The 72,089-nt window shown below is 42.0% G+C and overlaps 1 protein-coding gene and 1 pseudogene across 1 annotated transcript; one reads left to right on the top strand and one right to left on the bottom strand.

The window, feature by feature from the left end:
* Positions 1-12,779: 12,779 nt before the first annotated feature.
* On the top strand, positions 12,780-23,718 carry LOC149288547 (von Willebrand factor C domain-containing protein 2-like pseudogene; annotated as a pseudogene).
* A 7,874-nt stretch (positions 23,719-31,592) lies between these two features.
* On the bottom strand, positions 31,593-54,363 carry LOC149288546 (beta-1,4-galactosyltransferase 2-like). Its single transcript, XM_089491720.1, has 6 exons — positions 54,042-54,363; positions 47,558-47,793; positions 38,755-38,942; positions 36,893-37,015; positions 35,324-35,428; positions 31,593-31,743 (listed from the first exon to the last, which is right to left on the bottom strand). Exons 1-6 carry the CDS (start codon positions 54,361-54,363, stop codon positions 31,593-31,595), a joined length of 1,125 nt encoding a protein of 374 aa, XP_089347846.1.
* Between the last annotated feature and the right edge of the window lie 17,726 nt (positions 54,364-72,089).

Below are 72,089 nucleotides of genomic sequence, written 5' to 3'. Positions count from 1 at the left end.
ACAAGTCAAGGGGAGAACCGAGTGGAAAAAGAGACAGAGGAGGGACTTCACAGGAGACCTCATCATAAGAAGCTGGGAGGACTTTCCTTCCGGACTCTCCACTACGCAAACAGAAGCAACAGCCGGCCAAACGGTGGGATTGCATGGACGAGGACCTCCTTAGTCTAGCCCTATTGCTTCTTTTGTTTTAAGAAAAGAAAATAAGAAATGATGTGATTTTTTTTAAGTCCATTATTTAGATGTTGGAGGTTTCTTGTGCAAGGAAACCATGTATACTGCGTAGCGTATGAGATTCCTCACTGATTTCGTTGTGCATTATGCAGGGCAAGCTTAGCCAGTATGAGAAGTTCACTGGGGTTGACCATGTATAACGCATAACCAACTTACAGTTCGGTAATTACGGTTCTTCACAGCAGGAAAAACCAGCCGGGCCATCAAATGATATATTCCCATGTGAGTATGCTAGTGTTAAATGCCCTTTTAGACCACGGTGTATACATATCCACGTGGCATGAAGTGTTTCTCCGTATGTACGGCAATCAATACCTGTTGGCTACACTGAAACAGAACAGCATGTGCAAATTACCGAACTAGCAGCTCAGTAACGGCACACAACATTGTGTTATTGTGTCTTTCAATCAAGATGCCTTTGCTTTTCATAGCAGGAACGGCAGCCAGCGATGGATTAATCCATCTGAATGCAGGCTTGGCAGAACCTTTCAGATTGTGTCTGCCCATTCAGTCCGGTAGATAATCAAAGCGCAGAACCAAGCAGAAAGTGATCTACAAAATGCTTGAAACACATATCAAAAACATTAACAATACTGTTATCTTTCATTTAAATAAATCAAGAAACTCCGGTGTCGTCAAAAGCATTGATAATTATACAGGACTTAAAAAAAAGCTATCCAAGAAATTAGACAAAGACCCGTCTCAAATAAAACTTTAGATCTAACGAAGCACAGAAAAAAATGGGCAAACCAGATGGTGTCAAATGGATGGTCCTCATCTGGTGCTGGATTCACGAAAAGTGAATCTGGTGCAAAGTAGTCATTTCACCATAGCAACCCAAAGAATAAATCAATTAGCAGCATTCTGCTGGTTGCTATGGTGACAAGACCACTTTTAAAACTTTGCACCAAAATCACTCTTTATACGTATCTTTAATGGGTTTTTTTCACAATTGTCTCCTGATGTTCAAATATTTTACCTCCTGCAGCCACCCGGCCAGCACATTGGCATCTGGATCTGAGATTTAAGATTTAACCAGTAATTAAACCGATCCAAGCCCCGCTTGCCATTTTGTATCCATGCCACTTTAAATTACTGGATTTAGTGTATAATGATAGCCAAAAGCTGATCGGGGCTGTAACTTCAGTGGAGCGAGAGGGGCAGCTCTTCATCCATGTGGTGGCAACGCCACCATACTCTAACGGGACCCCTAACCGCGCCGCAGGTGGCGAGAGCCCTGGTTACGGCTCTGTAGCTGATACTTTAAAGAATGCGTGAAGCATACTTCATTAAGTACAAAACCCAACAGATGCTAATGATTAAATAGCAAGTCAGAGACAAAAAGAGACGTAGGATGGGGTGGCAAATAAAATGGGATAGGTAAAACCCAGAGAGTAAAGAAGGTGTCAGTAATGAGCACGGCGGCATAACTCATAAAATGCATCGGTATCTGTGCTTTCAGGCCTCGCTTCACTGGGGTCAATGACGTTGACTCATTAAAGAAGCCATATTGTTCTTTGCCAGAAGATATAAATGATGACAGTGAGAGGGGTCATGTGTATTGTTCGGTGGCCAAGCTCTCCTGCATGCTTCCCGGCACAGCAGAGTTGCTATGACCAAACCAATTAATCCCCTATTGTATTGGAAATGCCGGACTACGTGAACAGGATTACACAGAAAGGACGGGGAGACGCGTCGGGAAGGAAGCTGTCTGAATAGAAAAGAACTTGGTGCGTCGTTTGGGTGTCGTGAACAACCTACGAAAATTCACAGCTCGGGACAAAAACCATTAAAGAAAAGCATCTGCCATCAAAAGACTAAATAATGATAAGTTTGTCTACAAAGCTGGAAGTCTAGCACAGCCCAATAATGACCACAAGGGTCATGCAAACGATCTCTCCATGACGTGTGAATGATTGTTGGTGCTGTGGTGTGACACATAACGGTACTGAAATGTATGAGTATTTTGATGTCTAAGGTGTTTTATATGTTTTGTTTATGATATGTATGTTCTGAATAAACTCAACCATCAAATTCAGATGTATGTCTCAGCCTCTCCTGGGCCTAATCAGTGAGGTGCGGCTGGTCTTCTTCTAGACACCATGAGCAAGGAGGTCCACATCTGGACTCACCTTTTACTTTAAAGGAGTGCAAGACTAACTCAGTTGAGAACACACCCCTCCTAAATACCTTGCCCTACAGTGGCATCACATGCGCCATTATAGAAAGACCATCTTCTAAGGCTTTTAGATTAATATGCAATGCTGATGTACGGTTTGATGTCAATACAAATATTTTATGTTTGTTGACCACACAGAACTTACAGTCCATCACGTCGAGCCTTTTGTCGCACGCTCAGCAGAAGCATCCGTATCTCCTGAGTCACCATGCCTTTAATCACTGGAGGATCGGCCAAGAGTGAACTGAGGCTGTGGGGAGAACTTTGTCTTGGACACCAGGAAGTAGACTTTAGGTCTCTCCATATGTCCAGGAGGACCTCAACCTATGGAAATATAAAGGATGGTTTCAGGGGAGATTGGCATTCTGTGAAAGGCAAGTTAGAGAATGAATGAATGAATTTGAGCCTCTGTAAAGCTTCTATTCTGTACGTTGCCCAAAGTTCTGCTGAGCTACCAGGTCTCTGTCAGCTTCGCACTACCTGGTAAGAATTTGGCAGCTGGATGCTAAATGCCGCATCAGAGAAAAAACATGTTTAAATCTGTCACTGAAAACGCTTTCTCGTTGTGTTATTATTAGCTTTATGTACTGTATGTTTTCAGAAGTTATTCTGTTTATTTTCCAGATACTTTTAACGCGTAAGGAGTGGGCATCGGCAAAGAAACTTCCTAGAGAAAGGCAAAACTGCCCCAGGGAAGAAGTGCTTCACTCAGACCCAGGGCCCTGTTAATCTTATCTTTTGGACAGAATTGAAAGTCAAAGCTAATTAAGGAGAATAGTATTAATCAAAGCAAAGAAAATCTAAAGGTCGTATGGGAAACATAGAAATGGCCAATTTCTTTCTAGCAAACACTTTAATAGCAGAAGTCAGGTGTTAGTTTCCAAATCACAGGCTTTCACACTCCACAAAGCATGGAGACTACTGTAACTTTCAAAATTATACAATATTATTATATATATATTATATATACCGTATTTGCTCGATTATAAGACGACCCTGATTATAAGACGACCCCCCAAATCTTAATATTAATTTAGGAAAAAAAGAAAAAGCCTGAATATAAGACGACCCTATAGGAAAAAAGTTTTACCAGTAAATTTTAATTCATTTAAACACTTTTTTTAATAAAAGCTATGCTTGAGAAAAATATTTTGGTTTTATTTCCTTCTATTTTCCAACCTGCCTCCTAGTTATGCACATCTGCCCCAGAAGTGCCTTATACCCCCTATATGCCACTGTGCCCCATGATATGCCTTTTAACCCTCTAAATGCCACAGTGCCCCATAATATGCCTTTTAACCCTATATGCCACTGTGCCCCATGATATGCCTTTTAACCCTATATGCCACTCTGGCACTTAGAGGATTAAAAGGCATATTATGGCATATAGGGAGGTTTAAGGCATTTCAGGAGGCAGAGTGGCATTAAAGGGGTTAAAAAGCATTTCACAGAGCACTCTGCCTCCAGAAATGCCTTACACCCCCCATTTAACACTCCCCCTCCCTCCTCCAAACTTACCGGTGCTTCTGAGTTGGGGGGGCGCATAACACAGGAGGGTCCAGGTCCCCTGCATCTGAGCCCCAGGTGCTTAGTCCGGGCAGCATGTAGAGCTCCACGCGATATAATCGCGTAGAGCTCTACACGATACAATCGCGTAGAGCTCTACACGCTGCCCGGACTAAGCACCGGGGACTCAGAAGCACCGGTAAGTTGGAGGGGGCATAACACAGGAGGATGCAGGTCCTCTGCATCGCTGCGGGGGATCTGGATCTTAGTCTCATAATCAGACCTATTTGAGGTCTGATTATAAGACGACCCTGATTATAAGACGAGGGGTATTTTTCAGAGCATTTGCTCTGGAAAAAACCTCGTCTTATAATCGAGCAAATACGGTATATATATTATCTGGATACAGTGGCAGATAAGGGGCATCCTACATACAGTGCAAGAAACGTAAAAACATTATTACAATGTAACACGTAACTTCTTATGTTTCATGAAATCAGGTTTTTTGTACATAAGCAAGAATCCTAGACCATAAATTGTGGGTTTACCAAAGGAATCACTTTTTTACAAAATCTATTTATTGCCCAATGTAAGGAGCCTTTATTTTGTTTTATGCCCAAACACGATGGTTCTTAACATATCTTCAAATAACCAGATTTATTCTTCAGCTAAAGGTTATCAGCATATCTACCAAGCATCCCTGTTGAGAAGAGATATTCTGTCTTTCGGGACCGAAACCCCTTTTTTCCACCCCTGAGCCTCAGAATGTGTGTTAGGCATGGGTGCATCACAGTGCCCCATAGTCATAAAAGTCACAATAATGTGTCTAGAAGCAGCAGAAATGGTAAAAAATATGCATTTTTCTTTAGTCAGCTTGCCATGTAACCCTACTAAGCCAAAGTGTCCCTCTGAGACATTGAGAGGTACACATCAAATAAAAAACACATTTCAATTTGAGAGTTCAACTATAATTGAATGATTCAATTTTTTTGGAGAAACAGCAAATATAATATATTAAAAAAAAATATATATATATATATATATATATATATTACTAGTGTATTCTAAATAAATATTTAATTAAAAATAAAATATAACAGGTCCCTTCTGATCACCATTTCACTTTAGGATTTCTCTGAGGTTCCACCACTTCGGAGATTAGACCACCAGCGGTTGGGTTTCTAGCAGCCGGGATTCGGACAGGGCGCACATTTATAAATATCACGCACTTGGATTTGCTTACTGTGTCTGTCTGTGTGCAGACAGGGATGGGGGAGACAAATTATTTAAATTCATCCCGCTAGTGATACTATTTCAGTTTAAATAAACCCACTTAATACCGCTTCGTACATAGATTTTAGATCAGCTATGGACTATAACTCTTATATCTCTCAGCCAGGCAGAGATCCTAGAAGAATATTGTTTCTGTGAACCCGACTGTTTGCACCGACGCACCAAGTGGCAATAACAAGCAATCCAGTACATGTGAATACAGAGGGCAGCTCTATCTCTGCCCTTCCACATATAGACGGGGCTGGGAGGTATCAGATTTCCCGCAGCCAGTTCTAGGAACCATTTCTAATTCTGTTCTCTGAAACTGAATTTCGTTACTCGGAAGACTACCCCATCATGCCTCCTACGAAGCTCCAAACATGTGAAGCTAGTAAACTCTTTCACGGCCAGCCGAGATTGCATCAGATGGAAAGATACCGTCCAAGAAGCCAAAGCGTGTAAGATATGAGCAAATGTTCGGAGGAAATACTGAGTTTGCAGCAAGTTGCCCAACATTCATGTATCTTCTAGAGAAGGTGCGCTAGATGCCTACACCTATTCAGCTGAGATGCTGCAGCTTTTTGCTTTATCATTCTGCGCATGCGCAGTCATAACTGTTATCAGCTATGGTCCCTGGTGTACCAGAAGAGCAGGTCTTGGATCCCATATCCACACCGTCTTATCCAAGGACACTTAGGAAGCGCTCTTTGAAGAAACACAACTTCAGCACCAACATGAATGTTGTGTTCTCCATGTCTGCCACCAATGGCACAGAGAGAGAGAGGAAGCCCAGCTTCTTTACCGGTACGGAACCTAATTAATTCATTAACGTACTCTTAATTAAATGAGACTTTGTGTGAGTTAGTCCATAAATTCTAAAGTATAGTATAGACTGGAGCTGGGGGTAATTTTCTCACTCCAGTGAAATCTCTCGATATTTTTGTTTCCAGCTGCATTTTACACGTAAAACTCTCCCGAGTCCCGAGACCAGATCTGGAAACGTTTCTCACGCGCACAGCAGCAGATTTTCTTAGAAAGTCAAGGTATTATTTCACAATATATTAGCTGATGAATAACAGATGCAGTACGTGGTCTAAATCTAATCCCTAAATACTTTGTTAGAGAAATTCAGGATTGGAGGAAAAAATCTTTTAGATGGATGAGTTAGTGAAAAGGGTCAGGGATCAACCGAATGAGGAGGAAAAAAACAAAATATATTTATAAAAGAGAAGACATCTAGGGGGTTATGTATTTTTGGGGGTCTGATGGTTCTAGACTGCTATTCCCAGTCTACAACACCTAGAATGTCAAAGCTTGTCCATAAGAAAAACATGGCGTAAGGCAGAAGGAGAAAAAGAAGACAGAGAGGAGGAAAAAAAGAGTGAATGAGAACAACACCAGTGAAAAAAAAAAATGAAATATAAATGTTTGGGTAAAACAGACAGATGTATATAGACCTAAAGGGGGGGGGGGGTCATATAGAGTAATCAAAGTCCACATACTGCTAAAAAAATCGGTGTGCGCCGTCCAAGCCAATAACACATAAAGGTATAGAAATAATGCATAGCAGCTGATGCAAACAGTATACATGGCGCTGACCTCTCCGTGAAGCTCTAAACTGAGGTCAACAGCTGCATCTCCCAGGATCCTCTTGATCTCAGCCCTCTCGGTTACCGGCACCTGCTCCTCCACAAGTCTCCAAAGTGACGGAGGCGGCTCGACGAGTTCTCCATAACCGCTGTCCTGGTCGCTGACGGGCTGCAGCATCGCCATACAGTCTTTGCATCTGTTCGAGGAGCCTGTGATTAGAAACACGGTATCAGTGGTATAGATATGGGGATGTAGACCCTACGGCGGCGCCCAGAGAATCATAAAGAGGATGGAACATCATATATCCCACATATATCCCAGAGCATATCTCCCATCATTAAAACGTAAGCAATTCATTTAATGAAAGAGCAGGAAAAAGGCAGATTACATCTCAGGCCCCTTATGTATTGTACTGAATCTTAGATTTAAACCGCTGAAGACACTGCGAAGTAACATTTACTATGGAATGTAGAACGCTCCTTCCTGTAGGACATTATATATATTTTATATATACGCTATATATATATATATATATATAGGGGTAGTTTCCACCACCTTTTACCCACCATAATTTATGTATATGTATATATATATATATATATATATATATATGTATATATTATAAAAATGTATTGTTTTGTCTCTTCTAGGTCTGGTGGTAACTAATGTCTGCTTAATGTCTCGACGAAAATACAGTATTGTGTAGGCAACTAAATCACAATTTTCACAAAATTGTTAAAAACTACTAAATATATTAGCCTGCAGGATGCATGTTTAATCCCTCTCATTTATAGTGAAGTTGTGTTTAGGTCAACATTTAACTAATCCATACCGAGGAATATTTGTGTCATGAACATCGCTCTGAAATTAAAACCCCCTATAGCAGGGGTTATTAACGTTTTCATGATTACAGACTGCCCCAGTGGATTGCCCAATATATCCCCAAACACCCCCCCAATCCCATTTTGATAACAGTGATAGTTAATAATCTAACCTTTTTTAAATTATTCAGAGATCCATGCCCCCCAAGGGGTAGGTGAGGAACCCTTTGCCCTATAAAATCCGTTCATGTGTCTTCATATGTTTTATTTTGCCCCTGTATATGTAGGTAAGAAGAGACCTTCAACCTTGTGTTCCCTGCATTAAAAGGCTGGAGGTTATTATCCCTGCGCACGAAAGGGTTAAGAGCAGGTATGGGGGATACATCATATTAGTAAGATAGGTGTGTGGCACTGGCGGCTACCTCCAGCTGCTTTGATTGGCTAGGTATGATGGGAGTTGCGGTCCACATCTGCAGGGACAGAAAACTCACTGGACAAAGTGGATTCTCCCCCAGATGCAAGAAGAAGCACAAAGAACACAGGTATGGATCACAACTCCCATGACACCCTACCAGACGCTGAGCCGCTGAGCATCATGGTAGTGGTAGTCCACAGCACCTGGTGTGATGTAAGGATGGATGTTCCCTGCATGTGATGTTATATAGAGTGGTGACCCCATGTTATCAGGTATAGCCCACCCGAGGGTAATAGTTGGGGGAGGGCGGGCTGTTCAGGGTAATTAATACACGGACCCACTTACTGTCTTCTCTCGGCGATGTATGACGCCCCTCCTGCAGCTTCTGCTTCCGCCTTCCCGGTAAACAATTCCCGTTGCTAAGCGCGATGTGCCCTTTCCGCCAATCCGACACTCGGCCCCGCCCTTTAAAGCGACAGCGTTGCTGAGTGTTCCCACTGGGGCTTTTGTTTGGGCTCTCGGGTATTAAAAGGGTTAAAGGGCATTATTTTGGCAGATGTGGGCTAATAATGCATCCAGTTTGCACCCGCCGGGTAGTAGTATAGTGATTGCAGCTAACACCCCCCCCCATGTCAAACAGGGGCATTTGGGCTTTAGAAAGTGTGGTTAAAGGCACAGCCAGGGGCAGAATGCTTTCTATGCCATTTATTTATAAACACTTTCCATGCTGTTTCTATACACATTATAGGGCTTTTTATGGCTGTAGAACCCTGCGATCCCTCATACCCAGCAAACATTCTGAGCTTCTAGAAAAGAGAGGCATCAGGGGAGGAAAAAGGGACTGAGGGATTTGGTTCTCCTAAAGAGGAGCACTTGGGAGGTGAGCAGCATCCGGTGAGGGTATCCGGGTCACATCAGACCTGAAGCAGCCGAAGACCAGCTAGGGGAGCCCTACGTCTGGCTCATGTTTCGCCACTTTGTGACCTTTTGACCAAAACTGATCAGATTTGATAAACAAAACCCAGTGAGATTTTTATCATAAAAGAAAACAAAATTTTAAAGGAATTACAGTAAAGATCCCGTTCCAGAGACTGTGCTGACGCATCATTAACAGATCCCATCCGCAGAATCCCGACGTTCCTCGACCATAGAGGCTGGGGTTATAGGTGTGGCAGCCGTGAATCTTTACAGAGACTTTCTACTTGATTGTTGACCGACTGATATATATATAAATATATGATGATGGTGAGCAGTAAATCAAATCTGACCAATCAGAGCCACAGTGAACCTCCGGATCTCCAAATCTTAATCTTTTGGGGCGGCTCTCCCAGAAAGGATATGCGACCCCCTCCATCCCGCCTGCAGAAGGGCAAATCATCTCTTCCAAACAGGGCAGCAGCGAATTCTCGCCTAGGCCGACAGGTCCCAGGACAGCAGCCCCCCCCACCGGAAAACCGGCTGGCGCATTACTCTCTTGGGTGACGGTACCCCTGCTGCTCAATCAGCCGGTTACAGAGGAGATCGCTGGTGTCCCCAACTGGCCCATTTACACTATGGAGGCCTCCATAGACCTCGGTCAAAGCCATCTCGCACTTTGGAGGATGGAGAACAAGGAGTTGGCGGTTGAAGGTGCTGCCCTGGATCAGGCCTGATGCAGAACCAGAGGAACCATTGGTGTCCTCAAGTCCTATCGATAGCTATTTCTATAACTGAGAGGAATATCATTAACAATAACCTATTGTCTGAGGTTTACATGCACATCATTAGAACAGAGGGCGTCGGGTTGGGGATGAGCGGAAAAGAGCGCTGGGTCCCAGACAGGGACTTTCCTTCTTAAAGCGGTGAGCGGGAAGGAATAATCCGTCCTCGCGCACACGACAAGGGCCAAAAACTCTGCGTTATATCTCCTAAATCTCCTAAATCTGGCAGCTTCCATAACCAGACGGGAAGAAAACATTCTTTGCAGCTGTCTGACGGAACGTCGTCCCCCGAACCCCTGAGACTTTAATAACCTCCAAGCGTTCGGCGTCCGTCCTGCTGTAAATCCAGAATAATTATGTTGTGTCCGTTTCTGCTGCATCGGAAGGTAAAGCCACCTGGTTTCCGGAATATTCAGGCCTTTGGAATCCACTTTGCAAACGTGGAATTACAGATTTAAAGACACATTCACCCAGAGAACGCCAGCTCCAAAGTATATGTCAAAAATATATGTATTTATTTTATTTTTGATGAGCGTTTGCTGGGATTTTGACATTTTTGGGGAGAATTGACCGTATTTGAAAATAAATAAATAAATAATGAGGACGTGACTGTAATGCGGAATGAGTTGGAGTTCCCAACTTTCAGATACTCCGACATCAAAGAGACTTTTAAAGGGTTGTTTATATTAAAGCTGTTGATGTTCTGATCGTATTTATTTGTATGTCCGGGACCCTGGTGATGTCATAACGGATATCGGAGTGAAAAAAAAGGATTTAAAACTTGTTTATAGCCGAAAAATCTAAAGTCCTTTCTTTCTCTTTCATTTCCAGTTCTGAAGAATTCCATGCATTCTTGAAGATTTTACAGTAGATATTCCCAAAAATGCAGATCTCCCACCGATACGGGACTTTAACTCCCATCAATCTCTGCCTGCATAGGATGTATTTTTGCATTTTTCCAGACCTGTTTATGCATTTAGAAGCCTTAAGGTTGACAGATTATGGTTCGATAGAAACATATATGGTAGAATGCACTGGCAGATTACATTTATTTTTATAGCGCCGGCATATTCTGTAGCGCAGATCAGACCCATTTTACCCATCTAGTCCGCCTGTTTTTCTTGCTGTAAAGACTCAGACCTTAATCAGTCGTTGGTCTTGTCTTAGATTCAGGAGCCGTATGTCTATCCCATTAACTTCCTTCACTGTATTACCCTCTACCACTTCTGCTGGGAGGTTGTTCCACCCTTTCAGTAAAGTAAAACTTCCTTACATTACATCTAAACCTCCGACCCTCTGGTTTACTCTGTCTGGCTAAGCTTTTTGATGGACTTGGTTCAGGACAGGTGGCTTAGGTGGCTTGACAGCTCTGCCCGTCAGATGTAAAGTAGACGTAAGATGGACAGCGTTTTTTTCTCCCCGTATGTCATACCGAGAAGATTTATGTCATAGATTTCTGTAGAGATATTTTTCTTCCCCAGCGAAGCCGCCTCAGGCCTCTGTCTGTCATCTGAAAACGGGTTCATTTATGCTTTAATAAGCTACGGTGAATCGAATGATCCAGAGGAGCAACGCGTGGCACGGGGAGGAAAACCGCTACGGAGGTGGACTTAGACCTCCAGAGTGCAAATGGATCTTTGATCACCCAGCGGGGTAATTTCTCCAAACTAGTACGGCACCAGAGGGGGTGCTGCTCCCCCGCCTGACCGAGGCCAGAATCCGCTGCCGGCAGCGAGCGCCGTAACCGGCAGAGGATGTCACTGCTCAGCCCAGGAGATCTGTTCAAGCTAGGGGGCCAAAAGTATTGTGCGCAAAAACATTTGGCTAACAGTACACGGGCAACAGAACTCGATGCTCGCAATCCAGTCCTGCCTAGTACATATTTGCCACAATCAATTGTATTACAAGGAGCAGGGAAAGGATCCAGTCAGGGTGCAGATGCTGCATAAAGCCCTTCTTCCTCTGGAGAGGGCCCTCTTTACATATATATATAGGTTTGTCTTAGTCTAGTTTTCTCAGACCCTTTGAATGTAGGGACTGTAAGAAGCGCTGCGGGAATTGTTGTAGGTCCCCCTGATCTCCCCCCTTTCATCATTTCTATATTATGTAGCATCTGGTGAAACTGGGCATTTAGGAGGCATAGGTAACTGGTGGGACCCCCTAAAACACAGTTACGGGGGGATCCTTCCATCTTCCTGACATATATGTGCACACATAAATAAATCACTGGGGCGGGTACTTAAATAAAAGTTTCAAATAGTTTTCAAATAGTTTCGATATTAAAACTTACTGGATCCCTGTATTCCTGCATGGACAGCGCCCCCCAACACCAAATGGAACTGCAGCACCTGCTGTAAATCTACTATTGCTTTCCATGTTAACTCTTTAAATGTCACGCATGTTCCCATGTACAGCAGATATGAAACCCCATTTTTTATCATACCCCCCCCCAACAAGCAGCCCTGGCATTATAGAATGCGGGGAGAAGGCTGTGATTCCACTTTGAATAATAGGAGGGAGTCAGCGAGAGGGGGGTATCCGATCACATGTTTAAGCTCAGCCCAGGCAGAGAGAGCTGAAAAGAATGAGGTTTGTAATGGGAGCCTCTTACCCACCCAGAGTCGCACTGCACTCCCTCCTCTCCTCCCTCCACTGCCTGAAATTCTGAAGTGAGAGGGCAGAGAGCCAGTCCCTCAGTGCACAGAATGAGCTTGTGATCTGCAGAACACACCAGACATCACAAGAAGGATCTCCGCACCACCTTTCTTTAGTTCTTTTTTTTTCTGGCATGCATCAGAAGCAGCAGGTCTGAATCCATACATTATATTTGGAGAGAATTCTTTGTTACTGAGGATAGAAACCTGCTGAGGGTCCTAATGAAAGGAGAATTCTTCTGCTGAAAAGTCTATCCCCAAGTTCATCAGAGGAACCTTTGGTGGGCAGAGGACTAGACAAGCTTTAGATATAAGACACGAGAACTGAGGACCGTGTAGACCAGTCCTATATTCGCACATTTACCATCAGCCATGGCTTTGTGGAGACATTTAATCCCAGGATGTCCTAAAATGAACATGTGGCTTCCCATCTCCATGCTGTGGGTCCTCATCGCAGGCGAGTTGGTCCTTTCTTTGGCTGCCCAGGTGAACACCTGTGAGGCCAATGGTAGCATATACTACATAGGTGAGTGGTATTTCTTGGACTCCGATCACTGCACTCAGTGTGAGTGTACAGTTGAAGGGCCAGCCTGTGCCAGGACAGAGTGCACTGCCCTACCACCTGCGTGCATGCACGTCAGCCACTACCCTACCGACTGCTGTCCAAGGTGTGAGAAGATTGGCTGTGAGTACAGAGGAGAGGTCTACGAATTGGGAGAACAATTCCAGGTAAATTTCCGCGTCTCTTTACCCTAAGGCTACATCCCATTGGGAATTCACATGTCTGCATTGTAGAACTGATCACCTATATTATGGATATGGATATTTATGTATAATAATGAATAATGGTGAAAGTGGAGTGACCGCTATCACAACCAATGGAATATTCTTGTTGGTTTAACTACTATTAAAGTGTAAAGAGCTAAATATGGAGTAATCACTGGGAACGTTCCATTGGTTCCCATAGCGATTGCTCCACATTTAGAGCTTCCGTTCAATTGCACTTTATAGAATGGTTTGTTTCCATTCAGCCTTGAAGGTTGAGAATTCCCTTAATATGTCAAATATAAAGTGTTGGCTACCAGAACACCAAGAACGGTTTATGAGATTTGGGCATCAACCTCATTATACGCGGCTGTGCGCAGAAATGTATCAATATTGATTATTGATTTCAGTCCCACTTGATAATTTATGGAGTAAATGGAGAATATTCTCAATGCTTTTGCAATTCATAAGGTTGGAGGTCTATGGTATTAGTGTCTATCTATATGCACCATAGAAGCAAAGCCCATCAGTGACTTTATCTTCAGCCAACCTGGAAACATTTGTAGTGATGTCTATGGCTCCATGATATAAATCTCGACCTTTCGTGAATGTCATGTCATAAACATGTCAAATTCCTAAATATTCTCAGATAAGTCAGATTTATTCATTTTTTTACCATACCTCTGTTTATATAGAACCTTTCTTTATGATCCGTATCTTTATCTAGTTGAAGGTGATACCTTTTATTGGCCCAAAGAGGTTAAGTAACCTAAGGTTTTGGGACCTTAGAGGTAAGAAGAAGAGACCTCAGAGGTCCCAAAGGTTTATGTAAAGTCACCAGTTTGTCCAGGTTGGCCAAAATAAAAGGTATCAACTTTGACTAAAGACTCGGAACATTGAAATGATCTGCGTAATGTGTTTGTTTAACAAATCTGAGCTCTGTTGCAATATCACAAGACTTATATTAGTTTGATTTTGTTGTTGAGCACATGAAATATGTACACGGCACCAAAAAACGGAGCATTCTTCAGTGGAGCCAATTGTTTCCATTTGGGATCGATTCTAATAGTCTCAAGCAAAATGATTATTTCTACATGTGGCTCTGAAGTTTCGCAATCTCAAGAGTTCCACCTCAAGTTTACAGAACATTTCAAACAGACCTTAAACTTTTTTTAGGTCTGGTTGTGTTAGTAAAGCTCTCAGTGTAACAGACGGGGATTCTCAGGGGGTGATCGGTGTCTTGTCCGCCGTTTCACAAGCTGAGAAAGGTTAAAGGGTCACTAGGTTGCCCCCGATAAACAGAACTGTAAACCCTAATTGACATGGCTATTGAGGCTGATGGTAATTCTGTAACAAAAGAATAAAAGGGTGAAAGACGCTATTATATTGTGGTTGGTGCGTCCTTAGCTACAGGAAGAATTATGTTCAGTGCTCTAAGGGTAGTATAGTTTAGGTGCAGGTCAATAAAATGCTCTCAGTACTGTAATTTTAGTAACCGGTGGTGTTAGTTACAGTTGCGCATGCTCTGGGATCAGATGAAGGCTTGGTGGGCAGTGTGTGATCTGAATTTGTAACTGGGTTCTAAATTAGTTTTCAGTGGAGCTAATAGATCAGATCTAATATATGACCCCCCCCCCCCCCAGAAGTTACAGAGTATAGTTTTGCAGGCTAACTAACCAACTAACTAAGCTACCTATATGGTAAATTCCATGGTAAATTCTGATTTATTAACACGACTCCTTTAGGGCACAGACGGAAAAATAAGTGTATGTGCAAGCTGAGACATTCCTTATACATGGAGATTATAGAAAAAGATAACATTGTTTGCGTCATTTTCATGTTCTAACATCATTTCCACCAGCTGTGAGACCTCAGACCTTACTCTGTCCTTGGCCTTGACAGTCGTCCCACCTTGTTGAGTAAAGCCAGCCCAGACCTCTCACTCTTCCTCATGGTTCTGCCAAGTAAAAGCAGTGAGATATCTCTGCTGTTGGAGGCACTGACTTCACGATCTCACCTTTAGATGATCAGGGATGACCCAACTCTTCTAGAATGGTGTAAGTAGTAGAAGGACTCATGACATCTTCATTCAGGTCTTTGCATGATCCATAAAAGTGTTGTTGCATGTTTCCTCCACATAAGATGGAGTGTGCGGCGGTGCCATGTTGCTCTGGATGCCCAATTGCTGCACCACCAGCAGTTCAGCCGATGTTGGGAAGTATGGCTGAGCGTTACTTTAGTTGTACATTACTTTGAGTTTTATCCTAAAGCACTTGACGTGCCAGTGGTTGTCTAACCATCATATGAATATAAACCCACGGCTGCACTCCACAATATAGTTTATGCTTTACTTGTTATAAATGCTGTAGATCCAAACTGGACCCAGAACTATTCATTAATATCTACAACAACTGTATTTGAGGTGATACTTTGTTTCTTGAAAGTCATGTAAGGATAAGTTACAGATTTGTATCGGAGATCTTTAAGAAGCACGGGTTGTTATTGCACTAGCGGCTTTTGCTTGTCAGATGCGTGGTTTTGTAAAGCCGTGATGGCGAGAGCATACGTCTGTACATGCATGCGTGAATTCCAGGTCAATAAAATGCTGAAATGTAATAAAGCTGTCAAACAGATTTTCCATAACCATGAAATACATGTTACTACAATACTGACAACGTTTTCATGATACATTCTTTAGCGTGACAATAACCCCTGGCCGGTCTTTCTCGCTAATAGGGCTCTGGAAAAATAACCTCCTTACAACTTTATGTAGTAGTTTGTGGAATCTTAAACTAACTTGCTTGCTGTGATCTTGGGATTTGTAGTCGTTGCCCAATCTCATGCTTTGGACCAGAAACATGCTAGCGAGAGCCCTTATAGTGGTCTGTAAAGTGGCAGTGGCCGGACATCGAGGTTTTTGCCAAACATGCCGATGGATACACAGGGCACTCGCGGACCTCTAGGCCTTAAGGGATATTTTGCCCTTGCACGGCACCTGAAGAAGGCATGTAAAAATGGAGTAAACAAGTTAAAATGGATGTTGCAATGCATTAGGGGGCATTACATATGTACCCAGTTACCTGCGAAGAAACTTGGATGAGTATCCAAGCTCTAACACTAATACCTAAAACTTGCTACATTTTACTTAATAAATGACGAGACAGTATTAAAAGACGTGAATCTAGTACGTTATTTTATACATATTTTTTTTGGTTGAAGTGTACTTTTCTTCCTCTTCTTCCTTGGGGTTGTATCCCAGCCGGCCATATGGATATGTATAGCAGCTGTTGGTATGCATGTCTCACTTACATAGACCAATAGGAAGTTGCTTCTTTGTGAAACCAAAACATTCCGGCTTCCTGTTCCAAGACTCCGGAGACAAGCTTTTATTTTAAGGACATGTTATAGTAAAAATATCTCAGGAACCCTCAGGTTCCTCGGGTCTCAGATTACACGAGTGCCGGAGGATATGTTCCAAGCGAAAAACGCCAAGTGCTTACAGTACTTTGTACTTTATGGAGAGTTGGGATAGTATTCGTAACAATGTAATTATCTGCTAAACCTTTTAAGCTTAATATATTATTAATATAATCTCCATTTTCTTTATTATCAATGGACATTATTTAATCATAAATTCTAATGTTGCCGGTATGTGGAAATAACCCTTGACCACACTTTAGTTATTGGAATTTGGAAATGAGACTTCTGCCTCGTTTAAGTCCTCCTCTGGCTGCCTCCATCCAAACCAGGAGACATGAGTATGAATACTTCTTACACGTGATCAGTAGCGCTTCCATTGAGGTTACTGAAGTGTTACGTGTTCAAACATATAGATGAAAACTATATGCAGAGATATGTTTCCCATAAACCAGTATGTCTGAGGAGGTATAATGGATCCTTACCGGCATCCCGTGAGATGGAAAGCTTAAGCAAGTTTTCACCTGCCTTCCAAATTACTTAATGAATCTACCTCTTAGGTCTTGGAGCTACCGGCCAAAAACATTAACAATAAAATATAATTCCTCCCAATTGTGAGCTTTAAGTCAGAGAGTACGAGCATTTACAGTTATATTTAATTACCAATATTTCTGGCTAGTGCAGAACCAACATGGCTTTACAGTTTGCTCAAAACCGTCATAGCTTTTCACAGTAGAAGTGCGAATGGGAGCATGAGTACCTGTGTCTGCAGGAGGCTGATATGAACATGTTGATGTAACCATGGATGGAATAGGTTGGAACAGTTGAAAAAGTCAAGTGAGTATTTTAAGATACGTATTAAAGGCAATACTTTTGCAAAGTTCTAAATGTGGTGCAATCACAAAGGAAGCAACAGAATGTTCCTCCTGATTTCCCTATTTACAAGAGGCGAACAAACTGGAAAGCAGAAGCCAATCTAGAGCTAAGACCGGCCTTGGGCTCAGCTTGTTCCACTGCACATGAGCTTAGCTGGGCTCGGCCCGTACATAAGGAATGTCCACAAGGACCCAAAATACTTAGTGAGAGGAGATGTTCGATCACTGCTTCAAGTCTTGACAAGCCGGGTAGAACCAGACATTAGGCTTAGGCCTGGCTAGATCCCACATCGGCTTGCTTAGCTGTAACTTTTACCCCTTATGTTGATACAATCTTCGTGCGAAAAAGTGGTTTTTCCCAGCTTTGTCTTTGGCCCATTCCAACCCGCCTTTGGCTCGGAATACAGACTCGGAAGACAGTTTTGTTCACTTCACAAAGCACTAAAGTATCGAGTAGCTTACAGAGGATGGACAGCGTGTGTTACTGGAGTAGTTGGTGAGGCTGATGTGACTCAGCTGTTGAGCTGGCAGTTATCAGGAAGCTGCTGACAGCAATATTTATCTCCCGGGCTTTGCAAACACTGGACAGAAGTTTTTTCTTTGTGGAGAAATATCCTGACTAGGCAGAGCTGCCTGTACATCAATGGCTTCCATATGAGTCAATAAACTGGGAATGCGCTCTACAAATGGGGAATATATGTGAGGGCCATGCGTTGGGAATTGGTTGCTTTGCTTGTTAAAGCACTAGGCTTGACAAAATGAAATAAATGTTTGAAGCTATACAATGAATACTTGGGTTGTAGCTGTTTCATTAAGAGGGAGATTGGGGCAGCTTTTTTATTGCCGTTCAATGTTGTTGGGAGCCAGTGTTAAATTTCATATAATTGTGATCAATTAAGACAATGCTTAGGGCTACATATTTGTCTTAACTATGTACTCAATGATAACCAGGGGAGGGCTGGTGACATCTCACCCAGGGAGGCAGAAAGGCTAAGGGGCACTCTTGTCTCCTTGTCCATACCCCCATAACTAGCACACACACTAACACAAACTTACTGTAACACATACACTTACACAAACACTCACGCTAACACATACTCATACCCAAACATATTCATTGTATCCCACTATCACACCCCTACCTTGGCCAGAGCCTTTCTTTAAAGCTGCTCTGATAGAGTACAGGAGGCCATAGGGGTCACATAATGTCCTCTTACATGAATCCACTGTTCTCCCACCTATGAGGAAAGAGTTTGGCAGGCTGAGGGCAATGGCCCCCAATGGTGAACCAGCTTCCCGATAACACCCATGAACAGACCCTTGTGCCGTGTTCTTCTCCAAGCATTTGAGTGTGACGGGTACCCTTTAATCATGTTATCAAAAATACCTACTATGTCTATCTTTGTTTCCCTTTCCAAGCTGTACATTTATACATCATTCCTTCTAAAATGGGGCAATTATTCTGTAACTTAGGTCTGCACCCCTGCTCTGTTCCCTAATCCTGTATACAAAACCTTGACAACATACCAAATATTTACAGCGCCTTTGAATTGGCTGAGTGTTACATGGAGGGGTACCCCTCCTAAAATAAGCCCGTCCAGTCCTTGGAATCAAATTCTCAGCCAACAGCTCGGCTTTCTGGCTCTGCCATCAGAAGCAGACGGGCGACAGCAGACCTGCTTTTTTTGAAATATTTACCTTTTAAATAAACAATTTAATGAGTTCCTTAAGTAAAAGGTTTAAAAACCACTTAATTTGAGTGATTGTGTGACTGCATATAGTGAAATATACACATATTGGCCATATTGGTCTATACACTGACTAGTTGTGGACCACTCACTTAGCATTCAGAGCACAGAAAGGATCCAGGAGGAGGATAAGTGTAGTCTTTTTGCCATTTGAAATGTTGGGATATTATAATGACAATAAATCCTATGGTTACAATTTCAGACTGAATCGCCTTAAGGTTTACAGATCTGTAAAGCAGATATATATATATATATATATATAAATATATCTGTGCTTTATTCTCAGGGTATGTGCCCAGTAAGGGGTCCTGGATCTCGTTAGTAACCAGACTGTTAGTGATTTTCCCTATCTGTAGGCAGTAAATAAACGTATTACCCTTCAGCCCTTCAGCTGTGTAAAAGAATATGCTGCATCAATGTATATTTCAGTTCAGTCACGCACACCTTGTAGGGGGCTGCTCTTCATTCTAAAACAACAGATGATTGTGTTCTTTGAAGAATGCCTCAAGCCAAGCTTGCCCTAGGGGACCTAGGCACTTTGATTTGTAATGGGTGCATGAAGATTAAAGCAATGTCAGGAAAGAGGCCCACAGAAACTCATTACGATTTATAAAAACAAATCTACTATAAAGTATGAAGTGTAAAGTAGTGTAAGTAGGAATTGAGCAACCACAAATAAAGTAGGAGGACAGTAGAAGACAAGGTCCTGCTGGTGTTCTGCTCAACCATGAGATCCATGAGATTTGCCCCATATACATAAAGGTCCAGAAGGTATGGAGAAGCGATCGACCCATTCGATGTTGACACCGGAAAAGATTTATTGGACTTTTTGGCATTGTTAGATATATTTGGCCAGTTTTCACAGCCTGATGACCCATGCCTGTGCGGTACAAGTTCCTTATTAGGCTTGGAATCTTTGTAGCAACAATCTGTAGAAGAAAACATCAGTTCTAAAAATACGGCTCAGAATTAGTGTGAAAAAAAGACAGTACGGGGTTTTCCGTAATTATGCTCTACGCACATCTAGCTTGAGTGCACGTGCGAGATTGCTCACTCAATGCATATTCGATTTATACATAAAAACCAGGAATGTAATGAAGGAATATTCGGCTGGCCAATGGGAACATCTGAATCTGTTTGGGCTACTCTAAAACCTTAGTAGTAGTTGCCCAATAAGCATGTTTTTCAGATTATTATTCAGGTCATCAGATGATTGTCGCTTTTCTCTATATAAACAAGATATGGCTGCGTATTAAATTGATCTATAATGTGATAATTTGTAGCAGTTATCTGGAGTTTGCTTTAGAGCTGCTCTAAGGCTTGCAGGACAAACACCTACTTTACTGGGGGCTGCTCTTGAAATAGGATCATCCTAAACAGAAAAAATTAAATCCAAATATTCTCATCGTTGTAAAGCTGTTTTTTGGCATCTTAAAGGGACCCTGTTATCTGTAGACTTTATCGATAGGATGACTTACACCGGTGTTGGTCTAGTAATAGGCGCTGTCTCTGAGAAGTGTGCATGTCTGCTTAACGTTATCAGCATATTGGATAAAAGAGGTCCTGGTTTATCCGTTTTTCCCCTTTGGCAGCGGCCGGGACAGAGATTACTCAGAATTCTTCAAATCGACGATCTACGTATTTGGACCCCAGACGAGAGAAGCAGCATTCCTAATGTGAAAAACATCCAGATTTGAAATAGTTAATAAATAGGCCCCATTCTGCCGCAGTGGCCATACAGTGTTGTTTAAATAAGCCCTTTAATGCGATTTCCGGCTTGGTGGGAACGTTCGTCTGCTCTCCAAGGTTAACTGTTTCCAGCTGCGAAGGATTTAACTGGAAGATAGATCTGAAAACCACTGAGAAGGGAAGTTCAAGATCACCTCTCCAGGGGGGGCTCCCGAAAAAAGTGTCTCTTCATCAGCTGGAACTGGCGTAGTTTTGGGATATCTCAAAGGGGTCACAGTGCTGGGGACTCGTACGCCCATAATGCCCTTCAACACCAGACACTTCCATTTATCTACCCCCCTCTCGGTCACCAAGCCTCTGATCCTCTCGTTCAAGAAGACCTCTTCTTCTAACATTTCTCCTCCTTTAAAATTCTCGCCAATAGCGATTTCTCAGCGATGCATAATATTAAAGGTTTCAAGACCGTGTTTATAAACAATGAAGAACCTATTCTCTCGCATGGCGGATTGTTTCTGCTGACGACTGTGTGTTCAGCACTTTGGACTTTAGGTCCCTGTCTACTAACATTCATGTCATCTCTTCTGAAACCATGAAGGTCAGCTGACATCTGCTTAGTTCAGTTCAGAATAGGAGAGGTTGGAGTGAGTGTCCCTCAGTTGACAAGAAGGTCTATTCTGGCCACTGGGGGCCAAGCATTTCCAGCTGGTGATTATATATCTTCAAAAGGGGATTCTGGCGCATAGTGTTCTTATAACTACCATATCTGAGAGCTTCTTGATGAGTTGACCCTGGGACTCTTCAGATATTAACCCTTTAATAGTCCTTCACAAAGATTCCATCATAGTGACTGATCGTAACCTGATAATTGTAATAATGTTGCTTATGAATACCATGACTTCTCACGAGGTAAAGATATCATAAAGTCATCACCTGTATCCAAGCAGGGATTTAATCTGTGCAAAATCTGCCCAGTTACCCTGTAAATTCCCACGTAAACATGTAAATGTTTATCAGTAAAGCCAACTAATAGCAATTATCCTACCCGTACGGATCACATTGCCGAATACCCGGTACTGAATCATGGCTCCATGTCCAGCTTTTGGGATTAGTTTTGTTCTATACCCAGGTATCAGAAAAAATCAGATTAAAGACGCACTAAGACCTATTTATTTGTACTAAGACTCCTTCGGTCACCCGAGTCCCTCTAATGATGCCTTTTCTGTATCAGAGACATAAATCTGTTTTCAAAAACTATTTAATGCTTTCGGGGTTGATTGAATTAAATACATCCTGAAACCTGGACTTCATTTGCTTTTCCGAGATGATCTGTAAATACAGCATCTATACGGCAGAACTAAAACAGTTCTGTGCCTCAGAGTAAACTGCATTATTTTTTTTCATGGTGTAATTTGTTCTGTTCTTTCCCCAAAGACCCTTATTTATGGCCTAATTTATAAAAAAAAGTATACATTTTTACAAAATGATCTCCCATGAATAAGCCGGTAGATAAATGGAGCAGCCGTCCAGCAGAAGTGGCAGAGGTTTATACAGTGAGGGGATGTAAACATGCATGGGATAGGCATATTGCTTCTGAGTCTAAGATGAGATCAAGGACTGATTAAGGTTTAAATCTTGACAGCAGGAGAAACAGGCAGATTAGATGGGTTGAATGGTTCTGATCTGCCAGCATAAACCTTCTTTACTCTGTAGTGGTTTAGAATGGGGAAGAGCGCCACCTTGTGTCTAAATACATAATTACCACAACAATCATTCTGCAATACATGTAGAACCAGATGAAACTTTAGAAGAACTTATTATTAAACAATGAATAAGTAAAAAGCAACTCACAGATCGCAGACTAGATGAGCTAATTTTCTACCATCACTGCATATGCATCTCTCTATTTAAGTTACAACTATAATTACAACCAAAAAGCATTCAATGTCAGAATATTATTCAGGTTCCTTATGAGTATTTTGTTGGAGTGGATGCCTTCTATTGGACCAACAAAGAAAAACATGTAAAGTCCCCTAAGCTTCCAGGACCCCGGACGTTTCTTCATTAGATGTGATAGGGTCCATCGTATATAACTACGTATCTTCCAGCATCTTGTCCTTTTATCGTACTTTGCGACGTGCCATATATTTCTAAAGGCTGTTGTTACATTTCTCTTTCAGCCCTCGGAGTGCGAGCAGTGCACCTGTGACGTGGATGGAATTGCCCGATGCCTTGTGGCAGACTGTGCCCCGCCGCCCTGCGTGAATCCAGTGTACGAGAAGGGAGAATGTTGCCCCCGCTGTAAAGACGGTCAGTGTCTCAATATGACAGAGCTTGTAATATCCGAGAGCAGAAGACAAAAATTACAAATGCATATAAAATAACCAGAAAAAGATAAACTACACCTATTTCTAGGATCGTCTTGACCAAGACCTATTAGTTTAGAAATTCCAACTCAAGCTCTTGTAATGATGTCCTTAAAACTAAAGTGCTCCTCAACCTCTGTCTAAGACAAGACCAAGAACTGGTCAAGGTCTGAGTCTTTCCATCAGATAAAGTACTGATACTTTGTGTTGGGCCAATGTAGATATACTATATGAAGTTATATAACCTTCTGGGACCTCGGAAGTCCCTCAGAAATGTTGACCATGGCTTTCCTGTCTCTTTCTAGGTCCAAATTGTTACGCAGATTCATCCCAGAGTCGAGTAATCCCAGGAGGTCAATATGTTTGGGTGGATGCGTGCACCAAGTGCCGTTGTCATGATGGACAAGATGTCGGATACTGGGAAGGAAACCGGCTGGCGAAGTGTGAGAAGACAAAGAACTGCAACCCAGAGGAAGAAAGAGAAAACTCTTAAACAGCAGAGTTCACAGTATTTATGTGCCATTCGACCCATGGCCCTCCACCCCAGAGCTGTAACAGTGTTCAGTATGACGGGTTGTGAAGATGCCATGGGTTGGTGTATTCATTGTTCTTAGCCTACTCTTCCTTCATGTATTTCAGTTAGACTGCTCCAAATGTGTGCCACTAAAGTTATCGATACCATTATCAGCGTAGTCACATGCCGGGGGGTAGGTGAAGCGTCTGTAGAGAGACCAGCGTCTGTGGCAATTAATTGGTGCATGCCGAACTTTGTGACATGTCTACCGCAAATTCCGCTGGCACGTATCCCTGATTAAGGTTCCTATACATCAAAGTACCTGGCCAGTATAGCAGACAAGTCAATCAAAATACGCCGTGATATGTAATGCCCGGCACCTGAATTATATGTAATGACCGGCACCCGAATGATATGTAATGCCCGGCACCCGAATGATATGTAATACCCAGCACCTGAATGATATGTAATACCCGGCACCTGAATGATATGTAATGCACAGAGGTAGTCATCAGAGAAATATATGCTAGAAACCCTAAGGCTGACCCTGATGGCATAGGGACCACTCTGTAATGTCTTCTCCTATATCCTTAGGTAACTTTCGTTAGAGAACTTTATGACGTGCTGTTAGATTTCCCCTTATATATATTTTTTCCCCAGTGGATGGAGCGTTACCAGTAGCTTCTCGTAGAAGGTAAAGGTTCAAAAATCACATAATTAAAGAGCAGTCCCCTACTCCTTGGGACATTAATAAAATGAAACTAATTAATTTCCCGTGGGTCTAAGTGTTCCATGAGGGCACTTCAAAAGAAAGGAGCTACGGCCAAAGGTTACTCCGGCCACTTCTAGAAGCGACCTGTATAATTTTCCGTAACATTCCACTAGGGACGGTGATCTCGCACCATGTACGGAAGTTCAGTTATTTCATATTTTGTAACATTAAAAATTCTGATTTGCTTTTATTTAAAATATATATTTTTTTTTTCCTATAAACATATTAGAAAGATAAGTCGGGTGCCAGCGTATTTAACACATCGATATAAAGAAGAATGCACCCCTGTATTTTTGGTTACCAGCACTATACATTGATCGATAGTATAGTTTGCCCCCCCCCCCCCGCCACAAGGGCTGGGTATAGAGGAAAGATAGGTTAATGTCTTTGTTGCAGCACGAAAATGGATGTTAATGTATCATTCCAGGGACGACGGCCTCTTTAGAAGGCTGCGATGCCTTTTAGTGGACTGGTGTTTCTAGATACATAAGCTTTCAAGATCTGACTTTTCCTTCTTGGGACATAAAAACCATACCTTTAAAGCCCACACAAGTAGGTGTACGTCGTGTACACAAATATTGGTACTTTGTAAATGTCACCCTTAAAGTCTCTTAACCTTTTCTCTGTAAATAGACGGCAGGGTTTTGGTTCTTCCTAGCGTAAAGCAGTGAGATGCATCCGTTATACAGATTCACCTCCATTATATTTGTAAATGCGATAATTTTGTCAACATGGCACGAAATGCATAGCAATTTTTATTGTATGTCCGTTAAATTGCCGTAAGCAAATGCAGGCAACAGGACCTCAGACGTCTTATTTTTTTTTTTTGTACTAAATAAAACTCCCAATAAAACCGATCTTTGTAATCACTTCCTTGAGCAAATCTTTCTTTTCTTTTCTTTTTGTGGTTTTCTTCAATTTCTGAAAATTTACTCTTCTTAGATTGTAAAGAATTTTCAAGATGTGGAACGGACAGACGGATTCCCAAGAGTACAACTCCACGATGCTCTTACATATCCTATCTCTGGTTAAAACTACGTAACTCCTGTGAGAATACTATTATTAACGTATATAGCGCCATCATATTCTGCAGCGCTGTACAACCATCGTATCGGGGGTATCTTGTAATTGGGTTCTAGACGAGGGTTGGCGTTGGAATTGCTGGTTAATGTCGTCGTCCAGTTAAAACACTGAATCCCCCTCCTGGTTATTAATAGAAAGCGTATAGGGACACTTGGTTGTAAATAATGTACATAATGGAAAAAGGATTGAGAGGTTCTGGTTTAAGCATTTTGGGTCCCTAGCGGAAGCTTGTGTAAGTACATAAGGCACTGTTTAGAGCCAGACTGGATCCTTTCTATGCTTTTGGGTGCATTCCCTTTCCTTAAGTGTGTACATTATGTAATGAATCGCGTTATCTAACATAATTACTGGGTCACTGAGTTGCTGAATGGCACGTGTAAAGTGCTGCCCCCGTTATTCCTCCCCCGTGCTGCAGGGGGCAGCACTTTAAATGTGCTGCTCAGGAATATGTGACATTATGTATGCCCGGAAAAAAATGGCTGATTTGGCCACAGCCCAGAGTCATCTAGCATCTGCATGGAGGCAATGGTTCCTTTTAGCCATATTCTGCCACTTAATGCAACCACTTATAATCCCTGCAATGATTAGTAGTATTGTTACTTATTGTTTTATATAGCACCGTCATATTCTGCAGCGCTGTACAATCGCTTTACCCGCAGATACACTCTATCCGCCAAGATGCTCAGTGACATTTACATCACATATTATTAAAACTATATCAGACGTATTATGGGGGATTCAATTATTTGTATTCTATTCTCCGTTAAATTAATTGTTACATTTTTTATTTTTTTACATACCTAAAATCGTCACTTTCCCAAATCCTACTTTCCACACTTGTACATCAAATAAACCAATATAATGGTATTTAAAAACGAAAATTAAGAATAAATATGTACTGGAACCCCACATGATGTACATTATTCCTCCCCTTACATTAAGTTTGTTGGAGAAAGCTGCTAAAAGCTTCAAAAGGCTACTTTTTCTTTTACCTTCAACCCCAAAATAAAAAACTCTTTTCCATTTCATTTTTTCAATTGTTATTTTATGAAAACTGTAAAGGCGTAGATAGCAATAGGTTATTGTTTTTTGAAATGTCACACTCAACAATTATAGAAAAGAAATAACAAGCAGACACATCCGAAGCAGATGGGCAGACCCTTTTATCCTCCCCATTAAACATACGATCGCGGGCTGGAAGTTCTCCAGGCTGTAGAATCGGGCCATGATGAGCACCCATGGTGGCCTGTACTACAGCCTGAGGTCACCGAACCACCAACGACAACAGCAATTCTAGAAAAACCTGCTATATTTTTCTAGCCGGTCTTAAATGAACGCACACTTTTGCACACAGATGGCGTGTTCATAAATTGTCATAATCCCTTTTTTAAATAGCGTGAATGGAATGTTTCTTCCTTCCGGAGGAACATCCTACCATCTCAGCTTTCTCCGAGGCATGCTTTTCTCATTATACTTTCTGATCGGTGTGGGGGGTTTGAAATTAAAAAGATATACATATATATATATATATAATTCTGGATCCTCCTGAAACTGCTTCAAATGTAAAAACTATTTTACAGCAAGATTCCACTACATCGAGTGTTCCCTCACCTAGTAGCGAAGTTGACCAGTAGACATTCATAGACAAATAATACCGGTTCCCAGGAACTCCGCTTTCTCTGCCAAAAGATTTCATCTTAGATTTACTTCTTAGAGTCTGTCTTAAATAGTTTCCTAAGCTTTCTTAGTTTCCATTAAATCCTATTCTTTATTATTATTGATCTGTAAGCCATATACAATGAGCTAAGAGCACCCATGGGTGGTTGGGTCTTGGACAGCTTCAGATGAACCAGTACTGGTGTAAGCCTCTTCAAAAAGCTCTGGGTAAAGAAACAAGGCTTTGGATACTCATTACGCTGTAACAGAATCGCCAAAACTATATGTTTTCTAGCACTGACAACCGTTTTATCACGTTCCGGGGGGCAGAAACCATAAAGCTTGTCTGGCCACCAGGGATGTAACTTTTATGTGGCAAGGGATGCAGCTGCTCCCGATGTTGCAAAGAGAGGGGTCGTGCTTGAGCCGCTTGGCAGTAATGCCCCCCGAACCACCTTCCAGAAGCATATGTGACCTCTGATCCTGTCCTAAGTGCCAAAAGCTGTACTTACGGCTCAGCTGGCCACATTCCCCCCACCGACGGTCATCTGCAGTAGCGATTCTAGACTTGGGGGGCCACCTTCTTCTAATAACATTTTTTCAGAGGCTTTGATTAAAGTGTACCTGTCATTAAAAATATTATGATGGCCTCTTATGGAGAGCAAAATCACATCTATCCTCCTAGCACAGTGCCTTGTACTGCATGCCATGAACGATGGGCCGGTTGGTCGTTGACCTCCATTGAGAAATGGTACACCAAGGGGCCTGATCGCTACCGCCCATGATATGCTAATCCAGGAGTACCCATAATAAACCATTATAGCATTATAGATATGTACAGAAACATTCACAATGTATCTTTTTTCTCCTTTATGTATACATTTGCTAATGATTTAGCCAAGAACCATTTCACCCATACATATACATATGTCTTATCTTGAATCCATTTGTCGGCACGCAACATTTTTTTTTTTTAGTAGTCATGTTTAATAACGTGGCTTTAATCGTATTTGTAAAGTTTTTGCCAAGAAGTTTAAATACAAATGTAGGAAAGATGTGTTCAGGAGCGTTCTAGCAAGACTTATTAATTCATATTTCGAACGCTTGACTTTTCTTAGAGAAATATATTCTGTACTATAGGTGTGCCGAAGCAGCAAAAATGCATCCCGATATAATACCGAATGTATGGCGTAACACAGAATTTATGATCTCTTAATATGTTATTTATCTATAGTATACAATGTAAAAAAAAAAAAGTGTCCAAACTCACAATTATTCAATTATGCAAAAAATACAAATCCTTAAAATCATGCCTATGTAATAAGGTGATATTAATATATAAAATCCCATTAATTCACTTGGGAACGTGATGACGTTTGAACGCTTCAGTGGAGGGGCTCCAAATTTTTCATTTCCATGTATCCCTCAAATGGAGTGACGGTTTAAACAAAGTATGAGAGTATCGCTTTAAATAAGAGCCAAATCTACCAGGTTCAATTAAAAAGGTTTTTTTAACATCTGTGAATCAAAAAAAGGCTCAAAACCATTAAGGAAAAGTTGTTCCTAGAATTGCGGTGTTATCCCCCTAATAAAAGATTATATCAGGCACACTCGCTATAGCAGGCTAGTGTTTCGGGCATTCTTCAACAATTCACATGACACTTGGCCAAATGCAAACATGAAGGAGGGTTGAATAGCCCTACCCTATATCCTCTATCTAGGACAGCATTGCACAGCAACACGTTGCATCCCAAACCCAACAATCATGGGCACTTATCTCCCCCCCATCGCTCCTAAGTCATCCGATCCGTGATACATAGGAGTCCAGCGCTCATTCTTCTCTCTTCATTTATGAATATTTGACGACTCAAAGCTTCTACTCTGCCGTTCCTCCTCCGGTCTGTGTTGGCAAAAGACGATCTCTTCCAGTCCAGATAAGGCAAAATGTTCTCCAAACAGCCATGCAAATAACGCGTCGGCTAAAATCCAGCCAAGGTTTCATCCTCCTGTATCACCTTTGTGCTGATGGAATTATCTAACGCCCTGCGTCGGGCGCCAGCATGGATTACTTTTGTGCTTTGTTTAACATGCACAGTTTCATAGCATCTTCTTTTTCTTCTGAGGGTAACTCTCAGTTGCTCCTTTAATGAAAAGTTCTCTCTTTTAGGAGTTACCTTATGCCCTATGCTTATCCCGGACCTGCTCCAGTCGTATCATCCGGTTGTTTGGAAGTACAATCAGCAGTTGCTTATCAACACGATATCATGGATGCTTTATAATATCATGCAAAAGGCATTTCTCCATCCAATGTCCCACCCAGCTCTTCAGAAATAAAGATTTGGGGGATAACACGATGAGTAAAGATCGGTATTTAAGGAAATTTGACTACATATCGGGCCATCAGTAGAACGTTGATGGAAGTATCCATGGTTAAATCTAGAACTTAAATGGTGTCATCCCTTTATTGATGTGTCTGCATCCGACGTACGTTACGACCTTGTTTTGGGTGTCTGTTGGAGACGCAACATCCACCACTGGTGGCAATCATGTTATGTTCTTGAGTTCGTTCTGCCCGTCACTTTCCCGTAATACTCAATAAAAATGATCCATGAGTCAAATTCTTAAGTTCTCTTGGTGAGCCATAATCTGTTTAGTGGCAATGAATCCGCCGTTGAATTAGCGGCGTACGCGCCATCCTTACCGGCTGCTGATGTAATCAACTAGACGTTTTCCAAGATGGAAATGCAATTTGCTGCAATTTGGGAAAAAAGAAAAGCCATTCGTCTCAATGAAAATGTGTCTTCGTATGGAGGTTCCGTTGGCTGTGCTAATGGTCTGCTGGAAATTGTAGTAATTGCACTGAGCTATTGTAAATTGGAGAAATATTAGGAAAAATGGCTCTGAGTAACGTTCCAAATAAGACTTCAATTGTATTTCTGTTCTCATATCCTCCTGATTACTCTCTATATTAGATAATTAAAAAAGTCTAAAACATTCCGTTTCCCCGGGCTGGCGAGAAAAAAAAACTTTGCAATATAGACGGGGCTGCCCAAAAACTATTGAAATAGTTGTTTTTGTCCAATTAATTGATCTTTTAAATATTTTGTGGTTCGTGTCCTATTCTAGATGATTTTTGCTCGCACTGCTTGGACTATAAAGACTACAAATCCCATATGCTCAACCAGGCTGCAGCTGGGAATTGTACCCCATCCTTAGTCATGGCAGAGATTGGGTGGTCTTTTAGCAAAGATGAGTAAACTGGGATATAATTATAACCTGTTGACGCCATTTTGGAATGAAGAAGAAATTTTTCTCCTCTTTGAGGGACCATTGCAAATGGCTTCAATGTGAGATATTCTGTCCTGCATCTGGATCAACAGTAAGGTTGACCTTGGGGTCCCCTTGAAAATTTGGACGGCAGGTATATTAAAGTGTGGGTATCTTGGAGTTTATATAGGAAAAGTGAGTCTAGTTTCTAGTTTGAAAAGTGAACTTATCACCATAGCAACCAACAGAATAGTCTACATTTCAGCGGAAACATTCCATTGGTTGTTATGGTAATAAGACTACAATTTAGGACCAGAATGACTTCTTGAATACAACCCTCAGGGGCCAATGGCAGTAATAATGTATAGGTCTCTCCTGAAGCAGAATTCCCACATAAAAATAAACAAAAATCACAATGTGACTGAAATTTAAGGTGATAACTGTTATTTTAAATCACTTTGATGCAGGGTCCCTGAAATCTATCCCAAACACGTCCTTCTAACATATGTTCATCGATGCATGTTAGTAATACATGTAAAGAAGCATATTTGAAAAACGAGGAGACGGGAGTCTCGGCTGCTTTGACCGAAACTCGGATCGGTTGTCAGCTCCTGGTATTAGCGTGATGAGCAGGTTTAACCGTGTAGCTGTTTTTGGCTGCCTGTACATTCAAAGAAGGCGTGTAGTTATGCGCAGGAGCATCGTGTATTTATATATATATATAAGCAAATATATATATATATATATATGCTTATCCTGGATTTGTCAGCCTTTCTGTGCATGCTAAACATTGGCAAACAGATCTGCTTGACAGGTGTACAGGAGAACAGGGTTAGTTATCCCCTTGGCCGGTAAACTTGGCAAATCACCGGATAAAATAGGAAAAAAAAAATGAAAATATTCCCAATGTCCTTTTATGAAATCTCCAAGAGGATGCCAAGTGAAGTCACAACTGTGAACAGTAAAAAAAAAAAAATAATAATAATAATGATAAAAAAAAATGTATGGATCTCTCTGCAGAAGGTGTCAGAAGCAGGCAATGTCCAGAGAGCAGAGCGCCAGTCAGTAAATTAAATCACCCTCGAGCTGGCCGAGGCGGGGGCTTCCCAATATCCACTGTGATGTTTGTGTACATGGGGTATTTGGCGAATTGTACCACCTGGTAGTGCAGAGAGTTAATGCCATCTTTCTTCATGGTCATCTTTGTGTTCTGGATTTTCGTGAACCTGTAACATGTAAAATAAAACATGTAAATAACCTATAAATAACATGTAAAATAAAACATATAAATAACCTATAAATAACACACGCACACCGTAATGCATTCTGCGCATGCGGGATACATGTAGGCAGAGGAGTATTCTAGCATAGACCAACTAAGACCAGGGCAGGTCTGGGAGGGCAACAGTCTCGACCAAGGGTACCTGGTAGGTTTAGAGGTAGGGTGGGCTCCATGCCTCTCCAAATGGTTCATGGCTCAATGGGCAGGGAGGGGATAGGTAGGGCCTATTCCTCCAAGGGTAGTTTATTGCAGTTCTACCCTTTTGTACAGCGCTGTGGCGTCTGATGGCGTCATATAAAACAATAATAGTTGTCTTCTCGGAGAAAGAATTCCACATAAGCCTGTGTAAAATAGCGCTGCCCACTAGATGGCGCCGGAGCGTTAATTACCCGCCCAGCTTTTGTCTTCTAAATGAAGAAGAATCTCGCTGCAGGCAGAGGCACGAACCGCGTCCTCCCTCCCTTTATTTTAGGAAGCCATCCTAATTAACGAGAGCAGGAGGGGAAGCGCGAAGCCTGTAGTAACAGGCAACGAGCGTTACACTGTAAAGGTGGCATCACACTTTCAGGGTTCATTAAAGAATCAAACGCAGATGTCGTTAAAGGGGCATGCTAATTAAAAATAATTCCACCACTCCACGCTGTACAATATTAAAAATATAAAAGCACTTATAGGTCCATTATCACCAAACTCCGATACGGGCAGCAACTTAAAATGCATTAACGCATTCAATATTTAGAGCTCGACTGGGGCACAGCTCGGGTCATCTTGGGATAAATATGCCCGTGGTCTGTATTTATTTTTTCCCACAGCTGATCCAAGACACTGGCGGATTGTGCCGAGCTCGGAAACTAACAGAAGCATAACTAACGGGCATCCTTAGCGGTGCTCCGGACACGGCGGCTCGATGGGGAAGCAGGACGACGCTCCACAGTTCTCTCCTAAGACCCTCGTGATACGTTCATTGCATGTGATTTAACCCTCGGCGACTTGTTTGTGTAAATATATATAAATAGTGATATTTTCACCCAAGTTATTTCTATGACGACTGGAAAACCATGGAATGCATGTTCTGAACGGCAGTGCTGCCCATAGCAAGTCACACAAAAGCCAAATACTAACTTATTAAGAGTCGTGTGACTCACAAAACACATGAAATAGATCGGATTAACAACATCTGGATTCCTGTTTAAACCCATATTTGCAATTTAACAATATATATAATTCTATATAGTAAACTCAAAAGCTTCACATTTCTCCTCGATAAATCTCACCGCCTCGACTTAAAGGGGCGATTAAATATATATATTTTTAATACTATTTTTTTTTTTTTTTATTTACAAATTAATGGAAGTCTCCCTGCACTTTCATGAAGCTCTCCTGAAAGTTCCCACGAGAAACTTAAATTGGCATCAGTCGCTGTCGGCCCATCGGCTAAGCAGGGGGAGCCAGAAGTGTAGGTTGTCGGCGAAACTTAAAATGCTCAGATTCCTTTAATGCAATCGGGTTGTCTTAACAGTTCGATTAAAAATAGCAAGCTTTGTTACACCTTAAACGGGGAGCTCCCACCATGTTTTATAACTAGTGATAGATTAAAAACATGTTTTCAAAAATAGTGTTTTCTTTTTTAAAACGGTTCCAGTTTTTCGATAATATAATGTTTTCAGACAGCTGCAGATCAGCCATTTGTATGAGTTCTAGTTCTGTTATCTGAGCCCCGATCTACTAAACACCCCGACTCCTTATCATACTGCCTGCGGGAAACCATAGAATGAACCAGTCTTAATTACCCAATTGAAGTCTACGAAGGAATAGACTTCATTAGCACTGCCATCTCAGTGTGGTGTTTGAGCATGGAAGGTCCCCCCAACACCAGCATCCTCCAGGTCTGCAAATTGTTAATTTTATTATTTCTTTTATGGACAAAATGAGATAATTTCATTGTATACAGCACTGGGTTTTATGTTCAAGGAGAAAAATATTTTTTTTCCATAGGACTTCCCCTTTAAAGTGTATCACTCGCTCAAGACATACGATGGGTGCTGAGAGCCCTTATGGCCAAACGAGCTTTATGATCGAGCCTTCTCTCCCAGGAGGTATTTTGGGCGCTTTTAACAAGATCAAGCGAATATGCAGAGATTTATAGACACGCTATTATTTTTGATGCCGTCAATTTAGTTGAATCAGGTTGTAAACACCCTTGTCTTTGAAATCCGCTGCGATCGATAATATACCTTTATGGCTGCGTCATAAAAGGCTAGCGCTAGAAATCCTGAAATGTGCGTTTTTAGGAGAGAAACGACCCCATAACGTTACAGCATTGTGGATGTACATATTACCAGATAATACTGACCACAATATGAATCGCATACCCTGCAGGAACGCCACTCGCACCTCCGTTAATTAGGTGCTCAGTCCCCAGTTTGCAGAGAGTGTCCACGCTGTATGGAACAAGCCCCGGGAGAGCGTGCGAGATGCTGATACAGGCATTAACACATCGAGGAGATTAAACCAAACCTTGCAGCAAACATATATTCCCTGCAAACCGGCGATTTCATGGCTCGTGTAATACTTTAGAATAAATATCCATGACGGAAGCCCTTTTCTCTATATTATATATATATATGTATGTGTATATATATATATATATATATATATACATATACATGTGTGTGTGTATATATATATATATATATATATATATGTATGTGTGTGTATATATATATATATATATAGTTTGTGTGTATGTGTATGTGTGTGTGTGTGTATATATATATATATATATATATATATATAGTGTCTGTGTGTATAGATATATATATGTGTATATTTATATATATATATATATATATGTGTGTGTGTGTATATATATATAGTTTGTGTGTATGTGTGTGTGTATATATATATATATTTTATATATAGTGTGTGTGTGTATATATATATATATATTTTATATATAGTGTGTGTGTATATATATATATATCTATATACACACACACTATATATATATATATATATATATATATACACACACACACACACACTATATATAATATATATATATATACACACACACACACACTATATATAATAATATATATATATATACACACACACACACAAACTATATATATATATACACACACATATACACACACATACCTGGATTTTTCTAGCATTGGATATCCTGAGCTCTCCTCCCCAGGTAGGCAGATTGATGGATCTATCAGTCTATCTATTGATTTATCTCGTACTCCAAATTAATTATAAAAGACCTACATTACAGTTTAAAAATGCCAGTAAAAACATAAAAGGGTCCCAAGGGCCCCTCCTCAACAGTTCATGCAGTCTTGCTAGCCTGGAACAAGAAATGTTAAGAAGGTTTATTTGTGGATACAGAATTACTCAATGTTTCAGTCCTAGGAACTGTATCAAGATTATGGATCCAGAGAAGAAGAATTGCTGTTCCAACCCGGAAATACCGCAGCCATCCTTAAAAAAAAAATGTAAAAAAAGGGTATTACCTCTGAGGATTGGGTTCGTTGTGCTTGTCGCGTTCATGTTTAATCATACGATAGCGGCCGATGCGGATATCAGGTCGGGAGACTTTCATGCCATTGAGAGTTATTCTAGAGATAGCGAGAGGGACGTATAAGTGCCGTTCATTTAGACAAACGGCGCACGCAATGCCTGATTTCACACGCTGTCTCATCAACACAAAAACATTAACAAGTAATATGTTACGAAAAAAAGTGTTATCTCTCGTTTCATTCTTTTTTCAACAGTTTAGAAACCAAAAGATGTTAGATTTTGATGCTACTATGGCAACCGTGTCTTTAAATCTGTCACTTCTCTCTCTGCAGCGGGCAGTAAAAGCGCTGAGACGGCAGCATTCTGCGTGTAACAGATGTAAGCTGAGGCCGTCTTGCATATTGGGGTAGAAAAGGAAAACTTGCTAAAATTCAGAGAATTTAAACTAAAGTTCTATGTTCCTGACGGCCCTGTCTCTGGCAATGGATCATGGGAATTGTTGTTCAATGACAGCAGGAGATATGTACTTGCGGAGACGTATGACAGCAGCGTTCGGATTTTTTATTGCTTTGCTTCTTTTTTTTGTAGGTTCGGTTTGCCTTGGAAATGACACGGGGTAGGAAAGTGCCACTTTCTGCCAGCCGGATACCCATGGAGGGTCCGGATTTAAAGGGAAGCGGTTATTAAGTGCCATGTTTAATCGTGTAAAGCTGGTGAGAGGTACGAAGAGCGCAGGAAGGATGTGGGGGGGGTGAGCTCTTTTTCGCAGGGACTGGTGGAAATGCTTGGAGCTTGTGTGACCGGCACCATCTGTCATATCCGGCAGGGGCTGAATATATTTGGCAGGGGAAGGACAGGGGATTACAGCAGGAAAAGCCATCAGCGTAAGTCCGACACATGGCGGGAGTACTGGGGGCGTCTGAGAGAGAGGGGAAGCGCTGCAAAATGATCAGTGGCAGATTTACAAATGCTGTAGGGTTCTAATTTAGTATCTCTTCTGGAGTCCATGGAACTGGGGTGTCCAACCTGCTGCTGCAGGACTACATCTCCCATAATGCTCTTTCAGCTAAGGGCCTGGCTGATGAGTATGGGAGATGTAGTCCCGAGCAGCTGGAGGGCCGCAGGCTGGACACCCCTGCCATAGAACCTTCACTTGGCTGTTTGTCTCTCTATGGATGTGCCGCCCAAACATTTTGTATATTATTGGAATACCGCTGAAATAGGTACACTTAACGGAAAGAGGTCTATGTATAAATACTGCTTCTTTTATCGATCGTACAAAGCCGCGTCTTTATGGGGATTCTCGTTTCCCTAATAGGATCCGGACCCCCCGGGAGAGTGGGAGACGGGGATGGAGCAAATCGTTTCGGCTGCAATGCGGTTACAGTATCGAGATCAGACAGCCAGAAACCCTGGTCTCGGCCAGGAGGGGAGGAAAAAAGTTCCTATTTGTTTCTTTGCAAATGTTACATGGATTCACGATGAATGAAATGCTGTCAGTAAATCATTGAAAGCTCTTTCATTCAGCGCATCAATATCCTGAAGTCGTTTGGCACGCTCACCTGTTATAAATATCATCGTCTTCTCCTCCCCAGCCCCAGTATTCATTGGGGAAGCCGTTGATCTTTAGAAATTGAGCTTTGCTGAGTCCAGAAACCCCTCCAAAATAGCCGGCATATGGCAACCTGTCAAAGTCAAGGACATAATGAGAATTGCAAATCTCGTTGCATGCGGTCGCCATACTGATCATGTCCTGCTTGGAATCCTGCAGAAGTAAAAGTGGGGTCCCAAGCTGGGGCAACCATTCCATCATTAAGCCTAAAAATCGAATACTGAATCACCAGCACACATCATTTTAACCCCTTAAGGACAATGGGTTGTCCTTAAGCCTATTAAAACAATGCATTGTGAGCCCGTACATGGGGTTAATCTCCTGCTCCTGAATGGGTTAAAAATCCCAATCGCTGTACCCTAACCTTGATTATAAAGGTGCTCAATCATTCCTCCTTATTTTCTTAAATGTTTTTAGCAAGAATAAAAGTGCATTCTGATTATATGTCGGTACGAGTCAAGGGCACTTCCAAGGCCATAGTTATCAGATATCTCTATGAGATTTCTAGCAAAACATCAGTGTTATCCGAAGACCGTGTAATGAAAGTTTGCAGGTAACCTTTGGCATTCAAAATGCCGTCTTCCAAAATTATCATAATGCTCAGTCGGTGGAAGACAGAGCCTGACCGTGCATGGAGGGACTTGTAGACCATAGCGTGAGCCAAATGGTAAATCCAATACTCACACCATAGTGAATATAAATATTATATGTGCATTCTTTTATTGTATGATTACTGTACATGAATGACTATGGAAAGCAGCCTCCCTTGGCTATGAATGGGGGGGTGCTTGTTGTATGCTGGGGCAGACGTGACACTCAATTTATATGAATGCATACGCCAGTCAACGTCTCCTTCAGGCAATGTCATCAACGCAGTTCGATGCGCAATGATCGTTCTTTCCAGATCCAGCCACAACTAAACTCATCGGAAGGGCAATTATATCCGATTAGCGACTGTTATTGTTTCTTAATGCAGCTGTCGTATGCTTCAGCTAATTCTGTTCATTCCAGATCACTGAAGGTCTATCATTTGGAACTAAAGGCAGCGGTGGACCCAAAGGACCTCGGAGTATTAGGGCATTAGGAGAAAACACCTGCACTATGAAATTATAAGCAGAAAAAAAACTTTAATTATCCTTGTCTTTGGCATGTGAATCCACGCTATTCCATCCAGGAGGGTCAGGCACCTGTGAAGTAGCTGATGAACGCACGAGGTTCAACCAAGGCTTGGAATTTATATGAAATATACAGCATTTCTAACAACTAATTCCGCAAAAACAAAAGGGACTGCTTTAACCATGGGCAATTTCCTCAGCAAAGCACACAGCTCCTGGCGGCACTACACTTATTATCAAATATTGTTTCTTTAGATCCTATCAACATTTTGGTTTGGAGGGGTTATGTACAAGTAATAACTGGTGACCGTATTCAGTGACCTGCAACGTCGATGCTCAAAAGGCAACCAACATGGAAGCTTCAGGTCATCACTGTTCATTTACGTAATGCATTGGAAAGGGTTAATACTTTCCAAAGCTAAACCATTTTCCTTTATTTATTTTTTGAAAAAAAGAAGATAAAATAAGCATCTGAAAATGGCCTTTTTCATTCTAAATAAGCCCAAATTCTAGTGGAATTTAGGAGAACAGATGTCCCTCCTTAGGGGTAATCCAAGGTTCATTTCTACTGGTTGTTGCTTTTAGATGTTGGTCATACCTTTTAGTGGCCAAGAGTTGTCCGTAAACATAACGACTCGCTACAAGGCATCACATAATTCCAAAAGACTCTGTTAAACTATAACATTTATAGAATTACCGAAATCCAAACTTGTCCATGGCGATGGCAAAGTGGCGTGGTTGCTCATAACAATGATAGAGGTTTCTGTCATCCATTGGGATGAGGTCCACATCACTAAAGATAAAACAATCATAGTCTGCGTCCTTCAGCGCCTCCAGAAAACCGATGTTTAAGAGCTTGGCTCGGTTAAAGGTGTCCTCTCCAAACTGTGAATAGAAACACAAAAATAAACTTTAGGAGGATGCTTAGGTATGAGGGAGGACACACGGCAAACATGTTAAAAAAAAGAGGGGGAAAAAAAATCGAATTATGGAGAATGAGTGGTGAGGAACGGAATGATCGAAAGGAAAGGAGAAAAGACAGAAGGAAGAAAGAAGGAAAACATTCTGCAATTGGTAAAAGGGTAAATATATAAAGGGTTCTAGAACAATCAGAGCTACGTTTCTTAAACAAAAGGCACAAGGTCAATGGACTATACGCTTTCCCTCAGCATTACAAAGATTCCCCATTTAGTAAGCCTGACCCCGATATAAAGCAGGTACCCACGGCCAGGTATCTTGTAATATGGTTTTAGAACAGCCCACAGACACGTAACACGAGTATACATTTTAACACAAGGAAGCATTAAAAACAATAAACAAGACAGAAAAATACAGCCACAAAAAACCACTACGAAATAATGCCTGGTATAACGTGCGGCTTTCAGGAGCCGGGGCTGCCGTGGAAGGCCCGTGGACTCGTTAGAAAGGTTTAATTAGCTTTTCCTTTTTATTTATTTTTTTATTTTTTTAATTACGAATAGAAATAGGTACAAAGCAAATGCAATTTACATTTTAATCTCGTGAAGGCACTCATCCTGAGAAGGCTGAAGCCATTTAACTTCCGCCCCTGAAAACACCAGCACAATATATTATATGCTATTCTATATAGCGCTAGATGGGTTTGTTGTGTTGAATTGAGACTGTGAACGGAAAAAAGAATGTATAAAGGGGCAAATGCATATGGGGGTATTCTGCAAAATCCCCCCGTGGGTTTGTAAGGGGGGCGCCATGAACATTTAAAGGGACCCCGCAGCTATCACATGCATTAAAGGGCATATAGTGGCTGGAGTGTCTATTTAACAAAAGCAGTCTTTGGTTGGAAGGAACAAAATCCTCGCTTTCAGGTTTCCAAGCCTACGACGCTGTGAAATAAATAACACGAAGCCGTACAGGTAGCAGTGATCAGCGCCCGTAGCGGCCATTGATGAGAGCCGGCATGTCCCTGTAAGCAGACGCACGATGGGTCAGCATTTTAAACGCTGCTGGGTACTAATATTTTTCTCCGTGTCTTTACGTTTTAGGCCACTCCACAACAAAAACACGCAATTGTCAGGATAAACAGGAGAGACAGATGGTTTCAAATTTGCTGCGAGGAACAAACTTTTATTTATTTATTTCCCTCGCTTCTGACAATCTGCTCAGATCCTAATTCTCAAATCCGGGCCGGGTTCTTTATTGAAGAAGCTTCTCGTGGAAGGCTACAGTTACTATTTTAGGTTACATATATTTTTTTCAATATTAAATGTATATAATGTCCCTTTTCTTGGACTTTAAGTCCGGAGTCTTGGGCTTACCACTTTATTTCCCTGAAAGCACTGGGGTGCTGGCAGTTTGCTTTTACCAGGGGTCTCCATGGCAACTGCTCCACTTTTGCCCCAGGATTGTTCTTGTACATACATATGGCCATTTACCTTTTTTACATATCTACAGAACGCAGAATAAACCACAAGGTAACCCCAGGTTACAGCCTATGCTACTCCCAATTATAGTAACGTTCCACCATTATAGTATGTCTGCCGTTTATTCCCTGCCCCCATCTCTTGCATACAGGGACGGGTATGTTTAAAGACACCTCGCTGTTATTAATCTTTTATTCCCTGGACTGAGGGAAGGAATCACCTCTGCGCAAGGACAGCCTTGTTATGCTGAACTGCATTCCTCGGCAGAGCGTTATATAAGAGCGTTACTGTAAAAGAGAAAGGAACCGTATCTGATCAAGTAACATATAATTGTGCATGTCGTCATGGCAACAAGTATCCACCGGACTAACGGCAGAGGAAGGAACGATTAGCGAGAACGTTCGCGCTCCGTACGTCGTACAAACGAGGGTATGATGGATGCGATGTGACAAAATTTATTTTATGTGTATTAACCTCGCATCCATTCTTTGCAAAACACAACTAATGCAAAGTATATTTTATAAAAAACACACTAAATGCGTCTAGACTGGGAAATATGCTGGGGGTTTAAGGAAAAAGGCAAACAGTTTTTGCTAACAAAATGCACAAAAGGGTGAAAGATTTGCTTAGATTTCGCAGACACTGCGTTTGGAATCGACCCCAGGGGACACGTACCTTGCTGATGTTAAACAGGCGCGGGGGTCTTAAGTCCTGGCTCTATTTTATGGGGACCCTAAAAAGTCTTGAGACATAAAAGGTGGCAGAGGGACAGGTAGGCCGTATCCTACCCGTGTCACAAGGAAGATCTAAATAGCTATTCTGTTAAACGTAAACTAAAAGCTAATTCAACTGCCATTAATTAGAATGGGAGTTCTACTAAATTTATGGAAGAAGCATACATAGGTATGCTTCCTGTTTTCAGTAGAGGCAGTCGGAGGAGGAGTTAAACGAGACAGAAGTCTCATTTCCTAACTCCAGTAACTAAAGAATGCCTGCACCGATTTTACTTTAGTTAACAGTTTTTTTTCCTTCCTCATTAATTTAATTGTCCTCTTTATTTACTCAGCTTTCAGCCTTTTTCATGCCTTAAATGATCTTGCTTTAATATACCACAACTGTGCCTAAAAGCAGGGACATCAGTAACAGGGCACAAAAAAAAAAGTAGGGAGCATTGTATGTATGGGATTAGTGTGTGTATACGATTCATTTATGGGGGTGTTTTGTATGTGTTTTTTATGCAAGTTTAATAGGGCTCTGCAGTTATTGGACCGCTCCAAGGAAGGGCATTAACATTTTTTGAATCAGACCGGGTAGCAAAACGCAGTTTACTTAAAACTAAGAAATGCAGCATCCACAGATTGGGTACCGAGTGCCAGCTGTTGGTCAGAATGTTCTGTAACATTGTACCTACAGATCTCGCTTCTGCCCCCCCGTTGGCCAACACTTGTAGATCACACTTTGACAACACTGACAACCTAAATTTCCATGATGCTCGTGGATTCGTTTCAAACAGGAGGGGAAAATAATATCGGCTACCCCACTAGACCACCAGGGACGCTTCCCCAAGACACCCCATATCCACACTGAAAAACAGACGGAGATGCAGGATACATTTCTGGAGCGCAGGGCTCCAAACATTACATACGCCTGTGACTAACACATTGCATCCGGAGGGTTTGCATTAAAATGGTTCCATTTTAGGACTCGACGCTGCAGAATACCGTAGATCACCGCATTACGGATTATCAAGCCAATCAGCATGCGGAGAAGAGTCAAGCAATTAAAGTTAGAATATGTTTTGATCAGCATAATAACCCTGTTTGGCCAGTCAGAAGCCAATTACAGTAATACGGCTGATTTGATTGTGAAGGGAAGAGGCCTTCTGCATTATGCAGAGCTGGAGCTTGGAGAGACAATGATAAGAAGCGTGCGGAGCGGCATCACTAGGTTTCACGTTGCACCAACACGTTAAGAGAAGTATTAAAATCTCACGTATACCGATGAGCAGCGGGGAATCCGAGTCCTCGGAGGGGAGATTGTATTCCAGGCTTAAATTGTTTCCACCAATACAAGAGAGCATCACATATGGCAGGCCAGGCACTTCTCTGAAGGGCAATTTCTTCATTATTGGTGTTAAATGTGAATCCCAACTAGCTAGCCATTGCACCAAAATGTTGAGCTGAGGCTACCATCTCTATACAACGACTCATGGTCAGGACAAGGTTCCACTCGACAAGCCTAACTCAAAAGCGACGCGACCAACTTGTCTATTCACAAAAAGTTAAGCTGCTATTAAGTTCAGCTGTTGAGTTGGACGCAAGTCTTCTGCTGAATTGACTTAACCGAATGGTGAAGTTGACCAATTTTAGTCAAATCAGTTCATTTAGCCTGCTGTCAACCCGAACCTGCATGAACTTTTGAGAATAGAGCCTCCAAGTGAATATTTATACCTTAGTAGGTAGGTTGGGGGGGGGGGGCATTTTACAAATAACAGAGAATGGTGTCATTGCGCAGACACTTTACTGACCCCTGAGGCTACCACCTGCTCTAGAGTTTATATTGCTTAGTTAGCCATGAGTGTTCTAGGTGGTAGCCCTAGATCGCGACTTTAAACTTAAGACACTAAAGGAAAGTGTATACGTATAAAATATATATGCATGCGAAGACAAGCTGCCGGGAAGCGGCCGGCAGGTAAGTATCAAAGCACTGGTTCTCATTGAAATCTTGCTCGGAAAGCATAGAGACAAGAACAGCGAAGCAGCTAAACGGAATTCAGAAAAGAATGTGTGGTCACCATGGTTAACAGCGAACAAAAACGACTAAACCTTATATTAAAGTGAACACATAAGCCTATGAGAGCATCTCTTGGACTTCAAAACACTTCTTCTCCCACCACCGGGAGAATGACACTCTCAAAAATAATTACCCCATAAAATTGGTGTTTAAATTTTAAATCGTATGACTGCTGCGTAATTGGTATGAGAATTTACATCTGGAAGCTCTTGTTCTCTATTTCTGGAGCCTTGCTGTCATAAAACATTATTTGGCTGTAACATTAATAACGTTTCAAATTTGATTCACTGACTGGCTTCGGTTTCTATTAAAACAGCTGGTGCCAGCCACGGCGCAAAAAGCATTGAGGGACAAGGAGAGCTAATGATTATTGATCTGGGGACCCTCCAGGTTTGACCCGGAGTCTCCGAGTGAAATGTTGGGTCCCTGGCTCTCCAGGTCACTTTCCTCTTTCTCCGGTCATGGGAATGGTATTTGCTCACGCCCACTCCCCGCCCATTTTCCCGCCCACTCCCCGCCCATTTAATACCATCTGGGACTAGCCACAATTCTATACATGGCTTGCCCCAGCCACCTCACAAACCCACTACCCAAGAAGAGGCAGAGCTCCAGGTAGACTTATATACATATAAGTAACCCGTCATATCAAAGGAGCAACCGCCTTAAAAAAATTCTGGGTGATGGTTAAAAAAGTCCTTTATAGTCATTTTTGATGATTAAGTGTTTGGTCGTTGAGCTCCATAAATTAATGTGATGGCCTGACAAGTACTATTTCCAAAGAGTCACTCACCTCTCTGGCACACAAAGGGTCGGCAGAGACGTGGTCGCAGCACGTACATGCGCTGGAGCATTTCGAGTCTAAATTAGCTGCTACCTGCACATTCTTCTCCTACAGATTTCACCGTTATTGTCATTCTGCATTGGATTTCAAAGCTTTAAAACAATTACCAACAACACAAAGCTCTATTAAGATTCTCAATTTAATTGGCGTTAGTTCATTGGTAATTAGTTTGCAGTTTACGCATTAAAATAACAATCTGTTGTGATCAATTGTTGGCTTTTGTTAAAAAAAAAAACCACACTCTAAAACACAGTCTTCTACATTCTAAAAATAGTGACAATCTGGGGTTCTGACAGAGCGAAGGAGATATAATAATGGGGGACATCCCAAGCCTTGGACGTCCATGGTATGGGACCTGGGTGAGGGGAGGCAGCTAGATATAGGAGGTGAATCAAGCTATGGGTGGTAGGGTAAAGGGGCACAAATGTTAGGTGGAATGAGGCGGGCAATGGCTGAAGCCAATTATAACCCCATCTGGACATTAAAAGGCTCCGTGGAACCTTTTAATACTAAACTAGCTTGAAGCGTATAACCAATCATACCCACATGAACACGGCTACAGACAGCGTCTAAATGATCCTTATCATACATTGTATAGTATCTTTATTTGATTATTTTTTCCTACTGTTACAATTGGATATACTATGTCTTTAAATACCAGACATGTAGAGAGACGGAGCTATAGGGACCTGCAAATGACACGTTTTGGACTGAATCGAACCTTGAAGTGAAACAGGACAAAAGTTCAAAACTAAATCGAACCTGTTAATTAGATATTAAAAAATGACCCGACATTGGATCAATTTGGTGCAAAGACTTCTTGACCTGTCTTCTCCTCCATACGCTCAACAAATATTCTACACATCCTAGCAACTCACTTTTTAGCCTCCGCAGCACATTTTCCTCAACCTCTATAAAGTCTTCTACATGTCTATAAATCATTGACTTCCTGGGTAAGAAGGGACTACAAGAGTTCATAGGCCATGGAAGATCATCTCGACAGCTTACACCTGGTGCCTTCAAATGATTACAAACAGTTTAACGGCGAATAACAATGGGGGCTTCTAGAGACACAGTTGGAATCCATGTTCTCTGTACCCCAGGACCCTTTTAATCCGTGTGTTGAATTGCGTTCTGTGCCCCAAGTCTCCAGGCGCAAGAGAGTCACCGAGGCCTTGTTTCCATTCCAGATGACCTCAGGATCTCATTTATCTTTAAAAAGTTTTGTTTGTACAATATGTTTTTCAGTCGCACACACCGCCTTCTCCTTGTTATCCCCCGGTGGACACTTTATTTTAAAGGTTAGTTTGACATTTTCATAAAAAGGGAATAAGGTGACTTAATTTATTGTGCTTGTCTTGCTTTTGATGTTTGCAGAGGTGTCACTTGTATGTCTTTTGTCTACAAAAATGGCACTCAATGAATTGTAATCATTAATAAGATGTATATTTTCTCCAGTCCAAGGCAATTAAAGGTAAAACTGAATACAATAATTATATAATAACATTATTATCATTATTATGTCAGCATTTAATATGTATTTAAAGTCACACCACAGACCCCAACGACTACTTGTTCCTGGTGACCTGTAGACCTTCTTTTCCATGTGTTTGTGGAGACTACTTCAGCTCTTGATGATTGCTAGATACATTTTAATATAACATTCCTTTCACATAAAATGTAACCATTAAATTTGAAGACAATCAAGGCTTAAGCGCTTTCTCTTAAGCAGAGGACAACATATTGAAGATAGGTCTCCTTTGTCATAGGATACCGTTTCCAGTGGAAATGGAATCCAACTGGATGGCGTCCATGGAATGTCTCCAGTTCTAGGGATGTGTGACAAGATCCAAAGGGTATAAAGGGTGGTAAAAGTCACCAGAAGGCTTCATTAATAATGTGAGAGTCAGAGAAAAGGTACTTGTCATTGTGACCGATAGGAGGGACACTGGCAATTGACCCCTGTACTATAGCTGGTGATTTACCATTCAGACTCTCTTGTTTAACGATTCTGGGTCTAGTTTTGCTTAATTGGTGTCTAAAAGAGAGAACTATCTTGGATTCTATTTAAGAAGCATTGTAGCCTCTGCATCTCTGGCTCCAATGGTTTTACATTTCAGGTTACTCTTGTCATTTTGATAAAATACAGATACCCCTCTAATATATGACTTTAAAATGTCAGATCCCCCGGCATATCAAGCAATGAAAATTACAATGCTGTCAGACTTTATTTGTCCCCAAATATCTTAAATTCATAAAAACACACACACAAAAAAAAAAATAATTAAAAAGCATTTTTTTCCTGCTGGTATGGCTGAACTATCAGTGCCCTCTCTTTGTGTCACATGACAACATGCACAATTATACAGTCCCTGGGAAAATATTATGTCAAATTTTCTCATCTGCATTTGGGAATTCAACATTTATCACTAAATACAGCATTATTAAAGTGTTATTTTCCACAGAACAAGTGGAACAGTAAGCTTTAAGCAGCTTTCCATTACTCCATACGGCACAAACATTTGCGTGTTTTGTGTTATTGTTGTTACTGTTTTATGTACATGGGTTTATCGTTTTTTTCTACCCCATAACATAAAATTGCACACACTTAAAATCTTCATCCTTATTAAATACTCACTTTTTAAAAAAAAAAATCTTTTCTTAATTATTTCATAATGGACATTCTACGTAGAGCTACCCTGGAAGGCAGGTTTAATTAGCATGTGTGTCATTCATGCCGTTTCATTTTTAGGGCTGCAAAATTGAAATTTTCTTTAAAAAAGCTTTTAAAAAAAAAATCACTGAACCGATTAAAGCCAAATATATTAACATGTATTATATTTTATCGATAAATGTACATGTATTCACAGCTTGGTAGAAGGTCTTCAGAAGGATGTAGAAGCTTCTAAAAATATGGAGTAAAAAAAATATTTCACATTAAAAAAAGTGGGTTTTATTGAGAATGATCATTTAAATGAAGTTTAAAGTTATAGTATGATCTCAGAAACAGCACTGAAACAGAAAACTAGCCAAGCAAATCACTGATCATTATTTTCCTTCCACAAAATCCAAAGACCTCAAAGTGTTTGAATTTCAAATCCGAACCGAGAATTGCTTAAGAACAAAAAAAACTCTCCCCAATATCTGGATGAAGGGGCAGATTGTCTGGAACGGACTCCTTCCTATTCTGTACTGCCAATTGGTGCTTTTGCTCCCATTATGTTATGGACCAGAGATACCACGACATGTACAACATTTTCTAAATACGATTATCTGATAGAGCCTGCCAGACCGTATTTTAAGAAATCCCCCCAAATAATTCTAAACAAAATTCAAATGTAAAAAAAATCTAAATATCTAAAGCTTCCACGATAGAACAGTCAGGTGCCTACTAAAGAACGAAAATCTAAGATAGGTTATAAAGTAACGGCTGACGGTTTACATGCTTCCCCGTGTATCAAGCTCACCTGATTGATGATATAAATACCATACCCCACTTTCTGGCGCCGCAGTATAGGGTGGAGATAGTGCAACCAGTATTTCAGGTGATGGTCCCGGTGCCGGAAAGGAATGATAATAGCCACCCGCTCTTTGGGCTGGCAGTCGGGCGGTGTGTATTTGCCACCTTCGGTCACATCAGGATTTTCCCTTTGGACCCTTTCCATGGTCATGGGGGAGCTAAACTCAATCAGGAGACGGCCGACTAAAAAAAAGAAAGGGCACAAAACCATTTTATATTTTATATTATTATATTATATTTTTAGGGTAAAAATATATATATATTTTTCAACTGCAGCATTAAATACAGTGCTACATATAAAAATTAGCATTGTTTTATTAAGAAACCTCAACATATTTTATCTGCAGACCTGGAGGCCACCATTGTTATCAGTCATGTGATATTTTGGGTGAAGTTCCTGCCCAGACACCACACTGAGCTGATGCTTTATGGCAATGCTAATGAAGTCTGTTCCTCCATAGACCTTCATGAGCCAGTGTGTCCAGCTATGTGATTAAGACTGAGCCATTCTATTGTTTCCCACAGGCAGTATGAAAAGGAGTCATGGAGTTTGTCTAGCACATTGCGATCAGATAACAGAGCGAGAACTCATAGAAACGGCTAATCTGGCAAAAACTACAGCTGTTTAAAAAAAAAAAACAAGAACAAAATACATCTTTTTTAGAAATAATTTTCAATATGCCCTTCTAAACAGAATGCCTTGTACTGTTATAAGTGTATACTGGATATAGGACACTATATCTATATAGGACCCTGGCTTTAAATAATTACCCATTCCAGGATGCACATGCACGCTATAAATACGAACAAACACATCCTATAGCACAATTCAAATCTCACAGCAACTAATTAAACCGTACTGGGAAAAAAGCTAATATGCACCGTCTTTAATTATTCCTTCGGGACCTCAGCTGCTTTACAGCAAATAAGACAACAAGGAAAAACAGATCTGCCCTATATCTGTTTTATTGCCGTCGACAGTCTGTCCTGGGGATTAAAGAGTAAAATTAAAAAATCATTCCGCGGAAGAATGATCACTGCAGCCGAGTTGATTATTATTACTATTATCCACATCACCATCCTTTATAGGCCAATATATTTAGCAACGCGGTAAGATAAGGACGAAATAGAAAAGCAGGTCCGACCTTTGTGTTGAAGTTCCATAAACACTAATTTATTGTGGATCACCTTACAATGTATCATTTCTATTATTGTGGTTTAATTAAAAGCCACTGGGTGGACGAGGCAATGAATGAGAGATATATTTTTTTATGTCAGTGGCATTTGAGATGAGGATGCAAAATTCTGGGGTCGGGGCAAATTATTCCCTGCCGGTGGCTATAGTTACACTTAGGCGACAATCTTATACATATATATACTATGTATCCTATATGCATTACATGTTTTGTCTCCAACGGTCTTTAAATCAAATGAATGAGGCCACGAGGTATTTTCTCTCATCCAAAGGTATTGGAACTTCATCTTTAACTCTGAGCCGACTCGATAACCCTTAGTGCCCTAGGAAAGCTTCCTGTTCTTTTGTTTGTCAATCACATTTAGGGGTATTTCTGCACTCATATCTTGGGGTTGCGTTTGCCCTTCTGCTCTCATATCTTGGGGTTTCATTTGCCCTTCTGCACTCATATCTTGGGGTTCCAGTTGCCCTTCTGCACTCATATCTTGGGGTTCCAGTTGCCCTTCTGCACTCATATCTTGGGGTTCCATGTACCCTTCTGCACTCATATCTTGGGGTTCCATGTACCCTTCTGCACTCATATCTTGGGGTTCCATTTGCCCTTCTGCACCCATTCCTTGGGGTTCCATTTGCCCTTCTGCACCCATATCTGGGGGTTGCGTTTGCCCTTCTGCACCCATATCTGGGGGTTCCAGTTGCCCTTCTGCACTTATATCTTGGGGTTCCAGTTGCCCTTCTGCACTCACATATTGGGGTTCCATGTACCCTTCTGCACTCATATCTTGGGGTTGCATTTACCCTTCTGCACTCATATCTTGGGGTTCCATTTGCCCTTCTGAACTCATTGTTGGGGTCTATTTGCCCTTCTGAACTCATATTGTGGTTTTGCAGCCTCTTCCCTTAGAAAAAAAAAATATAATCTAATTACGAAGGAAATATTGACTGCTTCAATCAGCAGTAGAGCTGGATTTGGATAATTTGATTTTAAGACGAATATAAAGTAATTGCACATCCAGAACACATTTTTCTGTACGGAAATATGTGTATGAAACCTTAAAACAATTAGGAAAATTCCACGTTAAACCGAGAAACCAGCGCCAACAGAGTTCCGATAAGGACTGGTATACGGGTTACATTATTAATGTGATTTATACAGAGGATCGATCTCCAAAATGTTCATAATACATGTTGTACATAATACAGCTGTCTATGAGCTCAGTCTGCAAGAGGCACTAAGTGGAAGATTAAATGATCTGAGAAGAAGATATTTTAATGACTAAGCATAATACTATGAATTGTAGAGTCGCTCTTACAAAACTTTATGGCAATACCTACTTTCGTGGGAATGGAGGCTAGCTGCGGGACAGGGATAGCACCAGGGAGATGGTCGAGGACAGTAGGTTCTTCCAACAAAACCCCAAGACTTATCTTCCAGCTACCCTTCACTTTGCGTCATTGACACGCTGAGTTGAATCAGTTTAACCGGATCAGGATCAACCTGCGTCGCTTTACTACTACTGAGCAATGAAGGATCCACAGCCAGATCCTTGGTCTGTTTAGAAGAGAATCCTGGAGATTCGCATAAAAAAACCAACAGTTTGAAGCCAATAATCTGTTGGAAAACATTTAAACGTTCAGAATTATAAAATCTGTACACCAATGGATTGTTGGAGAATTATATACAGTAACATGCTGAGGCTTTCTTGGGTCTATGCTGGAGTAGACCATAGGTGCCAAGCTTGCAGGATACCACTCTTAAACTTTGGGAGTCTTGAGCATCCTGCAGGCCACCGGCCATTGTCGGAATACATCTCTCTGCCGACATCCTTCCTATCTCTTCCTACGCACAAACCACAAGTGGAAGGACACCTGCGCCAGAGTGTGATGACAGTAGTAGCAAGCTCACTGGGGGGAAACAAACAGATTAGGCAACGACCCATCCCTTAAAAAAAAATCATCATATTGATCTCCAAGTGACCTTTTCCCATGGATTCAGTTACAAAATCTCTAAGGCCTCACCGGTGACATTGGCCGCACTAACAGATCAAGATGTAGTCATGTTGGGACTATGGATCCAATCTGGGCTGACTGTATCCCATTTGTCACATGGGCTGGATTCTAGACTTCTTTTTATCCAGACCAATGGACATTTGATGATGGTTTTAGGGATTTTCCTTCCCTTTATGAATACTTTCATATGTTTTGTTGTTGGATGACATTTATCCAATTTTGTTATTTTTTTCCCATTGATGATTGGGGGTTTGTTTGTGTTTTCTATGCACTTTTGTTCTTTGTTTTGTGTAAGAATACACTTTTAGATCATAGATTCTGTCCAGACTTTCACAAAAAAAAAAAAGAACCATCCCTTGCGAACAAGGAGTATGTTGACGTTGGGGTGTTGGTCGACCACATCAGAGAACGCTTTTGTTATTCGGGAAGCGTGTACGCTAGTGATAATTACTGCATCCTGGTAATTGGGATCCTGCTTAAATCATAAAGGGAATTTGATTCATTGTTCGGAATTAAAATCAATCCGTCCTCATCCCTCACACAGCTCGGTTCCTGACACAAGGTTATGAAAATCACTTCTCCAAGCTCAGAGTGACAGACAGACAATCGAAGAAGTCCCGCAATGAAGCTTTGTTTGGCAGCCTAGATAATTTATGTGAGCAGATGGAAATAAATTAGAAAAAAAAAGAAATAAAATATTCCAAGATGATGTCCTCAAAAGAGTCTATCGAGGCTGCCTCTAGAAGGACATTTCCCTTACAGATGGAGGAGGTTGCTCTGTGATACAAACACCTTAAACAGATAAGTATATCCTTACTGTGAGCTTTCAGATATCACAGTCATGTTTCGAAAGGATGGTACGAACAGCCGGTGTAAGGGAGGTTTGGAGCTTTGAAGTGTAAATGAGCAGATGGTTTCAGAAGAAAAATGTTTCTACAGTTACACGAGAAGAATTCCACAGACAGATATCTCCATTATTTCCCTTTTTTCTGTTTGAAAGGTTGGGAGAAACTGAAAGATTAGCTTCTTGGTTTTCTATTGTGGTAGAGTTTCCCAAAATAACTCGGAGGGAGTGATATCCACCTATAGATGCCATAAACCCGCGTGTCCTTAATCCGAAATCCGTTCATTTTCACGAATATGTATAACGCATCAGTGAGAACTGACTCCAATTCCCCAGATTGTTCAAGGTTCTTATACTTACATGGTATCAGCTAAGGGTTGATAGGTAAGTCCGACTATTCACAGAACTATTATTATCTTTTATTTATATTGTTTCAAGCAGTACTTGTTACCCTGACTAATTTAGAATTTATGAAAAAATGTATTAAATCTTTAACGTTCTGAACTAGAAAATTTGTATTTGCCATACAAAGTTGTATTATTTCCTTTCAAAAGTGAACACAAGCAATAAAAATAATTATAGTGTCTTTATGAAGTCTATTTGCTGCACTGATGGAGCACAATGCACCGAACCTCATATATCATTTTCCAATAACTCAAGTTTTACACAAGGCAGAGTATGATAGTATAAAGATAATACAAAGAAGTTCTTGGAAAAGAATGTTCACTGAACATTGTTAAATAGTTGAAGGGTATGAATACTTGGTAAAAGGGTCAGTGAATGAACATACATGGTTGACCTTTATCTCCATTCTTGTTTTGTGAGTATGAATGATAGGAAGTCAAAGTATATCAACCCCTATGCAGAAGAGATGTTCGATTCACTAGCGTGACAATGATTCAGCGGTGCACCAATCTTTATCCCATAAGTGTAGTGCGGAGCTCCCCACAATATTCACTCAACATGTATAGTGACCTTTTGTTACACCATGACGTGCAGAAAGGCCACATTTTTATGCTGTGGGTCTTTGTAGCCCCTTGGCTTGACATAGACCCCTAGAGCCCAAACATTGCCCCTCGCACTTGAAGTTTGGACATTATGGATTCGTTTTTTATTCTTCTTCGCATCATCAGAGTTTTTTTCTAGAAGTCTGAATTTCCCTGGTCCCCTCTACAAACACATTTAAAACAATAAACATATTCCACCGCACAGCCGCCGCTGCCGGCTTAACGTAATAACAGCCTAGAGGAGGCACGGGGGTGCTTTGTTTATTTTAGAGGGCAGCTGTAATGACAGCAATTAATGTATTAACTTTGTAATGATGCTCTAACTGATAACCCACATGCTGGGTGCTCTTCTCCCACTCTGTATCGTTCCTGCCATTATTAACACTTTCTCAAGTTCTGATGTGTTACCCGGCTGCGGCATAGAGATTTTTAACATACATGTTGACTCATTCTCATACTATGGACTCATTCTTGTACTTCTGCGCTTTTAGCATAAACTGTTGGCACTGGGAGCATGCGCAGTATTTCAGCACTGACGTCAGGAGGCAGCAGCCGGGTAACACATCAGATGAAGGACAAGATCCCATGGGAAACAGAAAAAAAGATTGGCGGTCTAGATGTTACCTGCCATCAAATTCTTTGTATGTGGATCTAATATCTCATATATTACAAAGCAGAGTGTTTCTCATTCACAGACACCCAGATACAATGTATCTGCACACTTATCTATAGAAAGACTGAGAAGAATACAAAATACACATTAAATAAAAACATTGCTGCTGGAAAGATCCTTAGGGAAATTATTCAAAAGAAAGAAATTTGTTGGATCATTCCTTCATCAACAGAATGCTTCACACACCCCAGAAGAATGAATTACAGACTTTATAATCTAGTCTTGAATTAGGACCCCTATGTCTGGTCCTCCATCAGTCTGTCTACTCCAGTGGAGGACCGTACATTCTGTCTGCATTTACGCCAAGCTGGACATTTAAATAACTTATTGGCTATCCCACACTTTTTTCATCCCATCTTAAAGGTAGGCACTACTCAAATATTTAAAAAATGTTAATACTGCAGACAGGGTGACCACATCGGCCATGTTTTCCAGGACACATATAGTTTTTACATATTGCTGACCAGCCCGGATAAAATGCTGCCCTGCAGTATGTGGGATGTATAGACTTATGGAAAGGAATCAATTAATCAGTTATACATCCTCCATACTGCAGGGCAGCATTTTATCTGGGCTGGTCAGCAATACGTAAAAATTATGTGAGTCCTGGAAAACATGGCCGATCTCCAAATTACATAAAAAACTGGGGGGGAACTAGACTCTCAGATTAAACAACTGAAATAGCAGCGAAAGAGTTCTTACCAAGACCCGGGGGTGAATCTGGACACGGGAACAACGGCTTTTCTGTGACTGTTTGATTGAGTTCCATCTTGGAACTGGGTGTTAATGGTTCCCCAGCAGAGGTGGCAGCGGCAAAGCTGTGGGCAGTGCCGTTGGGGCGTGAGAAGTTGTAATAAGGGTGCAATCGGGACGAGTTTTTGATATTAAACCTATTAAAGAAGTCCAGGTGTTGGGCATATACATCGAAGTAGAGGATCATGATGATGACAAAGTGAACCAGGCAAAGCAGGAGGACAGCCTTACAGATCCTCTCTAGAGTGACTCCCAATAGCAATCTGGTCATCTTCTGGGCAGGGGGTTGGTAGGCAGGACACCATGAGACCCCCGAAGAGCGAGAGCCCAGCAGTGACTACTAAAGATTCAAGTCCTGTAAAGATAGAAAAAAAAACATTTAGAGAACCATTACCAGAACGTTCCTATTTCTTGGTCATGTTTGAAAGGTCAGCAATGTTTGAGAAGCATAAATAAACATATTTAAAATGAAACCTGAACTTTTATTGTTTGTTTTTCCATCCAATACAAAAATACACATATGAGAAGAAAAAAAGTCAACCCCATCTGCTCTGAAGTAGAACATTGATAGCACTACCACCCAAGCCCCAGAGCAATTATTTGTACCTCCAATATTTGAACCTGTGGTTTTTAGGGCTGTAGAACCTTGTGATACCCACAAACGCACCAAATGTTCTACACACCTACAAAAGAGGGGCATCAGAGGAGGAAAGAAGGATTTGGATCCAAAGATGGGTTGTTCTAAGAAGGGAACTTGGTAGACATGATCCAACTTTCTCATGTGTATTCTAGCCTAGGGTGGCAGGTTCAGGGAGACCCTCAGCTGGTTATACCTGTAGCGTCTTTCCGCAACCAGGCCATGAACGCCATGGAGGAGCCACCACTGGCCCCATGGTTTACTTCCACCCAGCAATGACGTCATATTCCCACCAATCAGGTCTAAGGACGGTGGCACAGACGGAGGTGGTGGAGCAGCCATGGGTTAGGCCTTGGGCAACGCCGAAGAAAAATACAGCCCAACAAAAAAGCTTAAAGACCATTATGGCCACTCGCCACCTGTGCAAAACTATTATGATTTGAGTAGACCCAGCACACGTTTAAGGCCGAAAAAAAAATATATACATAATATCAAAATTACATGTTATTGTACATTCTCTCAAAAAACACACAAAAAACTGATGCATACTATACCATTTATATTTGATTTATCTTTTTTTCCTTAAACAAACAATGACAAAATAAACGAAATTGCACGGCAATCATTAAAGCTGGCTGGAGGCTTCTTGACATACAATAATCTACCAAAAATGTCCATTAACGATGCACGGGAACGCCGGCTGCCATTTCATTGTGACGGCGGCACGGGCCGGTAAAAAAAACGATGGTAATTGTAACCCTTGAAATGCTACACAATAAACCCTCAAATCATATCTGTCAGAAATGATTGCCCGTAACCGTGGGCAGCTTTTAATGTATAATTTTACACTTCAATATGTGCACATTTGGGTTTCCACTACTTAACGTTCAGAGCTCGAAAATGCCAATTACTGGAATAACGCTGATTTTACACAAAATGGTAGGAAGGACTAAAAAAAAAAAAAAATAAATAAAAAAAAAAGGCCAAGCTGCGAAAAGAGAGCGGAAAGAGGAAAGGGTTAAATGTGTGGGTGAGTTCTCCGCAAGCTGCAAGACCCGGCGCTTGTGGATCTGTCCCTTTACCCAAATTCGGCATTTTGGTTTTCCGTACACGAAATCCACCTACGCAATGATGTTTACAAATTAAAATAAGCAATGCCGATGCATTAGAAACCCACCTTATATGAAAACTTGGGGGAGAGCATCTTAAAGAGGCATTTATTATTATTTTTACTCATATAAAAAAAAGACAAGTTTTTCCAATTCATGCATTGTGCCATTTCTAGGGGTTGCGGTTTTAACCCCTTGCATGCTTGGAAAATTTCAATGATTGGCAGTGTCAAGATTTGGTGGACCCCAACAGAGGAGGGCAGCTGCAGCTTCTCACGGAAGTACATTTTTTTTTTTCCTATTTTGAACGATGTGAACGATGTTCAAAATACGACTTTTTTTTCTATAAAAGTATACATACATGTGAAGTGGGCAATTTTTTTTCCTGTAACAAAGGATTTTTACGGCTGCAGAATGAAGCGATCCCTGCAAATATTTTGAGCTCCAATAATAAAAAAAAAAATTTAAAAGAGGGGGGCTGTCACAACGATACAGGGACACTTGGCAGGTATGTAACGATGTATCTGTCTAAAGTACTGGGGCACCGAAAATATTAAGCGATGAGCCTGCGTTGCTGCTAATTACATTTAGGGTCGCTGGAAAAAACCTTTCCTGAGTTCAAAGATAATATCAATGTCTTTTTAATGCACTCTGACCAATATTCACAGGACGTTTGTAGGGAAAATGTTGAACATTAGGCTCTGGTTTTGGCCGGCAGGCAAATTCATCAGCGAGAAAGTAATTCCAAATGTAATATGTATGCACACGGCAGGAGAGCGCCAGATAGTAATATAGAGAATAAAGAATTGGAATATATTCTGATCTATATAATGAAAAAGGAGAAAGAGACAAATTTAGAGAACGAGCGGAAAGAACGGAGAACATTATTGCATCATAAGAGCATTATTATAAAATGATGTCATGGAACGACACTGGGGCCAAGCAGACGGATCAAAGGGAGCCCACCCAATGAGCCACGGAGATTAGATTGCTAAACACTTTTCAACATTTAGTATCTCAAGCCCTTTCTAATTTATTTATATAGCGCCGGCAGGTTCCGTAGCGCTTTCCGTTCAGAGTCAGTAGGATACATTTAGAATCACAAGCAATAGCCGACTGGTACATAATGAGAAGAGGGCCCTGCTCCTGGGAGCTTACAATCTAGTCTGTGCACAGTCAACTCAGAAGGGGAGCCATTACTTTTGGTTTATAAGCGGTTATGCGTAGAGCCGGACTGGGGATATAAATACGCCGATACATTTCATACTGGATGCCTGCTGAATACACGCAGCCGCACGGCATGCTCTTACACACCGGCAGTGAGGGGCTCCGTGTATCCGCACACTACGGGACCAGATCTGACCTTAAGGCCAGAGGACCCAGCTTTCCTGCTTCTCACAGGTACTCACCTGATCTTAGCCAGGTGCTCACAGGTACTCACCTGATCTTAGCCAGGTACTCACCTGATCTTAGCCAGGTGCTCACATGTACTCACCTGATCTTAGCCAGGTGCTCACATGTACTCACCTGATCTTAGCCAGGTGCTCACAGGTACTCACCTGATCTTTGCCAGGTACCCACAGGTACTCACCTGATCTTTGCCAGGTACTCACTTGGTCTGCTTTATATTATGGGTGCAGGCTTTTTGCTGCCATGTTACATTTATTAGTTACCTCTGTGTGATAATATTGTAACCGTATGTCTGTTCGTTTCCGTAACAGTCTTTGGGAATTATACTCTCGTGTTCTTAGACCCAGGAATACGCGCTCCGGCCAAAGGAAGACCGCGGCTTTTGTCCGTTCAGCATTAGTCTTCATTTCCATATATATGAAATTCCGGCATTCACCTGCCGCAGCAGACGGTCCCCTGGGACTCGCGGCGGCAGAGACCCAGTACGACTAAAATCACCGCATCCCGGCTCAGATAATTTATCCCAGCAAGGGACGGCTAAACGGAAGCGCAACTTGATTGGTGTAAAAGGCAGCTTTTTGAGACATTTAAACGTCGGGGGGGGGGGTATGTGTAACCTCAAAAGCACATAAAGAGTTAACAGGGCAGAACACTCAGTACTGAATTTTACTTTCCAACCTGACATTCAAATCGAAATGCATTTGCATTGTAATCCTGTGACAGACTGTAATTTGTTTGTAGCATGAAATCCATGCATCAGACCTGACACGGAATATTTTAAAAACTGAATTTTTCCAAATAAAATGACAATGTATGTAAAAAAATAATAATTTTATAAAACATTTTTTTTAGTGAATTATTGGGCTGCAATGGTTGAAGCGAATTGTCCGGGTCATCTATCCACGCTGGAGTCATTCTTGACCTTACAGACCCCAAGGGGACGCTTCAGCCATCATAATGCACACGATGGGTGTGTGGCCCCCCGTGGTCTTCTTACAAAAGGACCCTAAAAATAGTCTTCCAAATATTAGTTGGCGATTTATGACTTTCTATTTGTTCTGAAAAGTTTGATGTATATGGAAAATAAAATAACACAAGCCATATTTGATTGGGTACGGCATAGACCCTTCAAACATTTCTTATTATTCCTCCTTTACATTACCTTAATGCACTCCTTTGTTGGAATACGTTGCAAAGGGTTGGGTGAGAAGAAGTAAAAGGGCGTTAAAAAACATCATTATGCTAATTTTGCCACCATTGTCACCGATCGGCGCTTCCTAGATGTTAATAGTAAATTATTTCCCACCAAGCACTTCTAAAACAATTCCGCTGATTGTGAAAGGTTTTTATAGTTCTATTCAAGGGATCCTCTTAAGTTCCTGGGAAGTAAAAAATGTTATTTTTTAAGTTCTCGATCACAGGACAGCAAGCAGTTAACGCGCCGGGTTTGATATCTCTACTGGAAGCGTTATATTTCACCGGGGAAACGCAGAATTGATTGTTGTTGTAGAGCTCGAGGCTGATCTGCAGGATAAGAAAGCAGTCGTTGGAAGGCGTTTATTATGATATTTCTTCGAGACGGACGTAGGGAGAAGGATAACCCGCGAGAGGTCGGATTCTTCACCCGGCTACGGTACATTTAAGGCAAATTGGAACCTTTTTACCAAAAATTGGAATCTTTACTACTGGCCGTGAGAGTGGAACTTCACGGCGAGGATTTTCAGGAGCCCAAGACGAATAGCGGATCTCAGTTTGGGGAAGACATGTTTCCTCTGGTGTAGAACAGAACAGATTGCCGGTTTAATTAAAGCCCATTTGTCTCTGCGTTTCTGGCTGGAAACCTGCAACTTCCATCCCTCCGAGGACAAAATGTAGGACAGCTCTCGGCAAAATCTGACTGAGAAGTAAGACACATGAAGCATGTCTCACCCAGCCGAAGGAGACCTTCCACTGAAAAGCCAAAGAGCCCAGGGGTAGGGTATGTGGCATCCTAGGCATCTTCTTGGGCCGCCTGGGCTACAAGACGCCACAGTGGCATCAAAGACCCGAGTCTTGCATCAGGAAAATGGTCAAACCGGGTGGGCAGAATAGTTATTTTCTGCCATCAAATTCTATGTTTCTATGTCATTTCCAGCATGGACCACAATTTCCATTTAAAGGGCAATAAAATAAAAAAAATAGGTGCAAATTGCTAAATGTGGCAAAGCGGCAGTTCCAGGGACAATTCCATCTTCAGAACCCTGGACTATCTATATAAATATGCCCCAATATGTTGATAAAACCCCTCGCATGCTGCATGCCCCTTAGAACAGTTAAAGGTGAAGTTTTAGGCTCAGGACAGCAATCAACGCGGCTACAGAGGCTACCAGGCCCCCCCCAGAAAATAATAATTGTTCCATTTTTAAAATGAAAAACATCACAGAAGTACTAGTTTGACTTAAAAATACAGCAAGGGAGCATCACTTCACTCCAGTCGAAAAATGATTCGTTTTACGGCTCCCTAATTAAAGGATAGCGTTGATGATGCTTTATTTTATTGACTTGCATCTGTTAATAAACCCAATAGAATTAGCTGAGCGAGGAGTTTCCTCGGGTTCATCGTGTGGCGTTTGCTGTGCAGGAGGGCAGAACATCTATACAGATAAAATGAGTATGGGTGGATTTTGCCCCTTTTGCCCCCACACACAGGGTAATTATCCCCTACATTTACTTACCACCAGCAAGCTCCAGCACCGGCTCTGCGAAGGCAGCAGGCGAGGGGTCTGTTCGGCCCTCCGTGGAAAGCGCTTTCCTGCCGCTGCCATGAAATGTTGGGCCGCAGAAGGTGGCGGGGAGCTGCAGCTTCTCCCTAAGGTGAAGTATTTACAGATTGTTCGAGGAGCTCCCTGGGACACCGGAGAGTCCCTTTAATGCTAAATTTTTAAATTGCTTTTAATTTAAAGGGTTAATTTTCAGCGCTTTAAGGAATCGAGTTTCTTTAATGAAAAGAAACAGGCTTAAGTCTGTCATCGGCTCAAGCAGCCTCGTAATGGGTTAATATAATCGTTATAAGAGAACGCACATCACGTTGTACAGATGTTGACAATAAGCAGGTGTGGAGAAAACGAGAATATTCTGCTGGCTTAGAATTTCACACAAAACCATCATTTATATACAAAGCGGGATCAGGGATAAGAAAACGGCTTTTTAAGCAGACTTCTGCGAGCCTCTTTAGGGGCTTATATGAAAAAAAAAAACTCTTAAAGGAACACTCCGGCCTTTATATGCATTTAATGCTTGTGATAGCTGTGTGGTCCCTTTAAATCTCTATTGGGTCCCTTATGGAAATTAAATTCCCCCTTTTGTCCGCTCCCAGCTATTTTCTATGCAGGAGATATGTTCGGCCAGTGGGCGGGGGTGGGCCAGAACATCACGTCCGCGACCCGGAGGCCCCGAGGGTCTCCAGGCGAAATCCGGAGAGTTCCCAGGTCCGTCCACCTCCCATTGAGTTTAAAGGGGAGCGCTTTTTAGCCAATCAGTGGTAAGAATCACCAGACCGTGCGGGAGGAAGAGGGCAGCTGCAGAGCTGAAGTGGGGCTTTAAAGGAAACATCTAACCGTGACTTAGCATGTGCATGTACAGCAAGAAACACAATCTACATACATGAGGACGTTTTATACATACGTGGCTCTTCCTGCTTTCTGACATCATTCTCCCCAACATGAATATGAGCTGCTAGAGGCTAATTAGCATAAGGGGCTCCAAAGGGGCGGAGCCAACACATACCTTTAAACTCCTTTCCAACCATATATTTGCTAAAAATTCTTATGTATTTTCTATGTATTAGGCCATTCCTTGCGCATGGACAGGCTACTTACCCTATCTACATCTTTTTTTTTATAGAAACAGTACAATACAATACAAAAAAAACGGTTAGTTTTCCTTATTAATCTTATGAAGTATAATCTTTCACATGAAAAGGTCTAGCAATTTAATGACTAATTCAAATTTATATTTTGAGATCACCTGACATTTATAGTTCCAAACTGCATTTGTCAAATTATCCAGATTTAATATCCAGCCCGAAAAGTGTACTTATCCAAATGACGCATTGTCTTATTTCATTAGAAGCAATTCCTCTTTGTAATATCAGTTCATTAAATCTGGGTTTTTTTCCCCCAGGATCTTTTCTCTCATTTGTTAACCGTACCGTTTCCTGCGGTGTCTGGAATATTCTAGTTATCTGGTATGGATTTTGGGGGTAAAAAAGGCGTTTTTCAGGAATGCTTATTATTAAACACAACGCATTAAAAAAGTAGAAACAGGATTTTGTCTAATTAGGGGTTGATTTTAAAATTAATCGTATGCCATTTCGATCAAGCGCTACAGAGCTATTAGAATCTTGAAAAAAAAGGCAAAATAGATGATTTTTGGCAACGCAGCTATGGAGGGTCACACGCCCCTATAACCGAGGAGCCCAGTACGGTCACGTAAATGAAGATGGCGTTCCAGGGGCAAGTTGTACTGGTGATGGTCGAGGGTAAGGAAGGATGTGAGTGTGAGTGTGTGTGTTAGTGTATGGTGTTAGAAAGTATGGGCTGGTCTATAATGAATGTAGATTAAGTTATATGGTGTGCGCCTTAATGTGAGGTGGTGGAGAGTATGTGTGTGAGTGTATTAGTGTATTGTGTTAGAGTGTGTGTGTGTCGGTGTATGGTACTAGCACTTTTGTGAAGGTATGGTGTCACTGTGTGTTATTGTATGTTAGTGCACAGTGTTGCCGTGAGTGTGTGTCAGTGTATGGTATTAGAGTGTCTGGGCGAGGAAGAAAGAGTGTGTGCATGTATGTAAGTGTATGATATATGGTTACTAGTGTATGGCAGTAAAGTGAGTTTGTGTGTGCGTGTTAGTATGTGTGTGCGTGTTAGTATGTGTGTGCGTGTTAGTATGTGTGTGCGTGTTAGTATGTGTGTGCGTGTTAGTATGTGTGTGGGGACAATGAAGAAATACTGAACACAGATGCCACCAACCCTGGGCTCACCCCTGGTATATAAATGTCTCATGGAGCTTCATTTCCTGACATCATTATACATTATGAAGGACCAATCCCAGTGAGCTTCTCCTGCAATAAGACTCAAACTGGCCCTGCATAATGCATAGTTAAATCAGGGATACAAACTTCAAGAAATCTCCTGACATGAACTATGCTTTATGCAGGACCGGCTTGGCCTGTCTTACACCAGAATCAAACTCGGAGTTACATGAATATGCTCTGATGCACCTTCAGAGATCCAGAACCGGGGGAAGTGTAAATGTTTAAATACGCGTCACCGATACATCAAAGTAAAACAGACCCCGTTTAATAAAAGGGAATTTGGTTTTCTCTCCGTGCTGCGAGTCTCGGGGGACTCCCGTTGATAAATGTTACCCCTGTAGGCTCACAATTACAATGAAAGCGGTTTGCGAAACCTTCCCAAACTTCAGGGTACAGCGCCACTCGCGTTCTGCGATTTGGTGCAGACTCTATGCAGCCGCCATCCCAGCGGGTTCTTGATTAACCAGCCACCAGGAACAAACCGGGTTTCAGGGCAAAACATCTAAAAAGATCCATTTTCATTGAATAATTAATACAAATATATTGATTGCAATTCTGAAGAAAAAAAAAGATCTATTGTTCTTTTACGCAAAGGGGCAGCGCTCGTGAGATATAATGTATATATATCCCCCCAAATAAGCAAAGATTCCGACATATAATTGGGGTTCTGCGTGACAGATTTTGGGTTCCAAGGCGAGGGGCGCTACGAATAAGACGTACAAACAACAGAGACAGCAAGCACACCGGGTCTGGTCAGGCATTTGCCGTGTTCGCTTTCTGTTACCTGCAAGAACGGACGGCCATTACTAAAACATCGCGGTTATGTTCTAGCCCCCCTGGGAATACACAAGTTTGAGGAATAAACCGGTAAGAGGCAGCGAGGAAGGAGACGGACTTTTTCTGGATTATATCGCATTTTGCATAAAGCTTTCCAGGTGCCCGTCACGTTTCACTCTCTTTGTAGCAGAGATACGTCTGAAACTGATAGAGGCACGAAACCGGCCAAGTTGCTTTTATTATATTTTATAGAGAGCTGGTAACACTAGATTGGAATAACTGCCAACGCGTTTCACACCGGACATCTTTATATCATTTTTTTTTATAAAACACAGAATTTGCGAATGGGTAGGACCCATTCTGCCCGTCTAGTCGCCCGTTTTTCCTGCTGTAAAGAGTCAGACCTTAATCAGTCGTTGGCCTCTTCCACTTATCTACCATCCTCTCGGTAACGTGCAACGTCTTCACGTTCCATTTCTTCCCTTTATAACATTCTTACCCCAAATCAAAGTGTGGAGGGGGGTTTCTTTAAAAACGATACTTCACTTTTTTCCCCCCTTTTTCCTGTTTTCTCATATTTAATAAGGGTTTTCATTTTGTTATTTAACCTGTTCCTGTTATACGCTACAGACGATCAAAGAGATATTTTGAGAGCTGCTACAACAAACAATATGAGATTTTAGAAAAGCCGTAAGTCAGGAGGGGGCATTAATCTACTTAGCAAGTCTCAGCAAGTCAATGATGGCGGTGAACGCCTTGCCTAAAATGCACCTGATGAAATGAGGTCCCTACTCCAGCGCACATCCTTCACTTCTCCAGACGTGGAATACTCCAGTGTCTCTGGTGGGGTGGCATTAGGACGTATCTCCAAAATGTCCCCCTTTAGACCCGACAGTCCCCCTTTATTTTTTTTTTTGGACTTCAATCCCTCTGTCCATCTTTGCTCTCCCGATGCCCCTCTTTTCTAGGAGCTGCGATTGTTTGCTGGGTATGAGCGCGTCACAGCGTTCTACAGCCGCAAAAGCCACCAGAAATGTATAAGCAGAGGAAAACGTGACCGGCAATGGCCACAAACATCATAAAAGGTGCATCGCTTATAACATGACCTTATTTCGCTCACGCTGAACTGTAGGGTGGCCGAAGTCTAACTACCCTGGGGTGGGGGCTGGTCTATATGAGCAGATCATGAGTAAATCTCAGGACAACGATGTATCTTTATTTCCCCATAACCAAATCGGGTGAATTCCTGGAAAGTGTTAACGCTCGGCCGAGTCAGGGTATAAAGGCATCGATGTCTTCCGCGTTCCCGTCACATAGATCACCTTTAGACGTACGCTCGTGTAAAACTACCCGTCGGATTAAGCTGCACCAACATAAAAGGCGTATGTGCAATGCTCCTGCGGGGAATGTTTAGCTCGATTGCAGCAGAAGAAGCATTAATGAGATAAATGCAATTGCCTGAATTTGCAAATCATTAATCCACACAGAGCCTGCGGTGTGCGCGCAGCATTCAGCAGTAAAAGGGTTAAAATTAATTTGTTCATTTATACACCAACACCTTCCACATTTATACACCAATATATGCAGCGTAATACAGAGTAATGGGAGTATTGCTGTATCCCTGTATAATGTGAGCAAGGGCTTCAGAATGTAATGCGTGGTGGATACATGGAAAGTGTACCAGCTGAGGTGGTAGAAGCAATATCAGCTAGTATAAATCGGGCAATAATATTTTAGGTACTTAAGACTGATTGGCTGCAGACTGTTCCTTTCTTCTGCTGTTATCTGCAAATGTGGGTATAATTCAGCAGACACAGACACTTGTGCCATTTTCATTCAGGCAACGCGCGACCTGCTAAATCTTGCGATGTCATAAAGATTGAAAACCCAAGAGTGACGTTGTGAAGTCATATATACCCGGCGAACACAAACTAATAATTAAAGGAGAATCCCGGGAAACAATAATAAATGTCGGCAAAGTCACTGGATAATGCTTTGGGGAGGCGAATGAATGAGACGCCGGATAATATAACGTGGGATTTAAAAGGAGCAGTCACTTCCCCAACTGAATTCATTCATTCATTAAAGCTGCCAGCGCTTGGGACTTTTGTTTTTTTAATTATAGTTTCATTTTGGGAATATTTACCGGCACAGTCCGTACCCATTCCTCACGCCGCTTTTATAAAGCGTAGGAACTATTTAGCAGTCACCAAACAGGAGCAGTAACAGGGGTGAAATAACTTAATGGGGAAGAATAATCACGCGGATTCTGAGAAGTTAAGATGACTGCTTCCATGGTACGCGCTACCGGAGCCCCCCCTTGCGGGATACGGGTAGGAGATCCCGCTGGCGTCGGTGGGGGGTGCTGCTGATGTCGGGGGACACATACCCATTGTTGGAGGGGAAGTGGGCGGGGATTAGAGTTTCCCCGTAGTGATCCGGAGAAGCTGCGCTTCACCAGGAGTCTCTGCGTGAAACCCGAGGGGTTCCCAGTGTGATGTGGGGTCAGGGTGTCTTATATGTAATATAAGGAAGTCTTGCGTTATTCAGAGGGTAGTAGATAAGTGGAACAGCCTCCCAGCAGAAGCGTTAGAGGCCAGCACAGTGAGGGCATTTAAACATGCATGGGATAGACATCTGGCTCCCAAATCTAGGAGAAACCAATGACTGATTAAGGTGTGAGGCTTTACAGGTAGAAAATGGGCAGATTAGACGTTTATATCCGTTTTTGTGGTTGTAAAAAGTGTGATTGTTACCAAAGAATTCCAGTTTTCACAATGGGGGGGGTGGGGGGGTTCAGGCTTATATTATAATAATGTACACATTAGTGCCGGGCTATAAGTGTATATTCCTGGCATTTCCAAACCCCCTGCCGGTCAACAATTTTAAAAGCTCCAGATATATAACATTACAGTTCATTCCGCTTTCTACACGGCTAATTCATCATTCCGGAGGGTGGCTCAATGTTAGTTGGCAATAAGATGCCGTCCTTTTATTAATGACATCATTTCTAGATCTGTATCCCAAGCTTTCACCTCACCCGGCCCCCTGGACAGCTGTCCCGGCTTTCCATATAACTACATCCCACAGCTTTAACCTTAACCGGGATAACTTTCCTTTAGTGACCGGCAGAAGCAGGAACATATATGTTAACGTGACGCGTAACGGTAACACATTACACGGAGAGAACAAATCAACCGCTAACAACGTTTCATACGAGTGCCAGAGACACGCAAACCTACAGCAACCTACAAACATACGTGATGTACAATACATACATGACGGGAGAAGAAAGTAAACAATACTGATGGCAAACGGACGGATGGATGGACAGACAGACTGATCATGTTGTATAATGCAGGTAGGTAAAAAGGTAAAGAATACATAATGATAGATAGATAGATAGATAGATAGATAGAGGGATAGATAGATAGATAGATAGATAGATAGATAGATAGATAGATAGATAGAGGGATAGATAGATAGAGGGATAGATAGATAGATAGATAGATAGATAGATAGATAGATAGATAGATAGAGGGATAGATAGAGGGATAGATAGAGGGATAGATAGATAGATAATGCTATATAATGTATAATGTATATCACAGTACCTCTGCACTGATACCGTTAAAGTTGGACTTCATATTCATACCTTGTATTGTTCGCTAAACATCACTGCACTGAACACATACAATAACTCACTGTATACACACTGCAAATACACACCTACACAACCCATATACACAACACATATACACAGCTACACAACATAACACGTATAAACACCTACTTGTACAAAAATAAACAGCATTACACTGTCCCATACAGCCCCTGCTCTCAGTCTGCACCCTGACATACATGTCATACGAGCTTAAAGATACCGTGAACACAGCCTGACAGCGAACACACACAGAACACACACAGAACACACACAGAACACACACAGAACACACACAGAACACACCACTCCGCGCTGCACTCACACCTGCAGTGAACAGATATATGGATAACACCTAAATGCGTGTGACATATAGATCATTGCGTGTGACATATAGATCAGAGCGCTACATAGGAATGCATGTGTCTTAAAACACATATACACATACATCATATACCTGATCTACAGGATGCATACAGATGTTACACCCCTGCCAAAGCGGTATACGTGCCATGGGTGGTGTAGCACTGATGATAGATACATAAGGGATAGGCACCTATAGACACACATAGACGATGGATAGCTAAATAGAGATAGATACATAGATAGATAGACACAGATAGATGATGGCTAGGCACCTATAGACACAGATAGCTCGCTATGGACCGGCTGTATGCGGGTCCGTGTTACTTACCCCCACTCGCTGTCCGGCTCGCCCCCTGCTGCCCGCAGCCATGAGCCCCGGCGGCTCAGCGAGGAGCCCGGGAGAAGCGCCCCCAGCCCCAGGCCTGGCTCAGCTCCATCGCGGCTCTCCGGCTGTCTCCGTTCGCATGTCTCCAGCTCTCAACGCCCCCTGCTGCCAGCAGCCAGCCACGGGGAGGGGGCTTCTCCCGGGGGCTCAGCTGGTTCTCCGGCTGTAGAAGGAGCGGGGGGGATGGGAACCCCGCACCTCCAGCACCAGCGAGCACGGAAAATCAATAACGGACCCTGGTACCCCCAAAAAAGCAGCCGACTACGGAGTGCCGGAGTGATCAAAGCTGCGGGAGAAGCGATGCTCTGCCTCCCCTCCTCCCTCTCCCCCTCTTTGTCTGCCTCCCACCTTCCCCTCCTCTCCACTTTTTGTCTTCATCCTTCCCTCCTCATGTTCTCCGCTCCCCACCCCTTCATCTCCTCTGTTCAGGGGCATCTCTGTGCTATTAGCCCCTTGCCTTTTCCTGGATATACAGGCTGGGGGCAATTATTAAGACAAAACATCTCATTTACTTCAAGTGACTCCAGAGAACCTGCGAGCCCCAAACATCCTTCCGCTGGCCGACAGTCCAGATACACAACATAGAGAATTACAACACGCGTGATGTCCGGAGGAGTTACCCTAATGTGCTTTTATCACGTATATATATATATAGTTGTTTTTCAGTCACATCCATTGCTGACAGGTGTATAAAATCAGCTCATAGGCAGCCGGCTCGGTAGACAGACATCGCCAGTAGAATGGGTCGCACTGAGGTGACTTTAAACATGGCGGTCACAGGTTGGGGCTTCTAGATCTGCCCTGGTCCACCCCTCAGCGGGATGCGGGCGGAAAGTCCCGATGAAGCCCGTGGCCGTTCCTGCTGACGTTTGTGGGACGCGCCGCTGTTGGGCGGTGGAGTGAGGCGCGTCAGAACCCCGCTACCGAGACCCAAAGTGTTTCCGGTGGTGACCCAGAGAAGCCGCTCTTCTCCCAGACTCTCCGGGGCAAAACCTGGAGGGTTCCCGGGGTAGGTTGATGACCTGTGAGAGGTAGATAAAGTTCAGGTCATATCATCAGTAGATATGGACATACCTGGGAACGTATGTGCTCCAGCTACCCAGTGCCTACCCACCATTTAAAGGGGGGATGAGTGGGCTGTGTCAGGACCCCACGACCCGGAGGATTTGGGGGACACCTGGAGAAGCAGAAGCTCTGGGTGAAACCCAGGCATGGATATAGAGGCTTCGTGGATTTGGGGCTGGTGCGCCAGTAGATGTTCAATTCCATTTCAATGTTTGGAAGTTGAGTTAAAGCAATGAGCCGAGGAACCCCAGCGGCAGCGGGCGTCACAAAGTTATAAAAAGGCATCCCCTACTTATCTTTCCATAAGCACCACCTGCCCTGTGGAAGGTCTTAAGACATATATTGGATATATTTGTTGATTATTCCGTAATTTATGACAAATATTGTCCTTTTAGTTTGTTTAGCGATGACGGTCTTTCTCAGCGTCTCTTTTTTGGACGGTCTCTAATTTATTTATGTCCCGCAGGTCTGACCTCCAGGGCTCGGCTTGGATTTCGAGGCGACGGGTTCTCTCGGCTCCTCGTTATTAACTTCAAAGCTTCGAGGAAGCCGGGGATGTAGAAAGCATCGGGCGCTCCGTCTGCCAGAAGCTTCTATATCTCTTCATTTGTAGCGTTCGCTGCGTCTCTCTCCCCGGCTCCCGGTATTAGAGAATATTGTATCGCATTAGATCGGGTTATTTATGTTTACCGATGATAAAGCAGAGCGCCACGCGGCACAATGAAACAAATCACAGATTCAATTGTCCGATACTAACGTAATAAGTGACTCCGTTACTCTTGTTTGACTGAAAATGCGCTCGTTTATCCAAAAGATTAAATGTTTCAAAAATAAATACATTCCCACGAACGGGAATTCAGGATTTTCATGGTATTGCTATACAAGGTATTATTAAATATTTTGCTACTAGTATGGTATGGCTAGTATCCCTGCTTTAATGTAGGTGACTCAAGGGCATCTTTAAATAATAACAATTCAAGGTTTCCATGAGGACTGGTAATTTGGTTAACATTTGGCGAGTCACGGTGGGCTGTTAAAGGGTTAATGTTTCCAGAATCTCGGTCGATTTAGAAAATTCCCGGGACAGGACCTCTGACCCTTCCCCAGGGGCCAAGAGCCCTAGTTACGGCTCTGCTACATACATGTAATAAACATTTAACCCATAGGCATGTATTTATCCACATCCAATCCATGCACGCTTTCCTTTGCACCCTGTTCACCCCGGACGCCCGGTATGGCAGACCATGACAGGGTCAGTTGGAGGGACTTTAAGCGACAAACATAAGTCGAGCAAAAAGGACATCATTGCGAAGCTGTGTTTCAGTTGCGCCCCCTAGAGGCCAGGTGCGGTATGATAACAATGGGCAGCTTTACAAAGAAGAGCCACAGGAGGCTTTCCATCGGCTCATAGTCACTGCAGCGAGTATTTTCTCATTTTTATTACCACCACCATTATTATTATTATTTATTGTTTTATATAGCACCATCATATTCAGTAGCACCGTACAACGGGTAGACTGGAAGTAGTATATAACATAATTATGTCAGTAAAAAGTATTGTTTTGAGCTAATATTGCCCCTCCAATTAAAAAAATATATACGTTGGACCCCTACCCTGGTGAGCACCACCAAAAATTAGGGCAGGATCTTACGTGCCAATCCCATAAATGTTCTTTTCCTATGTTAACCATTACCACTTCTGCTGGGAGGCTGTTCTACTTATGTACCACCCTCTCAGTAAAGGCGTTTTTTAGTTTTTTACCTACTTAACCTATTGCGTCATATTACATATTGCCACGTAAATCTTTTTCTGGGCTTATTCTTCTGGATTTACAAATGCTTTGGGAAGCCGCTTTCTTATTGATTTTATTGTAAGCCTTTTTTTATAACAAATGTAATCTTAATAAAGAAGAATAAAATCTCGCATGTATTCACCGCGGTTTCCTCCTGCTTCTATGCGTACATACGGCGATCCGACAAAAACCGCAGAATAAATAGCCGTCTCGGATGCCGGTATACGTGTTTTTGACAGAATTCCAAGTTGCGTTTTCTTATTTCTGCTTCCGTTACACAATAGGCGGCATTGTCCGTTCCAAGTTATTGACGGCTCGCGTTGTGACTAAAGGAATCTAACGTCCGTCTTGGTATAGAATACAGAATTTGAGAGTCTGTGATCCGTGACTATAAGACGTGCGACCGGTATCGCGGCGTCTGCTTCCAAAACGCAGATCGGGGGCCGAAAGGGAAAAAAGAGACATCTTCTAGCAACATTTGCAATTGTGGAGTGGGATAATTCTGAAATAGTTTGCTTAGGTTATCTTCCCAAGCTCCAGAGCAGATCCATTCTGCTGAAGAATAAGGATTCGATGTTCCTACCAACAGCACCATTCAGCACATCAATGGCCGACAGCGACACGGAGACACCGGCTTGGCCGGGAGCCCAGGCTACGGGCTGAACTGCCCTCTTATGAATGAAGCAAAGAACTTGGCAGGATCCATCGGATTAATGATAGGAGCAGCACTGGAACCACAATCATCTCCACTGTCCGAGACCTGTGAGGAGGAGGCGAATGAAAGCCCCTCTCTCTTTGAAGTGAAGAAACTCGCTTTCATGCAAACCAGCTGTGGCCATTAAGTGGTCACTTGGTTTCAGTAAAAAAGAAGCCATTTTCATTATTTTTGGGGTTGCCGTGTTGCAGTGCGAACACCACTGTGTCTGTTTTAATATTAGGCGTGAGGGTAGCATGGGAGGAAGGTCTACCTAACAGAAGGTGGTCCAGGTGTAGACTTCTTGCTTACTGTCTTAGGAAAATAGAAACTCCAACCCATTAAGGCCCAGGGGAGGCTGGTGTTGCTGATTCTCTCATACATAAGAAATGTATTTTTATTGGAGCAGCCCTTTCCGTATAGGCAAAGTGGGCAATTGCCGAGGGTGCCAAGAGGCAGGGGGCTTGTCTGCCAGGTGTCGGTGGGGAAACCTGTGTCCTCCATGCTAACCGGCCCTGGTGAGGTAGTGAAGGGAAAACCTCTGCTGGCACCAACCCACATGTCAGTGTACAGTCAGGGGATGCTGAGTGCCCCCTGCTGGGAGGGCCGGTAATGCTCGTTAATTTGTCCTGAAGAAGGCCTTGGTTTTAAGTTTTTTTTACAATTTTTCTTTCTGATTTGTTTAGTGTTTGTTGTTGCTTCGCCAGGTGAACACCAAGAAGATATTTTCCTTTCAGGGTAGATTATTCGCAGTAATTATGTATGGTGGGCTCTTCGGGTATCTGACTCTTCCATAGTCATTTTAAGTTTTTTTTCATTTTGCTCCAAAATCTCCCTTTATCTGCAGACCTGGAGGCCACCATTGTTGTCAGTCATGTGATATTTAGAATGACTTTCCCTGCTTAAACACTACATTGATCTCACTCTTTATGACAATCCTAATGAAGTCTGTTCCTCCATAGACTTTCACTGTCAGAAGGTCAGTGCCTGGGTGATTAAGACGGAGCCATTCTATTGTTTATGAGA

This window comes from Sceloporus occidentalis, unplaced genomic scaffold (assembly GCF_023333645.1).
Source record: "Sceloporus occidentalis isolate IW3139 unplaced genomic scaffold, rSceOcc1.0.p SCAF_51, whole genome shotgun sequence".
Lineage (NCBI taxonomy): Eukaryota > Metazoa > Chordata > Lepidosauria > Squamata > Phrynosomatidae > Sceloporus > Sceloporus occidentalis.
This window is presented reverse-complemented; position numbering and strand designations above follow the sequence as displayed.

Bases quoted from the DNA above. Each gene is read 5' to 3' on its own strand.
- LOC149288546 (XM_089491720.1), bottom strand. From the start codon at position 54,363: ATGACCAGATTGCTATTGGGAGTCACTCTAGAGAGGATCTGTAAGGCT. The intron at 38,943-47,557 runs GTGAGCTTGATA...TTCTATTCACAG, and splicing joins GTATTTATATCATCAATCAG to TTTGGAGAGGACACCTTTAA. The intron at 31,744-35,323 runs GTAATACCCTTT...TACATGTTACAG, and splicing joins AACGAACCCAATCCTCAGAG to GTTCACGAAAATCCAGAACA.